General features: G+C 35.2%; 4 protein-coding genes and 1 long non-coding RNA gene across 8 annotated transcripts; 2 read left to right on the top strand and 3 right to left on the bottom strand.

Moving 5' to 3' along the window:
- Window positions 1-5,171: 5,171 nt before the first annotated feature.
- On the bottom strand, window positions 5,172-15,892 carry LOC131928977 (large ribosomal subunit protein uL16m). The gene is made up of 5 exons (XM_059285161.1): window positions 15,742-15,892; window positions 9,436-9,504; window positions 9,095-9,252; window positions 7,706-7,969; window positions 5,172-5,407 (listed from the first exon to the last, which is right to left on the bottom strand). The coding sequence occupies exons 1-5, from the start codon at window positions 15,812-15,814 to the stop codon at window positions 5,213-5,215; spliced, it is 759 nt and encodes a 252-aa protein (XP_059141144.1). The 5' UTR covers window positions 15,815-15,892; the 3' UTR covers window positions 5,172-5,212.
- Window positions 15,893-27,398: 11,506 nt separating this feature from the next.
- On the top strand, window positions 27,399-35,626 carry LOC131928967 (ubiquitin-conjugating enzyme E2 G1). Of its 2 annotated transcripts, none has more exons than XM_059285149.1 (6): window positions 27,399-27,533; window positions 32,202-32,304; window positions 32,401-32,498; window positions 32,993-33,171; window positions 33,341-33,451; window positions 33,753-35,626. In XM_059285149.1, exons 1-5 carry the CDS (start codon window positions 27,488-27,490, stop codon window positions 33,416-33,418), a joined length of 504 nt encoding a protein of 167 aa, XP_059141132.1. In that variant the 5' UTR covers window positions 27,399-27,487; the 3' UTR covers window positions 33,419-33,451; window positions 33,753-35,626. The 2 variants fall into 2 exon arrangements, with proteins under 2 accessions (XP_059141132.1, XP_059141131.1); XM_059285148.1 differs by having other exon boundaries at window positions 33,750-35,626.
- Window positions 35,627-35,727: 101 nt separating this feature from the next.
- LOC131928971 (uncharacterized) lies at window positions 35,728-53,335 on the bottom strand. The gene is made up of 9 exons (XM_059285152.1): window positions 53,262-53,335; window positions 43,190-43,328; window positions 41,085-41,240; window positions 39,817-40,057; window positions 39,074-39,275; window positions 38,504-38,579; window positions 36,951-38,154; window positions 36,247-36,308; window positions 35,728-36,002 (listed from the first exon to the last, which is right to left on the bottom strand). Exons 1-9 carry the CDS (start codon window positions 53,304-53,306, stop codon window positions 35,821-35,823), a joined length of 2,307 nt encoding a protein of 768 aa, XP_059141135.1. The 5' UTR covers window positions 53,307-53,335; the 3' UTR covers window positions 35,728-35,820.
- Window positions 53,336-54,175: 840 nt separating this feature from the next.
- LOC131928973 (protein rogdi homolog) lies at window positions 54,176-66,007 on the top strand. Of its 3 annotated transcripts, none has more exons than XM_059285155.1 (11): window positions 54,176-54,263; window positions 55,965-56,036; window positions 56,923-56,959; window positions 57,382-57,439; window positions 57,998-58,058; window positions 59,026-59,112; window positions 60,323-60,418; window positions 61,770-61,868; window positions 62,481-62,621; window positions 63,944-64,027; window positions 64,939-65,016. In XM_059285155.1, exons 1-11 carry the CDS (start codon window positions 54,222-54,224, stop codon window positions 64,972-64,974), a joined length of 813 nt encoding a protein of 270 aa, XP_059141138.1. In that variant the 5' UTR covers window positions 54,176-54,221; the 3' UTR covers window positions 64,975-65,016. The 3 variants fall into 3 exon arrangements, with proteins under 3 accessions (XP_059141138.1, XP_059141139.1, XP_059141140.1); XM_059285156.1 differs by lacking the exon at window positions 64,939-65,016 and adding an exon at window positions 65,868-66,007 and having other exon boundaries at window positions 54,193-54,263; XM_059285157.1 differs by lacking the exon at window positions 64,939-65,016 and adding an exon at window positions 65,336-65,400 and having other exon boundaries at window positions 54,193-54,263.
- Window positions 61,770-64,235, bottom strand: LOC131928974 (uncharacterized). The gene is made up of 4 exons (XR_009383869.1): window positions 64,116-64,235; window positions 62,711-62,823; window positions 62,493-62,597; window positions 61,770-61,820 (listed from the first exon to the last, which is right to left on the bottom strand). It is a non-coding gene; the product is annotated as an uncharacterized LOC131928974 (long non-coding RNA).
- Window positions 66,008-72,089: the final 6,082 nt, after the last annotated feature.

The raw sequence follows: 72,089 nt of genomic DNA, 5'->3' as shown, positions 1-72,089 counted from the left end.
GTATCACACAGTGTTTCTTCCAGACTTTTTTCTCCGGGGGGCACTTGAAATTTTCGGGGGGGGGGGGTAGACTTTCTACGGGGGGGGGGGGACGGACACTGTTTAAAGTATATATTTTATATATAAATTATATAAATTTCATTTCGTTCGGGGGGGGGGCGGTAAAAAATTTTCGGGGGGGGGGGGGGAGGTTCATCCCCGAGTCTACCCAACCCTGATTGGTAGATGACTTACACACTGACTTACACACTGACTTACACACTGACTTACACAATTTATTGGGTGTATTTAAACGTATGTTAGTATGTTATTAGGACGTGTAACATATTTATTATGATACTGCTATTATTGATAGTGTCTACTTAGTCTAACAACTAGCTAGCCCAGTGTTACTTTCAAACTTTTTTCTCCGGGGGGCACTTGAAATTTTCGGAGGGGGGGGGGTGGACTCAAATTTCCGGGGGGGGGGGGGGGCACTCAGTGTTAAAATATATATATTATCTATATAAATTCCATTTCGTTCGTCGGGGTGAGGGGCGGTAGACTTTCGCTCGCCCTCAAACCCCTCCCCCCCCCCCCCCCCCCCCCCGAAGAGATGCCTGGAAGAAACTTTGATTGTAAATGTATAGCCATACACAAGTTTGTTTCAATTGTTTATTTCTCATTTTCACTGTTAAAAGTAAGCTTAAGAATACATCGCATTTCTTTACGTGTTTTTTTCCCATTACTATATGAGCAAGTCCCCGAAATCAATACTACGTTGTAAAAACACTTAGGGCGTTGCCGTTCTATGTGCAAGATGTTCACCTAATCTCACGATAAATCTACATTTCGAATGATTTCTAATGGTATAATAAGCTTATAATAAAGGAAAGAATTCAATACCAATGCAGGAGCAGTAACTACCGACGACCGCTGTCGTATGTTATGAATTATTTTGGCTGATCAGTTGTTGCTAGACCAGGGGTCGGCAACCTTTTGAGGTGGAAGAGCCAAAAGTTATAATTTACCAAATATCCCAGTTTTTAAAGAGCCACTAACACTTTTATTTCAGTATTATGATACTTGATTAGGATTATATATATATATATATATATATATATATATATATATATATATATATATATATATATATATATATATATATATTTATTCTATAGACACCACCCCACGCTCTTGTATTCTTTTTCCCTTTGTTTTTAAACCACTGTGAAAGCCGAGTCTTTCTCCTACAATTAAACTTATCAAAGATAAGCAAATGATCATACCACTTCCATGACTTATTTCCCTTTTTTTTCCGAGTGTCGCCGAACAATATTGTTATGAGTTGAAAATAAAACAAAATAAAATAATTATTAATATTTGTGCATGAAGCTGAAGAGCCGCATCTCGACATCAAAAGAGCCGCATGCGGCTCGCGAGCCGCAGGTTGCCGACCCCTGTGCTAGACTGTTGACTAGTTAACTTATTTTTATTTCGGATGTTGATTTAGATCAAATTAATCTGTAGGTGTTTCGCTAAATTGTATATCGTTGCTGCTGAGGGATGGGGTTCAAGGCAGGTTTCTGTTGTGTGGTAGAATGAATACAGCCAGTCTAGCTATTATTTTTTTTTAAATACATATTTGAAAATTTAAACATCAAACTATTATATTTTCGCAGATTCAATGCAAAAGTTATATGATTTTTTTAAAGTGGGAAAGCTAGGTATTTGGCTACAAAAAAAAAGTATTTTTAAGTAACTCAAAATAGAATTTAATAAATAGGACAAATAACTAAAATACAAGCTAGCAGTAAAGAAATTTAATTAAATTTTGGTGATTGTTGCTGCTGGTAAGACTGCGCTGTTTCCTTAGAATTCTGGCGGGGTTATCCACCATGACACGCAGAAGAAAATATTTTGTAGAGGAGGTAACTCTAGAAAATAAAATTTAATTTTAAGCTTGTCGTGATTCTTTCCCCTTATTAGTGCAACCTCCTACTCTTCTACCTTTTAACTTTGAAAGAAGTAACTCAGAACTGCATTATTTAGTCATTTTTTGTGAAAGCCACTGTAATTAGAAAGTTTTTTGTTCAGTCCTATGTAGGGGTATGTATAATGTTACCAGATCTTGCAAATCTAGATAGGAAAAAGGCCGGCGGAGACACCAACAAAAGAGGAACCAGACAAGGAGGGAACTAGAGACAAGCGGAGAACCAGATACAGACAGGGAACCAGACAGGCAGGGAACCAGACAGATAGGCAGGGCACCACATAGACAGGGAACCAGACAGGCAGGGAACCAGATAGGCAGGGAACCAGACAGGCAGGGAACCAGACAGACAGGGAACCAGACAGACAGGGAACCAGACGAGTGGGGGGAAAAAGACAAGCGGGAACCAGACAGGCGGGAAACCAGATAGACAGGGAACCAGACAGGCGGGGAACCAAAGACAAGCCGGGAACCAGATAGACAGGGAAACAGACAGCCGGGGAACCAGACAGATAGGGAACCATAGACAAGCGAGGAACCAGTCAAGCAGGGAACCTTAGTCACGCGGTGAACCATTCATAAGAGGGAACCAAACTAGCGGGAACCAGACAAGCGAGGAACTAGGCAGGCAGGGAACCATAGACAAGCGGTGAACATAAGTAGGGAACCAAACAAGCGGGGAACCAAATAAGCGGGGAGCCAAACAAGCAGGGAACCAGACAAGCGGGGAACCAGACAAGCGGGGAACCAAACAAGCGGGGAACCAAACAAGCGGGGAGTCAAACAAGCGGGGAGGCCAAAAAAGCAGGGAACCAGACATGTATGGAACCAGACAAACGGGGAACCAAACAAGCGGGGAATCTCGTTGTAGCGGTCGCGGTTTTAGAATTTGTAAACATTTGTGAACACCAGTTTACCAGACCGATTGAGTGATCGCGACACTACCAACCAAATTATCTTACCTCGAGTTATTGAATATAGTAATAGTAAACAATGTTTAAAGACTAATTTGATAACTCAATATTTATGCATTTTTATGATGCAATGTTTAAAAAAAAGGAATTTTTGCAATAAAAGTTGGTCACATATGAATTATAAGGTGTGACCACACATTGAAAAATTGGTATAGTAACTCAAGTAAAACAAAAATGTAAAAAAAAAAAATATTATTCATTTTACAGACCTGCCACCCCCATCTGTCGGAGGAGTTAGGGTCCTTGTGTGTGTCCTAGAAAGGTTTTTGTTGTCATTGGCCTGTCTTTCGTAACCGTTCCCAGATTCGTCTAAGGTACCCATCAATCATAGCATGGCCGTTTCACAGACTCAATTATGAGAAGAGAGAAACTAACTATCAAGTTATGAAAGCGATTTTTAAAAAACTCACTAAATGCAGTAAATCTTCGAGACATTTTTAAGAGCCTGCGCGGTGTTCTTTCTGTACTTGCGTTCATCGCAATATATCGTTTTGCATAATCAATCTTTCGAAAAAGCACGTAATATGTTGCGTGCTCAATTTTAAATATCTCATAATTTCAATCCCAGCCCCTAAACCTTACCCTATCTAAACTGCATAACTACCTGGGGCAGTTTTTAAATTTAATTTTGCCATATAACATCTTATAATTTGATTTTTAATGTGTTTTTCAACGTTTATCCCCTCACCTCAAACACCCCCCCTCCCTTTATCAACTACCGCCGCCACTGGATTAAAAAAAAAGTCTTGCACATGTTCACGAACATCGCCATTGGTTCAATAGCATGTATTCATAAATCACAGCTGTCAATTAAATTACCCGTTATTAAATGTTTAGTTGAGTTGTCAAATCCACTGATAGTCTTAACTCAGTGCAGGAGAAAATTAAAGATAAGTGTTTCGCGGATAAAATTAACAAGCCCGGCTAGATGATGTAACTATCGTTACGTCTTGGTACTCATTTATTGGCTTCGATTACACATACTGGGATTTGGTTAAAATAATGTATAATTTTAAACATAATTTAATAATTTTCTAGAATTTAAAAAAAAAAAGTTAATACATTAAAGAATTTTCTAGAAACTAAAATTCTCACCAAGAGTAATCCAAAAAAAAAAAAAAGAGAGAGAGAATTCTACACATATGGTAACATGTTTTTCATCCTTTTTGCTCTTAAATAAACAGAAGATGAATATGATATTGCAACTAACATCTTGAACTTTTTTTTTGCCATAAGTGACGCCTTTAAAATCTCATTGTACCAACTACCAACAAACCCATTCGTCAAGTGAAAATCAGTGTTTCTTTCAGGCACCTCTTCGAAACCACCTGAACAAAATAGAATTCATGTAGTAATTATATACTTTCACCAGGGTCCGCCCCCTCCCCTCATGTAAAATATTTAGTCTGCCCCCCCCCCCCCCCCCACCTAAAATTTCAAGTATCATGGTTATAGAAACACCCTTCGGTGACGGCCATAGTGTCAGAGCAGGGCCAACGTTACCTATAAGGCGAACTAGGTGGTCGTCTAGGGGGCGCAAAACATGTGTAATTACGTCTTGGTTTCAGAACAGTTTACAAAGACACTGATTCATTGTTCAGATGTAAAAATTATCAAATTCTGAAGGTTTTTTTCAGAAACTGGAAATAAAGTTAAGTACTCTTTCCGGTCACTGGAAATCAATCATAAGGGAAATCTGTCAAAAGTTGATAAAAAGCTATGAACGGGATCTTGTATTTATATGTGAAATTTCATCCACATAACTGAAATGGAATTCAAGCTGTCATTATACACAGACATAATTGCAAAACTCTGACCCCTCTGCAAATAAAAGAAGGGATAGTGTAATCAGCACTATGCACAGCTGCTTTTACTTTCCCTAACTTGAGTCAGGTACACATTAGAGCTGGATGGACTCTGGGACATCCAACTGACTCAATCCAGGTATCTGAACTTGAGACTTATGGGTTAGCATTCGTATGCTCTACCATCCAACCACGCCATCCCATACCTTTACATAAGTCATGTTGAAATAAAGAAGATATTCAGGTGAGGTCATTATCATGAGTTCTCCGATCAGTTGACCAATATAATTCTCACACCGGCAAGATAATGTATTTATCAAACCTTATTGTTTATACACCAACACACAATCAAGAAAAAATACCTCAATTCTTTTCAAAAGAACAATCACTATTAAATCAACAAAGCAACACATCAAATCATTCTTTAAGGGAAAAACAACTGTATTACACTGACATCAGTCTTAGAGGTATTTACCATACCACATGAAATCATATCTGTTCAAAAATTTCTTACATCCTAAGACATTATTATCAGCACAATATTTGAAGGTGAATGGATTGACATTGTTAGCTTCTATATATTTTTCTCTGTTTTCTCTGCGCTTCATTGATCCATGGGACACAATTCTAGTCCTGAACGGTAAAACTCTTTGAATCTGGGGGATAAAATTCTTAAAGTAATATAATATAAAAATTATGAAAAAAAAAAATAAAAACTTTGAAGATATAGTTTTATATTAATTTTTTTTCAAACAATTTTTACGAAGCAGACGTAACATATCTAAATGCCTTTGAAGTAAATTTTTAAATTAAGCATGCACCTTCCTTCAAAAGTGGAAATAAATAAGGAAAGTGGCGTAATAGTGTATATCATCATCATCATCATTTCCCGTTCGTGCCCAATACGCATGGAGCAGATAAAGTAGAGTTCATCTGCATATGAAAGGAAAGAGTGGTCAGCACTATGCCCAACCGCTTTGCTTTCCCTAACGCGAGTTAGATACCCATCCGAGCTGGATTGACTCAAGGACAGTCTACTGACTTGAACCCGGATTCAAGCTCGAGACTTTCGGGTTAGCATTCTAGCTCTCTACCAGTAGACCACGCCGTCCCCAGTGTAGATCAGCAGTTTCCAAATTTTTCACCACTGCACCAACTAGAAAAACCTAAACCCTTTAGCACCTCCCCAAGTCCTCTTTAGCAGCACCCCCCCCCCCCCCCCAAGCCCTACCACTTATCACTTGCGCCAGACATCTTATCCCCTTCACAGTTCTCCTAGCACTACTGTTCCTGATGGGAGGCAAGGTCTCCCCTTTTGAAAAACTGTTCCCAAAGGGAGGAAAGTCTCCCCTAATGAAAAACTGTTCCCAAAGGGAGGAAAGTCTCCCCTAATGAAAAACTGTTCCCAAAGGGAGGAAAGTCTCCCCTAATGAAAAACTGTTCCCAAAGGGAGGAAAGTCTCCCCTAATGAAAAACTCTTCCCAAAGGGAGGAAAGTCTCCCCTAATGAAAAACTTTCCCAAAGGGAGGCAAGTATCCCCTTTTGAAAAACTGTCCAAAAAGGAGGCAAGTCTCCCCTAATAAAAAACTGTTCTCAAAGGGAGGCAATTCTCCCCTTTCCAAAAACTGCCCCAAAGGGAGGCAAGTCTCCCCTTTCCAAAAACTGCCCCAAAGGGAGGCAAGTCTCCCCTTTCCAAAAACTCTTCCCAAAGGGAGGCAAGTCTCCCCTTTCCAAAAACTGTTCCCAAAGGGAGGCAAGTCTCCCCTAATGAAAAACTGCCCCAAAGGGAGGAAAGTCTCCCCTAATGAAAAACTCTTCCCAAAGAAAGGAAAGTCTCCCCTAATGAAAAACTCTTCCCAAAGAAAGGAAAGTCTCCCCTAATGAAAAACTTTCCCAAAGGGAGGCAAGTATCCCCTTTTGAAAAACTGTCCAAAAAGGAGGCAAGTCTCCCCTAATAAAAAACTGTTCCCAAAGGGAGGCAAGTCTCCCCTTTCCAAAAACTGCCCCAAAGGGAGGCAAGTCTCCCCTTTCCAAAAACTGTTCCCAAAGGGAGGAAAGTCTCCCCTAATGAAAAACTGTTCCCAAAGGGAGGAAAGTCTCCCCTAATGAAAAACTCTTCCCAAAGGGAGGAAAGTCTCCCCTAATGAAAAACTTTCCCAAAGGGAGGCAAGTCTCCCCTAATAAAAAACTGTTCCCAAAGGGAGGCAAGTCTCCCCTTTCCAAAAACTGCCCCAAAGGGAGGCAAGTCTCCCCTTTCCAAAAACTGCCCCAAAGGGAGGCAAGTCTCCCCTTTCCAAAAACTCTTCCCAAAGGGAGGCAAGTCTCCCCTTTCCAAAAACTGTTCCCAAAGGGAGGCAAGTCTCCCCTAATGAAAAACTGCCCCAAAGGGAGGCAAGTCTCCTCTTTCCAAAAACTGTTCCCAAAGGGAGGCAAGTCTCCCCTTTCCAAAAACTGCCCCAAAGGGAGGCAAGTCTCCCCTTTCCAAAAACTGTTCCCAAAGGGAGGCAAGTCTCCCCTAATGAAAAACTGTTCCCAAAGGGAGGCAAGTCTCCCCTATCCAAAAACTGTTCCTGATGGGAGGCAAGTCTCCCCTTTCCAAAAACTGTTCCCAAAGGGAGGAAAGTTTTCCCTTTCCAAAAACTGTTCCCAAAGGGAGGAAGGTCTCCCCTTTCCAAAAACTGTTCCCAAAGGGAGGAAGGTCTCCCCTTTCCAAAAACTGTTCCCAAAGGGAGGCAAGTCTCCCCTTTCCAAAAACTGTTCCCAAAGGGAGACAAGTCTCCCCTAATGAAAAACTGTCCCAAAGGGAGGCTAGTCTCCCACTTGAAAAAAAACCACTGCAGTAGATGTTGAATCTACTTCAACTAACAAATTGAAAATGTCTTCAGGTGTACATTTCTTTAGTGTGACTTAAAAATAAACTCAAAATTAGTAACACAAGAGCAGAAACAACTTACTGCCTCCAGCATGGAATGCACCTCAACAAACTCGCAATGACCTCCAACCTCTAGGAGGATTCTCTCAGCTTTGAATGGAAAAACATAATGGTCTATGGCGCCCTTCCCTCCACCCATCCTATGTCCCTGGCCTTTCTTAGTCACAGACTGCCACAGATGGGTGAAGCGCCACACTGCAAACATGTATCTCTCATCCATTTGTTTAATGATGATCTGACGAACATTCTCGGTGTCTTTGTGTTTTAGCCTGCCACCAGTGAATGCCTAAATGTCGAGATAAGACAAATAAAAGCGTGAATTTCTTTTCATTTCTGGAATGGACTATAAGTTTTAATTAATGAACTAAAAAGGTCAATCTCTTAAGACATGCTCGTGGTCAGCGTAGGGAAAATTCTGGTAAAGTTGACTTTTGTAGATGCTTTGATTTTTGTGGATGCAGGGGTGGGAGGCAAAATATAAAGTCTATTTAATAATTGGAATTTAGTTTGCCCATAGCATCAAAGGGGAACAATGAAAGAAATACCAAACACTGAACAAGACATGAAGAGTTGTGAGCAAAGGGAAAGAATAATTTTTTTTTCAGATTTAAACAATGGTTTTCTTTTTCTATTTTTGCCTATAGTATCACCAGATAGTCTTTGCTGCTCATTCTTTTGTGCTATCTTCTTCTTCTTCGTTCTTAATTATTAGTGTTGAAGGGGATCGAGATTTATCTGCCAGTGCGTTTGAACTCGAGACTTTGTTCGAATTTATCAACCATGAGCTTTTTGCCGACTCGACCACGCCTCCAACACACTTAAGCGTTACGTGTCAACTGGTTATGCGCCATTGAGGCCATTGACTCCGATTTCAGCCTGCTTTTCTTTTTGGATTTGCTTCCATAGCCTTTGTCCAACCAAGAACAAACTACAAGGCAGCATTTGTTTAATTTTGGAGTTGTCTCTCCTAGAAGAGTGGCTGTCCCCAGCTAACAAGCCTCATCTGCCCAGGGGTTCGAACTCGAGACTTTTCGGTTTAGCAACCATGAGCTTTACCAACTCGACCACGCCGACCCCCTAACATCTAACCAATATGTACTCATTTTTAGCATTTTTAGTTTTTTGTGCTATAAAGGTACACAACTTAACAGTTATTCTGAATTAAATGTTTCAATTTTTTTTTAGCAGAACTATGGGAATGGAGTGAAGGCTAAGAGGGGTAAAAAAAAACATAATGGACATTATAATTATACATGGATTATACCTAAATTTAAAACACACTTGTAAGATTTTTTATTTTGTTAAACAGAATTAGTTCTGTCTACTAGAAATAAGAATTTTAAAAATTCACTTGTCATTCTTGACATATTTGTAACACTACAATTAATTTGCTAAACCAATAGACTATTACCTGTATACCATAATTACCATAAAGTAATTTGTTTTGAATAAGTTCTGGCCCTCGCATCTGATGAAGATCTTTCATCATCTTAGGAGGCCTTAAACCTGGTTCAAGTGGGGGAACCTTTTCAATTATTCTTAAACGCCTTCTTTCAGGGAACTGCACATCTGGGAAAAAAATTTCAAGAAATTATATTACTAGAGTTATGTTCCAGTTGCCTAAATGATGATCATGTATGAGAATAATATTGTTTTTAAAAGAAAAATTACTTCCCAAAATTAAAACACAAATATACCTGCCTATGTTAATAATACTAATGAATTAAATGTTTGGTACCAACCACTACTTACTGTCAAACTTTGGTGGCACTTTAAATTTGAACGTCATGCATGCTGAGATTGAAAAACAGCAATGTGTGTCTGAAAAAAAAGAAAAAAAAAATGTCAATAGATTTATAATGTGTAGAATGCCAAAATGCATCAATCTACAACTCCATCAGATTTGGAATATTTTACGAATCATTTGCAGTGTTATTAAAAATATTGGATTCTTATAGGCCTAATTATAACCAATTTAAAGAATTTTTAAAATTAATTTTTCACTAGTAGTAGGCTGTTCGGTTCACAACTTCCATGTTTGTTTATATTATCTCACTGCCTAAGAGGTAGAGGGATAAAACCAATGATTTTTAATCCATCTTCAATGTAATGTTAGTAATTGGAACTACATTTTTCTATTTTAGTCTGTTAATTAATAATAGTCAAGTGTTCTTTTGACCTTATTTCATTATTTATGTCGCTAGAGGCGCGTTCGTGAAAGTTTTAGGTACATAAATTTGGCCGAGGCTAGTAATGTGTGTCAAAGTTGCCACATTGTTAAGGCTTTAATAGAAGTATACTGTGATATATTTGTGTCAAATATTATAGATAATTGAATAATAAACTAAAATCAATGGCTAAATATAATATTAATATATCAATGTATGTAGGCCAGAAATTAACTTTAAAAAGCAGTGTTTGCGAGCAATATTTGCTATATAGTATATAAACAGCACCCCTTTGTAAAAAAGAGTGGCTTCCCCTAAATCTCCCGAAGTTTACCAAAAAAAATTAAACAAGATGGCTGCTGAAGTAAACGAGCTTTGTTGCATCTGATGAAAACATCACTACTACTACTAGTCTTTATTTATATTACTGTACTGTAAAGTTTTAATGAAAATGGTTAAAAACAGGCAGATACATGTCAATACATGAATGAAACTAAAACATTTTTGTAACTTTCAAAACATAAATCTTAAAAATTTGAAATAATTACTAAAATTTAACGAGTCACCTTATTTTATTTTCACATTAGATCTACTAGCCTCGGCTTATTTTACGTAGGCCTACCTCAAGTAGGCTACCTGGCTACCTAGTAACCTACTACCTACTACATAGTACTACGGCTAATACTGGCTAATAGTAATAGTCAGTAATAGATCTAGTAGGTAGGGGTTATCTATCGTTTTAGGTACTTAAAATCGGCCGAGGCTATTTATGTCTGAAAAAGTTGCCTTATTGTTTAGGCTTTAATAGAAGTACATTGTGATATATTTGTGTTAAATATTATAGATAATTAAATAATAAACCTAAATCAATGGCTAAACATATCAATATAGGCCAGAAATTAACTTTAAACAGCAGTGTTTGCGAGCAATATTTGCTATATAAACAGCCGTCATTTGAAAAAAGGAGTGACTTTCCTAACCTTAACCCTATCCCTAACCCTAGCCATTGGGGGTGTGGGGAAATTGCGAGACGCGAAAAGCGAAATGGCGAGGCGGGAAAATGCGATAAGGTAATGCGAGACATACCTGCGGAATTAAGGGTAAATAGCGAGACACTTTTTGCGAAAAAGGTTTTTCCTTTTTTTCCATCTTTATTTATTTAAATTATTTTTTTTTTGTTTTAAAATAAACAAGCATTTAGCCATACCTTTTAACACGAGTGTTGTATGTTGTTATTTTTATCTAGATACTAAGAAGAAAGATAGATCTATATCTAGATCTATCTATTTAAAAATCCTAACATCGTTGCTGTGCTACTGTCATCGCCCGCTCTTGTTAGCGAGAGGAAAATCCCGTCTCAGTCGGCATTAATTTAAAAATCTAGCCCGCTCATGTTTATACAAACGTGAGCTGTCATTGTGAATTGGTATAATCTTGTCAGCAGGAGAGATATTTTGCAACATCTATTTATGGATTTTTGTACTTGCAAAAAGTGTAAAAGTATAAACAATTCTAAAAAGTGCAATTTATTTTTTTATTAAGTAATTTTAATTACAAACAAAATTTACAAACAAAAACTTCTGAAACAGTCCTCAAACACACCTCGTGACACCATCTTTCACACATAGTACACCCAACCCAGTTCATTAGACTCCCATTCATACATTTTTCTTTTGCTACTTCTTCCAATCCACATTCACAACATTTCACATTCTCATCACAGTTGACCTCCTCGTTCATCCCACAAACAACACTGGCACCCATGTTCTCATCATCATCATCCGCACGCTCAACATCTGTTTTCCGTTTTTAATAATTTGTATTTTTTATCATTTCTGTAATTTTGGCAATGTCTTGCTCATTGTTGTCACCAGCAGTTGAGTTTTTTTAAAACATCGCTATTTTCCCAAAATCTTGTCTAATTTCGGTCAAAATAGAGTATTTTAATCAATTCCTATTATAATGTATTAAAACAGTTTTCTAAAACACGAAAAAACGTCTAAAATTCTTTTTCTAACATTGCTTTTTTATAGTGTGACTTCACATCTAACCCCCCCCCTCCTCCCCCTCATCACACATCGTCCTAATATTACAGACCCCCCCCCCCCCTACGAATGTGACGTCATTTATGGAAGACCCCAAATAACACCACCACCAAAACCAAAAAATTCAGATAAGTTCAACTTGGTTTTAAAAATATTTGAAGTAGGCCTATAGCTTACGATATAGCACGAGCAACTGATAATATCGGTGACGTCACTTTATTTTGCATTTCCTTGTGCTTAGATTTATATGGTAAAAAAAGCTAGAAAAAAATCGTAGGCGGCGGCTATAATACAACATTTCTATGCAACAATAGAAAATATGTTTGCGGCGGCAGCGGATCCGGACACGGCGATCTTCAAAGACGGTAAATCAGGCGGCCTCGGTGTTCCACACAAAAGACAGAAGTTGATCTATCGTCGGCGGTATTTCCGTCGGTTTCGAACAAGGTGGTATTCTAAGTCGACACAAAAGATGGGGGGAGTTGACAAATCATCAGTATGTCTAGTGACGGAAAAATCGGAAGTTTTAACAATGTAAACGAAACGTCTTTGAAGTCTGGACCAAATACCACTGAAAATCGGGTGCGGTAAATTTTTCGCAGAAATCTTCGCATTTAAACACCACCCAGCGTAAGTATCGGCTTGTGGTAAAATGCGAGACAAAAAAGTCACATGACCGACCGTTTTCGCGCCCTTCTCGCATTTTCCCGCCTCGCCATTTCGCTTTTTGCGTATCGCAATTTCCCCACACCCAGCCATTGGACATTGCGCATGCACAGAGCTATCCTTTGCCGACTAAGTAGAGACGTTGGGGAGAAAAATCTTCTTCGGAGTAGTCACTTCGTAAAAACATCGCTAGTCTTTATTTTTAACCTAAAAGCTTTAGGCCTAATACAAATGTTTAAAAACAGGTACATGAATGAAACTGAAACATTTTTGTAACTTTCAAAACAAAAATCTTCCTTTAATGAGGCACCGTCTTTTCACATTACTAGCCTCTGCCGATTTTACGTGCCTAAAGCGATAGATTACCTACTATTAACTATTACCTAGGTAGGCCCCCCCCTACCCTAGCCCTAATAATAATTTACGGTAATCTATCGTTTTGGGTACGTAAAATCGCCCGCGGCTATTAATGTACGAAAACGTTACCTCATTGTCAAGGCTGTAATAGAAGTATATTGTGATATGTTTGTGTCAAATATTATAGATAAATGAATAATAAACCTAAATAAATGGCTAAATATATCAATATAGCAGACATGCCTACCCCTGTCAGCCAAAAGTAGGAACAGTTATGCCTAAAAAGAGGAATTTGAAGCCAAAAAGAGGAACATACGCGCTGACGCAACTTTACTAAGTCAAAAATAAAAATAATTAATTAAAAATTACTCTAATGACATTAGTAGGCTTCTAGTCCTATATAACTAGTCTCTAGGATACATTTAAATATTGCTTAATGTCAGCTTACATTTTAAAAAATAAATTAACCAGTAACCCCCTCCGAATAAAAATCATAGCTTTGACATAACATTATTGATTTGATTATTTATGTCTTGCTATGTTCTAGGCTATATGAATAACAAATGCTGAAGGCTTCATCATATGTAATATATAATATAAGTTACGAGCAAAGACTCTTGATCTACCTAGTAAAACTCCTAGTTACTTCTTACTAAGTTCTTCATAATAGTAGTTACTAGTTAAGTTAAACTAACAAGATAGATCAGTTTTCACTATTTCAGTATCTACTAGTAGATCTAGTTACAATTCTAGATCTAGTAGAAGTAGATATACTACTAACTAGATCTAGTATTAGATGATACTTGTAAATATTGTAAGTAAACTAGGAAACAGAAACGTGTGCCAAAGGGAGATAATCGCTTTTTCCTGACCTTTTTTTCAATTTACTTTATTACCTTTCTTTATTAATTTTTTTTTCAAAAAATCGGAACCAACTGAGTCAATTTCGGAATGACGGAACAAAATACTTTTTTAGGTGAAAAAGCGGGGCGGTTCCGATTTTGGCGGGACGGTAGGCATGTCTGATATAGGCCAGAAATTAACTTTAAACAGCAGTGTCTGCAAGCAAGATTTGCTATATAAACAGCAGCCATTTGTAAAATAGAGTGACCTCCGCCTGAATTTCGCGCTATAAGTCTATAAAAATAAAACTTTAACAAGATGGCTGCTATAGTAAATGAGCATGGTTGCATCTGTTGGAAACATCGCTGGTGTTCATTTATTACTGAAAAGTTTTAATTCAATTGTTTAAAAACAGGTACATAAATGAAACAATTTTTGTAATTTTTCAAAACATAAATCCTCCTCAAAATGTGAAATAATTATTAAAATGTAAGGAGTCGCCTGTTTTTCACATTACTAGTTGCTGGCGATTTTACGTACCTAAAACTAAAACGATAGATTAGGCCTACCTAATTTAAATCGAAGTGTCTACTCGGAAGAAGATTTTTCTCCCCAACGTCTCCATTTAGTCGGCAAAAGATAGAGGAGCTTACACTTTTCGGACACACATAGCGAAAAAACGCAACGTAAAAATTCCATGCGGTCTCATTCAGTAACCGCTTAACATAGAAAACAAAAAAAGTATCATATCTATCCGCAACCATTCTACTTTAATAATGTGTGTGTCATTTTGTATTCATACGCATAGAACTTAAGCTATTCTTGTTATAGTGACTGGGGGGTCTTAACGTGTGTTCGAACACATGTAATACAGTTTTACATGTGTTCTGACACCTTTACCCGTCATCGGACATAGCACTTTTTGTTCATTTAGAATAATTTAAAGTCAATTTAATTAATAAAAACATATATTATATGCATTTATAATGTGTTATTGATTGTTTGTGAGGTAATTTTAATAGTATAAAACCTTTTTCCCACACTCCCAGTTCATCCCATTCAGCCATTGCGGCTCGCGCAGTACGCTGCTAAGCCAGCCAGGTCACATGATTCCCCCTCCTCTTTCGCATTCCACTGCCTTCTTGACCTTATTTTGACCCTTTCCCTTCAATAACCAGCCCCTTTTATGCTCTAAATTCTTATTAAGTAATATTTTTGTGTTGCTGTCCGCTCCCATGTAAGGCCAAATAAGTTAGCGAACACCCCTCTTTTATTGTTGAAGCACAAAAAAACCCATTAACCTTGACATTTACGATGTTCCATACATATATAGAAGCTATTTATAGTGTAACCTTTTAGCTAAGCATTGATTGGTTCAAGTTTTGCCCCTAAGTCCAACCCTAGGTCACTTCATCCGGCTGGTGTAAAAATAGAAATGTGCGTACCATGCAACGTTAAAAAATTTCTAAAAATAATTCTTGAGAAAGGAAACGGAAGTACTTGACACGGAAGTGTTCATAAATGAACAGTTTACGTGCAGGCGCCGTGGTTTCGCGTGAGACATGCTAATTAAAGTTTCTATGAGCCAAAAACCGACGAAGTGTTCGCTCCTACGTAATTTTTGGTGTGTCCGAAAAGTGTAAGCTCCTCTAGTTCTGCGCATGGGCAGTGACCTATGGCTAGGGTTAGAATGAGGGTTAGGATTAGGGATAGGGTTAGGATTAGGGCTAGGGTTAGGATTAGGGCTAGGGATAGGGTTAAGGATAGGATTAGGGTTGGTGTTAGGGTTCTGCGGTTGTAAACACACGCATGCGCAGTACCATCGAAAGCATCGCCGCTAAGGCAAGTCGTAGTTTCTCTCCATTGCGCATGCGTATCGCAAGCGTATCTTATTCCGACTAGAATCGGCCAATTTAAATTTACTAAAAAAAAGCGATAGGCCTAGTCAGATTTATTAGGTTAGATTTTTATTCACTTACTTTTAAATAATTTAGCATTAAATAATCCAGCTAGCGTACTAGATTTACAAGCTAGTTTTGTCACCGAATTCATTTTTTCATGTAGATCTAGAATCCAGTCTAGAATGTACTGGGATTGTCTTTTGACTTTCGTTACGGTCTCTCTAACTGCCGCCGGTTGAAGTAAATTTTAAATAGGCTAGGCCAGGGGTCGGCAACCTTTTGAGACAGAAGAGCCAAAAGTCACAATTTACAAAATTTCCCACCTTTTTAAAGAGCCACTAACATTTTAATTTCAATATAACTATTACTACTATTACGATCTTTGATTAGGATAAGGTATATATATATATATATATATATATATATATATATATATATATATATATACCTGGAGGGCACAACGTTTGGTCTGGCCCCTACCCACGCAGATCTGTCCGACTTGGTTAGACCTGCCAGGAGCACTAGGCTCCCGCCGGCATAGCTCTGGGGGTCGCTGGGGCACACAAGCCATCCCACCACTACAAGGCGGTGTGCCATCAGGATGGACCTCACTGATACGGAAAAACATTATTTTGCAATCTTGTCCGTATGTCTGTGTGTGTGTCTGTGTGTGTATGTGTGTGTGTGTGTGTGTGTGTAAACACGATAACTTGAGTACCGTTACAGCTAGGTATATAAGTATGTTATCAAAATCGTAGATCCTGATCAACTTTTGAGCGATTTCCGATAACCGGAAGTGGTACTTTTTTTACTTTGAATATTTCAAAAGCCTATAACTTGAGAACAATTTCAGATAGATAAATGAAATTTCACACGTAAGTAAAAGATTTAATCCTCTACCTTCTATCAAATTTTGAGTAATTTCCGTTGACCGGAAGTAGTAATTTACGCTACTTCCGATTTCTCAAAAAGTGCTTGTAAATTTTATAAAGTACTAATAATATTCCGCACTATTATGCACATTTTGTTTGGGCGTTTGCTTGGTGCGCAATTCTTTTTTCTATGAAGTTTAAGTATCTAAAATGGATTAAAAATCATAACTAGTTCCCGAGTTCCCATCCCCTGTTGTTTTATATAAGAACGAGCCGACCCGCGGCATATCATATATCATACGCCGCTATTTAGTTGTTGTTTTTTTCTACTTTTCAGTTATTCATAATTTGTGAATTCGACACTACCAACGCTGCCACTGAAAATATTTCTTTAAAACACTATAAGTAGCTCGTTAAGGACGATAACCCCCCCCCCCCCCCTCCTCCTCCCCCACCCCCCTCCGTTAAAGTAAGCTCCACTTAGTTACCCCCCCCCCTACGTTTAAAATCGTTTCAAACTAAATTATCTGCCCCTAATAGTCGTCACTAAACCCGGCTCTGCTTTTAAACATTTAGCGTGAACCACAGCTCACCAGACCATGTAGCGGTGGGGGTGGTAGGGAGCGCGTTTACAGCTTGTTTTCTAGCGTCTCCCAGAAGAGAATCTATATATACTACTAAAAGTCAAGTTTGTTTACATGTTTGAATATTTATTTTTTTGTTTGTTTTTTGTTTGGCTGATCGAGTATTGCGATATGTTCTACTCTATCTGGAGAGCTGTAAAATAGTATGTAGGTAGAGAATAATTTTTTAATGCAGACAGACTGTTAATCACAAATTTATTTAAAGACGTTAATTAATGTATTGATTTATTCATAGGTATATTAACCACAATTTTTTAAAAAGATTTGAAAAGCCACTAGACTCGACGGAAACAGTGACGTCACATGATGTGTTTATTTTTTTACATCGATAATGGCGGCCTATCGAAGAAGATTGTGTTCCCATTCCAATGTTTAACGCGTTCTAAAGCTAATTTTCTGTCGGCTTTAACTTTAACAATACGTCCGTTTGCTGTATTTATTACGTTCCAACACTTATATCAATTTTAAACTGTCTTTTTTCATTTAGTTTTACAATAAATTTCTCTAGATCTAAAGATCAGCTGTCGAAGGAAAGTTATGAATCTAGCCTAGATCTAGATCTAGCCTAGATCTAGGTCACTAGACTCAATGTAAATTCTAGATCTAGACTTAATGTAAATTCTACATCTAGAATCTATTTCAGGCCTTAATATATCTAGAATCTATTTCAGGCCTTAATTATTTTATATAAATCTTTGTTTGGCTAATTTAAGATAAAATTTAATTTGAAAGTTACTACTACTAGACTTAGATCTAGAATCTAGATCTATGCGCGTAAATCAAGTTGCATAAGGAGACTCAAAGTATAGTATAAAAATTCATTTGTGACGTCACGAGTAAATAGCTAAGTTGGTAGCGTAGTCGGCTCTCATGCGGGTGGCACAGGTTCTAGACCAATTCGTCAATGATATTTTTTTTTCAATTTTTTTTTTAGATGTGAATGATAAAGTTGCCTATCTGAACTTGGCAGGATACAGGGCAGGTGAAGTAGAGTTCATCTGTTTCTTTGTCCTAAGCATATGAAAGGATAGTGTGGTCAGAGACATGCTAGGCTGGAATCGTTTTTTAAACGATAAAAACATGTTGTCTGAGACTTGGCGGGACACTGGGCAGGTGAAGTAGAGTTGAGTAGGTCACATGTGACGTCAGTATATGAAGGGATAGTCCGAAATCGGTGTTTTCGGTGTTTTTAAAAGATAAAAAACATATTTTTGAATGTGGGGTCTGTTTTTTATGACGATAAGTGACACTGCAGTAGCGTAGCGAGGAGGGGGGGGGGGGGCGGGAGGGGGAGGGGAGGTGGAGGGGGGGCGGGGAGGGGGAAATATGTTGGGGCGCCAAAATGGTTTGGAAAAATAAATTGAAAGGTTGAGGGGGGTGCAAATCGAAAGTTTGAGTGGGGGGGGGGGGTGCACAGCAAAAGTTTGAGGGGGGGGGGGGGGGGTTGCAAATCGAAATCTTGCGGGGGGGGGGGGGGGGGTTCAAATCTAAAAGTTTGTCCCCGGGCGCCGGGAAGGGTCGCTATGCCTCTGAGTGACAGACGTGATGTTTTTTGATGGATGACCCCCGAAACCCACAGTTATCCAACGGATGACGGGTATTCTAGTTATATATATAGATAGATATTCGAGAAAGTTTAGGGGAGTTCACTCCCGGTTTATTTGTTTTACTATAAAAGCCAATGTTTTCATATTTGAATCACAAGTTTATTTCAATTTTTTATCAAAATATCAAACTCGAGCACACACATTAGTATAAATACCAGGCCAGACAAGGTTTGCTTATAACAATAAATTTGGTTGATTTTAGTGTTAAAAACACAACCAGCGGTCGAATTCTGACACATAAATGACATGTCTCTGTTGTGAACACTGTATGATTTTAAATTTTTAAAAACATTTATAGGCCTTTACTTTTAGTGAACGTTAATATCGGGTTTACTGGCCAGGGATGACGTTCTTTAAATGGACGCCTGTGGAAATCCAACTTTTTGTGGGCCTCATAAATTGATGACACCTAAGAGGGTGGAGGTGTGGTTTTTTACGCTTATACCGTGCTTACTGTTTTAGTTGGGCTTAGTTTAACCTCTGTATGTTATTAATAATTTCATACGTAGAGTGGTTTGAAATTCTTTTTCTCTTTTGCGTCTGCAATCAAACAAGTGCCAACAGTCTTTATCGTCTGATCTATAACGACATAATATTCTCATGGACATTTATATTTGTTCAATATTAGTCTGCATTTCCAGCTTTCTCATGCCCAATATAAATTCTTGAATGACAGTTCAATAACTATCGTGACACGGATATACCGGCTCAGGAGTTTGACTCCCATTAGCCTTTCACCAGGCTTTACTTCCCCCACCACCAGACGCGAACATAGTCCTACCGTCTGGTACCCGGTTAGTTGATGGTCAGAGGTCTAAAACTTCTATAGGTCTAAAGTAAACATCATATATTTAGTGTTACTGACGTAGCTGATGGATCTTGCCTCTCTGCGTTTGGTTAGTGTGTGAGTCGTGGTAGTGGGTGGGGGCAACATATAATCATGCTAAAAATGAGTACATATTGGTTAGATGTTAGGGGATCGGCGTGATCGAGTCGGTTAAGCTCGTGGATGCTTAACCGAAATGTCTCGAGTTCAAACCCTCGGGCAGATGAGGCTCGTTAGCTGGGGATAGCCACTCTTCTAGGAGAGACAACTCCAAAATCAAACATCTGCTGTAGTTTGTTCTTGGTTGAACAAAGGCTATGGAAACAAATTAAAAAAGAAAAGCAGGCTGAAATCGGAGTCAATGGCCTCAATGGCGCATAACCAGTTGACACTTATACTTAATTGTGTTGGAGGGGATCCCTTCCAACACTAAACTTAAGAACGAAGAAGAAGAGAAGAAGAAGAACGTTAGATGTTTGTATCCAATTTACCGCTCATTGAACACAATTGACAGCTTTTAAAAATAAGTTTCAGCCCGGGGCCCCGCCCAAGCTTAATCCGCCCCTGCGTGCGACATCTAAACGGTTAGTGACAAAATGAACACGACAAAAGTCAAATCGACTCCGTCAAAAGGGCCAGCGACAAATGGACTGAAGAATAGGCCTAGATCTATATTATATTTTGTATATAGATATAAATACTATTGCATTGAAGAGGGGGGGGGGGGGGCTGTAGACGTGCTTCGTGAGGGACGAGGCGATGCGCTAGTCGCAAAAATTGTAAAATAAACTTTGTAGTAGTCTATATACCGCTAATGTAAATGATAACGTCCAATACGTATGTATGTTATTAGTGGTGTTACTTTTGTTTTTAAATTACCCCCCCCTCCAAAAAATATTTAAAAATCATAATACAGTGGTGTGCGAAACCACATTTTTTATTTGCAAATCTGGATTTCTAGCACTCTGGAATATTCGTTGCCATATTGAAACAGCATACGAATAAGTTTTCTTTTTTATGTTTGATATAAACAGGCACATTACTGCTTTCGATTGTAGGAAAAAAAGTCGGAAAAAAAGAACACAGGAAAAAAAGGCACAAATATATTTGCATGGAATTTGTTAATATAATAGATTGACGACAGAAGCCTGTGGTTGTATATAACACATTTATTGGGTCTAACTACCTCACGATGGTAACACACAGAGAGGACGGAAGTAAGTACACAAGGGACATCACTCAAGATAACAATATTATAAATATAACTAATACAGAAGAGTGAGTTCCCTTGACCTCACAATTATTTCAATCTATTACATCCCTTTACCCTTAGAACACAATAACACATCTCTCAATAGAACAATTGATAGTATCCTAAAATCACCAATTATATTGTAACATGAACACTATGGTAGATTACATCCTTACAAACAATGCACAATATGCTACAACATAATCAAGATACAAAACAATGATGTCAAAGTCCTTTTGACCTTTAAAATCATAGGTCTAACTTATTTGGGACCTTGATTGTCCTGTTTGACCTTCTCAGTAGCTTTTGATTTGGTGACTCAATATTCTGACCATTTGGATTCTCTATCTCAGGAGGTCTAGGATTTAAATCATTAACTCCAGAATTTACATTTTCTGACTCCAGACAACTTGGTTCACTCATATCAACAGAACTTGGTTGTGGAACAAACTGAGTTGGTGTGAACTGATCAGACTTGGTGGGATTGACAGATTCACACTTATTATCTGCACAAGTTATTTTTAACTTTATAAGACACAGGTCCTGTACATTGAACAATTTGACCTGGTATCCATTTTTCCTTTCTCCCATAATTTCTTAGATACACATTCTTATTAACACCAAATTCTCCTTCAATGAATGTTTTGTCATGATTTAATGGAACTATTTTTGAATTGGCATCTGAAAGTATTATGCTGTTATTCAGATCCTTGACTGACATAGATTTCTTTGATTGATCAATTTCCTCAGGTAATCTGATAGTGCTTTCCTGGTAACCAAAAATACTGTTTAAAAGTAATATTCTGGACCATATCACTTTGCAACTGTGATCCAGTATTTGAAGTGGGTGTATTAAATTGCAAAAATCTTTTTCTTCTTTTGATGTTACCCTTTTAGTTTCTGTAAGTGCTAATGATGTTAGCAAAGTTGTTTGATGATCACATTCCTTCTTACTAATGTATTCTCTTTAAAACATTTGAAATTGCCATATCACCATAATCATTTATTAAGTTACAAATACCTTGTTTAGGCAACTCTGACTGATAATGGACTGCATTTTCTCCATCTTTTATATTATCTTCACAAAGGTTTTTATTTCTTATTTAATATGGCTTTAAGTCATCATTCACAGACTCTTCAGGACAACCATTCTTACAGTACTCATATACTTTTATTAAGCACTCATCTTTTTGTGTTTCTCTTTTAATATCATTCACATTTATATTGGAGTTATCCATGATAGTGAAGAGAACAAATACATCTTCTGGTACATAGCTCAGGCTTTGGTTTTTTAAAGGTAATCTACTAAGACTATCTGCACTATTCTCAGATCCAGGTTTGTATTTCAATTCATAATTGTATGCAGTTAGTGTGATAGCCCATCTTTGAATTCTTGGTGAGGCATGCTCAGGTAGGGTTTTGTTTTCTCCAAATAAACCTAGCAATGGTTTATGATCTGTAAAGATGGTGAACTTCCTACCAAACAGAAACTTATGAAATTTCTTAACACCAAAAATGATGCCTAAGCCTTCCCTATCTAACTGAGAATAATTTTTCTCAGCCTGGTTCAAAGATCTACTGGCAAAAGCAATGGGTCTGTCACCCTTCTCATCCATGTGGGACAAGACTGCTCCTACACCATCTGGTGAAGCATCACATGTCAATACAAGTCTTTTCCCTGGGTCATAGTGAGTTAGTAAGGTGTCAGAAGACAAAGCCTCTTTTGCTGTATTAAAAGCAGTATCTTGTTGTTTACCCCAGTGCCAAGTTGCATTTTTCTGTAGCAGCTTGTACAGTGGTGATAGTTTACCAGACAGATTTCCTATGAACTTTGCATAGTAATTTATCAAGCCCAAAAAAGCTCTTAGTTGTTGGGTATTTTCAGGTTTGGGTGCTTCTTTAACGGCTTTTGTTTTCTCAGGTTGAGGTCTGATACCTTGCTTGCTCAATATATAACCAAGAAAACTAATTTCTGTCAGCATGAATTGACATTTATCTTTGTTTATCTTTAAACCTTTTTCACCAACAATTTTCAATACTTTATCAAGTGTTTTAAGATGTTCAGTGTCATTCTTACCAGTTATGTACACATTGTCAAAGTACACACAAACATTTGGAATATCCTTAAAAATACTGTCCATGACAGCTTGGTAAATTCCAGGGCTAGATGATATGCCAAAACATAGTCTTTCATATTGGTAGAGTCCTTTATGTGTGTTTATTGTCGTATAGACTTTTGAATCTGGATGCAGTTCTAGTTGAGTGTAAGCATGACTAAAGTCTAATTCAGTGAATTTGTCTCCTCCTGCCAAATTCAAAGAAATTTCCTCAATGTTAGGAATAGGGTACCTATTTAGCTCTATTTGCTTATTCAGTGTAGTTTTATAATCTCCACAAATTCTTATAGAACCATCCTTCTTTAACACTGGCACAATGGGCGTTGCCCAATCGGAATTGTCTACCTTCTTTATGATGCCATTAGATTCCAATCTACTTAGCTCATTTTCAATTTTATTCCTCATTGCATAAGGTGGAACTCTAGCTTTGCAGTATCTTGGATTTGTGTCTTTAATGCTTAACTTCACTGTTCTATCATTTAGTAAACCTGAATTGCCAAAAACACTTTTATTTTCAGATATAACTTTATCTAGTGAAGTAAGACTAGATTCTTTTACATTCTTCAATGAACAAATACTCTCCCAATTTAACTTAAGATCACTTAACCAGTTCCTACCTAGTAATGGCGGTCCATTTCCTTCAACCACAAGAAGAGGAAGTTTAATACTTTGACCATTATAACTTACATGAACCATACACTCTCCTATTACCGGAACATTGTCACCAGTGTATGTTGTTAGACACTTGTGACATGGCTGTAGAGACACTGATCCTCCTGTGACAGCGTCAAACTCTTTCTTTGTTATGACTGTTAGAGATGCTCCAGTGTCAAGTTGGAAGCTGATGCTCTTACCGTTGATATTAACTTGTACATTGATGGGAGCATGACTTATTGATTTAACAGAGAACAGGTTGAAATCCGGCTGCAAATCAATTTGAGCATTTTCACAGGTAGAGTGGTTCATTGGTTGGGTTAGGTAGTCTTGGTGAGAGTTAACATAGTGCTGCCTTTGGTTGCGGTACTGTCTTGACTGGCTAGATTTAGCAACAGACGAAGACTTTGCAAAGCAGGCCTTGGCAATGTGACCTTGCTTACCGCACTTATAACAAGTTGCTAACTTGAACTTGCACCGATGAGATGCCTGGGGACCTTTGCATCGATGACATTTTTGATAATTATTACTAGATTTAGATCTAGGATTTGAACGAGCAGGCTGTTCAGCATAAGTTGGAATGCTCTGATGGGGTTGATGTTTATTGACTAACCTGCTGTTTACTGCATGGATCTCTGAAGGTGCTAAAGATCTCGCCGCATCTGATGACTGCTGGATTGAAGTTGCGAGTTGTATTGCTTTTTCTAATTTTAGATCTGACTCGAGCAGCAACTTTCTTTGAATATCAGGGCTGTTTACACCTGTCACAAACTTTTCACATAGTCTGTCAGACAGCGTATCGCCGAATTCACAAAATTCACTTAAATGACGTATAGCAGCAACATATTCTGTTATTGACTCGTTTGGTTGACGAGTCCTACTGTCAAATCTAGCTCTACATAAAAACTTTGATGGGGTAGGCGCATGGTGGTCTGTTAGCAATTTGCTCAGCTCGTTAAAGCTCTTGGTAGTTAGACTAGCTGGTGCGCTTAAGTCCTTTAGTAGCCTAAATTGTTGAGGCCCTATGACTGTTAACAAAACAGCTCTCTTTTTGGCTTCTATCGTCACGTCGTTAGCTTCTAGGTAAAAGCTTAACCTCTCTAGGTAATCTTGAATGATTTCATCATTCGCATCAAATTCTTTTATTTGGCCATACTGCGCCATAATTCTAGAAATAATTAGCTAATAAGCTCTAGCAAACCTCTTTTTTGCGTAAGTAGGTGCTCTTTCTAGTAGATGTTTATCCTTCGTCGCCAGTTATAATAGATTGACGACAGAAGCCTGTGGTTGTATATAACACATTTATTGGGTCTAACTACCTCACGATGGTAACACACAGAGAGGACGGAAGTAAGTACACAAGGGACATCACTCAAGATAACAATATTATAAATATAACTAATACAGAAGAGTGAGTTCCCTTGACCTCACAATTATTTCAATCTATTACAGTTAATACTTTTATGTATTAAATATTCAGAAAGTGCAAATCAACTTGTACTGCCCACGTGTATCACGCTCGATCATTACATAACAAAGGTATAAGGATCAAAGCAGAAACCCGACACGGTACAAAGGCTGTCATGGACGCAAAACGTCAACAACACACAATATGGACAGACAAGGCCGACTGAGGAGAAGCCGACCAATGAATGGCAAAAAAAATAAATAAATAAATAAACATGCAAAACACAATGATGTGCCTAAAATTAATTTACAATTAACATTTCTAGAGCGTATTTAACTTAATTCATTACAAAACTTGTGGTTGCTGTGTAAATTAGGTTAGTATTTTTAATTATTGGGGTCGTCCATAAATGACGTCAAACTCGAAGTGGGAGGGGGGTCCGTAATTTTGCGATTTGCACCTCCCCCCTCAAACTTTCGATTTGCACACCCCCCCCCCCCCTCAAACTTTCGATTTGCATCCCCCCTCAAGTTTTCGATTTGCACCCCCCTCTCAAACTTTCGATTTGCACCCCCCCCCCGTTCTCAATTTTTACTTTCTCGTATATACGTAGTATAGAGAAAGTATTGTAATCGTGCAAAAAAAAAAATCAAGATTTTTACAAATCTCGACGTTTTACACCTCACTGATACGGAAAAACATAATTTTGCAATCTTGTCCGTATGTCTGTGTGTGTGTCTGTGTGTGTGTCCGTGTGTAAACACGATAACTTGAGTACCGTTACAGCTAGGTTGATGAAATTTCATATATAAGTATTATATCAAAATCGTAGATCCGTATCAACTTTTGAGCGATTTCCGATAACCGGAAGTGGTACTTTTTCTACTTTGAATTTTTCAAAAGCCTATAACTTGAGTACTATTTCAGATAGATAAATGAAATTTCACATGTAAGTAAAAGATCTAATTCTCTACCTTCTGTTAAATTTTGAGTAATTTCCGTTGACCGGAAGTAGTAATTTACGCTACTTCCGATTTCTCAAAAAACTAATGTAAATTTATTAAGTACTAATACTATTGCGCACTATTATACACACCTTTATTAGGCGTTCGCTTGGTGCGCAATTGTTTTTTTACTGAGATTCTATTCTATTTTTAAAAGTTTCAGTATTTAAAATGGATTCAAAATCATAACTATATCCCCAGTTACCATCCCCTGTTGTTTTATATAAGAATATTCGAGAAAGTTTAGGGGAGATCACTACCGGTTTATTTCTCTATAAATTTTGCTATTTTTACTTTCTCGTATATACGAAGTATAGAGAAAGTCTTGTAATCGTGCAAAAAAAAAAATCGAGATTTTTGCAAATCTCGACGTTTTACATCTCACTGATACGGAAAAACATAATTTTGCAATCTTGTCCGTATGTCTGTGTGTCTGTGTGTGTGTCCGTGTGTAAACACGATAACTTGAGTACCGTTACAGCTAGGTTGATGAAATTTCATATACAAGTATTTTATCAAAATCGTAGATCCGTATCAACTTTTGAGCGATTTCGGATAACCGGAAGTGGTACTTTTTCTACTTTGAATTTTTCAAAAGCCTATAACTTGAGTACTATTTCAGATAGATAAATGAAATTTGATATGTAAGTAAAAGATCTAATTCTCTACCTTCTGTCAAATTTTGAGAATTTTTCGTTGACCGGAAGTACTTATTTACGCTACTTCCGATTTCTCAAAAAACTAATGTAAATTTTAAAAGTACTAATAATATTGCGCACTATTATGCGCTTTTTTTATTCGCGTTCACTTGGTGTGCAATTAATTTGTCTACGAGATTTTATTCTATTTTTAAAACTTTAAGTATTTAAAATGGATTAAAAATCATGTCTATAGCCCGAGTTCCCATCCCCTGTTATTTTATATAAAAATATTCGAGAAAGTTTAGGGGAGATCACTCCCGGTTTATTTTGCCTTGGTGTCACCTCCCTAAATGATGTCACCCGGTGCGCCTCTGCTACCTCCTATGGAATGAATATTAATGAAAATAAAGTATTAAGTACTATTAAGGTATCGCATTGAATAAGAGTTAGTAGATCTAGCGCCTTTTTTTTTTCTTTTTGCATTCACTCAGTTGTGATGACAATTAAAAGAAAAAAAATATAATGATTACAGTCTTGCTTAAGAAATTATAAACAAACGGCAATAATTATTTTTCTATAAAATAAAAAAAAAAACAAAATGCGCAGACTAAGCACCAGATGTAGACCTCGGACTGAAAATATAAAAACTAGAAATATATGAACAGGAACGACTACTCTATCCCAATTTCCGACTTAATGCACATGCGCAATTCCTACAGTAGTTATTTACTATCGAACCCGTCGTTTGCCATAGTACAGTGTGACGTCTGGGCGTTTGAAAACAAAGATTTTTTCGGGCATGGCCCAGGAGCAGGCGGCTTTGTTGCTAAGTAGACAACTAAAAGGTGCTCATTTCAAATGTTATCTTAAATCACAAAGTCGACATAAAGCGACGTCACACGAAAAGAAAATAATCTATGCCTCCACGCTTTTTTTCTTTCATAATCTTTTTCTGAGTGCACTCAGTGACTGGCATCGTTTACTAAAAAAACTGACTTAACTGACTTAACTCCACCTAACTTCACTCTTAAGTCTTAAAACTTAAATCTAGATCTAGATCTAGCCTACAGTTTTCCACATATTATCAATTAATTAATAATTATGATTAGGCCCTAGATCTAGACCTATATAGTAGTTTTTCTTACTATATGTGAAATCTACTCAATTCTCAATTTAAACATGACAACTGAATAAAAAACGTCCATACTTTATCCCCTAGGCACTAATTTGGGGGTTGTAGCAAGTTTAGGCTAAATTATTGAATTTTAAAATGTTTTGTCACTCACAGCTATGATATGACGGATCATCCATGACAACCTGGTTAAAAGTTGAAAGGTTTAACTTTTTAAGTGACCGTGAAATAGATCTAATTTTTTTTCACAAGAGAGTTCCTAAAAGTAGAATTGGCCCGTCTATCGTCGGGATATATTTATAGAGGAAAAAAATTTAAGAGAATGTCATCAGAAAAGAATTTTAAAAAAGACAAGACAGAAGTGATGTTTGAATTCTTTTATTTCTTTAATTTTATAACATTTTTTATTGTACAAAAGAGCAAAATAAAAAACCATGCCAGGTAAACGTATCCATTCAAATAGCGGTCACGTGGTCAAAAAAAATAAAAAAATTAGGTTGTCATTTTATGGACACATCATATAAAAAAAAGTGTTGAAGATATTTGATTTATTTTTTCATAGAATGATAAAACTAATAATGCTTTACTTTGGAAATCAATTTTGTGAGAGGGAGATCTATATTTAAAAAGTTATATTATTTTGAATGACACCGACTTTAAATTTAGCCTACATTCCCCAAAGCAATTTCTGAAAATGCTTTTCTGGCATATTTAACCTTGCCACCTATAGCATGTTTTTATAACGTGAAAACCCGCCATTTTACTCGTGATAAACATTTTTAAAAGTAATTCTAAGAAGGTCTCTGGAACTAAGTCGAAAAACTCGCCGGAAGTCATGGTCCGATCCTTACGCCATGTTCTGGTTAGCAACCAAGGACGCTTTTAAGTTAGTGAGCCTCCCTACTATATAGGCCGGTTCGTCACTTAGATGGCTGGATTGACCTCTGACCCTGAAACGTCACGCGTCGTTTTCTGACGGTTTCTACCTTTATTTTAGGGGTCCTATCCACGACAAATTAAAGAACTGTTTATCTCGCCAACTCTGATCATTATTTTAACACAAAATGCTAATAAAATGGATAATATGCCTTAGAATGCCAGAAAAAATCGCGAGAATTGTGTTTGTAAATAATGAGAGGATTTCTAGTGGAGCACTCTCCGTAAAAACTGAACCGCGGCCAAAAACGACCCAATAACGGGGAAAACGGCTCCGATAACACTAAATTAATATATAATTGAGATAATTACCATGTATATTTACAGTATTATCAATTCTACTTTCCAAAATCTAATTCCAAAATGAGGTACCCACCCTGACAATGCTATCCGCTATTTTTAGTATCATGACGTCATTGCTACGCTAGTTGCCAGACTGAAACAACTAGTTTTTGTTTTTTACGGAATGAACTGTTAAGTCTAGTATTTTAATTATTATTAAATATTATTCAATTGTAGCATGTGCGGAAAAAGTAAAATTATGGACATTATTATTGTATTAGTAATTTTATTAGTATATTGATTTTTTTCTTCACTGTGGGCCGACCGTTGCTGCATTCGTGACCGGTGGTTAACCTCGTCAACGCTGCGTGGCCTATTCGTTTATATAATCAGTGATGCTCGTTCAGTGGCCTTTTTCAGCGCTAGGCCTAATTACGGGCGATTTTTAGACTTAATTGATTGGCCGTTAGCCTTTTTCATTGCTGCGTATTTTAAAAAATGCTCGTTCAGCTGCCTTTTTTTTTTTTGGCACTAAATAATCTGTTTACGGGCATTTTAAGCATTTATTTATTTATTTTTTTAAGCTAGACGTAGATCTAGTTAAAAAATATTTTTTTTATACAGCTGGCTGATATGCGAACTTTAAAAAAAACGGCCGAGCTTTAAAAAAAAAATGACCAGAAGGGAAATAGGTCTGTTTTTCAATTAGCTTGAAGAAGGGTGGGGGGGGGGGGGGAAGAGAGAGAGAGAAGTGAAGACACCGACCATCTCGTCTGCGCGTGTTCATTCTATGACGTGTACTATAGGCCTGCTAAAGTCACGGTGACCCCGCGACCGTGGTGGGATTTTTCATCCACAGGATAGTAAACATAAGCAAGCAATCACGCGAGTGACGATGTTTGGAGATTTTATTTTAAAAAAAAAATCACATACGTCATGTTTTCAAGATGAAAAAAAAATGTAATGTAAAAAAAAAAAGACACTAATACCATGTATGAACCTCAGCTGCCACACTGTTGACTCAATATAATGTGATTGAGTGTAAAATGTATTTGTATTTATAAACTATCTTAACTATTACTATCATATTATTTTAAGCATATTTAATATTTATTATTTAAAATTAGAATTTGAAATAAAAATATTTATTATGGTCATTTGATTTATGCAGGTGTTCATTACTTCATAAAATGGTATGAATAACATGTAGAGTAGAATTTAATAAATAATAAAATAACTAGATCTAGTTTTATTATCAACCAGTTGCTTTTTGTTATTTTCCGGTGAGTAAATAACCTAAGCTGACGCAATTACCTTGGCGGGAATTAAAAGCTCGTGCACACAAGACCACGACGTCATGTTATGCCGGTCGAGGAGCAAAAACGATGTTCTGACTTTCATTTTCCATTCTCGGAAAAAATTTAAATTCTCTCTTTTCTCGTCAACCGATTAAGCTAGATATTTAAATGTGGTGTCAAATGTTCTCTTAAGGGGTAAGGAACTTCATGGTGTATTTGAAATAACAGAATATTTTATTTTAAAAAATCCATAATTCAACCTACTATATAATAAAGTGAACGTATTTTGAATTTTCTGTCCTGAAGTAATCAAGTTGAAGTGTTAGGCTACGGAATTTAATTAATAATTATAACGAGCCGACCCGCGGCATATCATACGCCGCTATTTAGTTGTTGTTTTTTCTACTTTTCAGTTATTCATAATTTGTGAATTCGACACTACCAATGCTGCCACTGAAAATATTTCTAAATTAAAACACTAGGCCTATAAGTAGCTCGTTAAGGATGATAACCCCCCCCCCATCCGTTAAAGCAAACACCACTTTGTTCCCCCCCCTACGTTTAAAATAGTTTCAACTTAAATTATCTGCCCCTAATAGTCGTCACTAAACGGCTCTGGTTGTAAACATTTAGAGTGAACCACAGCTCACCGGACCATGTAGGGGTGGGGGTGGTAGGGAGCGCGTTTACAGCTTGTTTTCTAGCGTCTCCCAGAAGAGAATTATATATATACGAGCCGGCCCGCGGCATAACATACGCCGCTATTTAGTTGTTTCTAATTTTCAATAATTCATAATTTGTGAATTCGACAGTACCAACGCTGACACTGAAAATATTTCTTTAAAACACTATAAGTAGCTCGTTAAGGACCATAACCCCCCCCCCCTTCCTTCCCTCCCCCCTCCTCCCCCCCCCCTAAGTTTAAAATCGTTGGCTCTGCTTGTAAACATTTAGAGTGAACACAGCTCACTAAAACCATGTAGGGGTGGGGAGGTAGGGAGAGCGTTTGCAGCTTGTTTTCTAACGGCTCGAAGAAGAGAATTATATATATAGATAGATAATTAGGCCTAGGCGCCTAAGCCACTGTTAAATGTTAAGGTATCCTTTTTAGTTTTTTTACTCACTTTTGAGACTAATTAGATCTACTAGGCCTAATTAATATGAATATGTGGGTAAAACTCCATTTTAGCGTATTTTATTCCCCGCTTCATGTTCACCTCCAGTTGAGCGTATTTTATTATAAACACATCCGAAACACACAAAAACGTTAGGAAAAAACTAGATCAACTTAATTTTTTATGATTGTGATTTTTAATTAGAAAAGGTGAAAAAAAAACCATAAAAAAGCATTAGAACTGTTCCAACTCTTTACACGGTCGCGGGTTCACCGTGAGTTCACATTGACTTTAATTATCAGCATACGTCATAGCTCGGGCAATAACTGTTTTTCTTATTAAACCTTTTTCTGTAGACCCTAGATTCAAGACCTATTTTATAGCAAAACATTAATTTAGAAACTTTGTGCACATGGGCCTAGTTAGTTTATTTTATCTCAAATTTATTAAACCCGATAAACTTTTTCAAAGGCGAGTATTTTTCTTACTATTTTTAGACTGGATTCTGAGACAAGGAAGGCTATCATATAAACTGAGTCTTAGACTATTAAACAAAAAATCGTTTCTGTTCCTAATCTGATTTTTAGAGCCTATAATCAACTTAACCCCCCCCCCCCCCTCCCCCCCCCCCCCAAACACTAAATAAAATACCTGGTTAGTGATTGGAAAATTCATCTGCTAAAGGAATATTTATTCTAGTCCATACCTTAATTTTAAATTCTGTTTCCTTGTTTCATGTCTTACATACAGAGCTGAACAAAAGCTCAGTTGATGGATTTTCTGCTGGTCTCATTGATGATGATGACTTGTTTAAATGGGAGACTGTAATTTATGGGCCACCCGAAACACTGTAGTAAGTAGCACTTAACTATGTACATGCTCTAGACTATTAAAAAAGGTTAAATACTAAAACATCAAAAGGTAACATTCAATCTATTTTTTTTCACAGTGACGGTGGAATGTTTAAAGCCCACCTTCTTTTTCCAAAAGAATATCCTCATAGGCCCCCAAAGATGAAATTTGTGTCTGAGATGTGGCATCCCAACAGTAAGTGGAACTATAAGAAATTTATTTATTTATATTTTTTACAGGCCTATAAATAATTATCTCTTGAGACATGCTTCTGGTATGACACATGCTGATCATGGTAGGTGTTGCTGATTTCTGGGAATGTTAGTGGTATTTCTAAAGGCTGATTAGAAGACCACCCAGAACTATTCAGCACCTAGGTAATGATGCTCGAATAGAACTGTCTAGGTGTATCCCCATCTGTGTTAGTGATGTGTGGTGTCTAGCCTATACTTCTTTGTGAACAGAAAAATTGGATTACTTATGTTTAAATGTTCTAATAATTAAATAGTTAAATTGTACCTGGACACTTTATTTTTTTAAATGTTTAAATTGTCGCTTTTTGTGATAATTTTCAGGCTCAGTATTTAAATTTTTAAAGAATAAATTTTACAATATTTTAATTTAAAATATTTCTCATTCTATATGCATGTTAAAAATAAAATGTATTGTAACCTTATTTTTTTTTTTAGTTGATCAAGAAGGAAATGTATGTATCTCCATCCTACATGAGCCTGGCGACGACAAGTATGGTTATGAGAAGGCCGCAGAGCGGTGGCTGCCTGTTCACACTGTTGAAACCATCTGCATCAGTGTCATCTCAATGCTCGCAGACCCAAATGATGAATCTCCAGCCAATGTGGATGCGGCAGTAAGTCATTGATTTATTAGCTGATGCACCATTTCTGAGATGGTGTTTGTTAGCTTCTGCTATTTTACTGTATGCATAAACATGAAGTTGTTATATTGCCTACATTTTTACATGCATCCTAGCTTTATTCGTTTTAGTAATATACCCATTTTATTTTAAAATTTATCAGAAAATGTGGAGAGAAAATTATGAAGAGTTTAAAAAGAGAGTAACAAGGACTGTGCGGAAAAGTGTTGAAGAATTATGATGGCCTTTATATAAAACTGCATGTGCTTTAAAAGTAAGTCATTTTATAGCTTAAGACATCAAAACTATGATCATATGTGTTAATTATTGCAATACAAAAGTAGCCAGAGGTGCCACTTTTCAAGGTTGTCATGGAATTCCAGATTAAATATCAGTTTTTCCACTTTCTGGACGACATTACATTTCAACATTTAAGTTTTCATATTTTGGATTCATGTTTGGTTAAATTTGTGAGATTAAACTTCAGGATTTGCTTAAAAAATTAGTAGCACCCCTGCTAACCAAACGCTTAGTCTTAGTACTTAAAATTTAAAAAAAAAACTTTTTTTTAGCAGGTCCCGTCAAAACCGATAAATTACAACGTCGGATCGGCAGCATCAATCATAAAGATTTAAAACTGGATTTTTGCCTTGATTTAAATGTATAGATCATGGTTATTGTGTATGTGAAATTTTCTATATAATATGATCTAACCACACTACCTTTGTATTATATAAACATTATTACACTCTAGTTGGTAAGGTATTTTGCTTTTCACAAGCTCCTATAAATTATAAAAGACCCACTGATCGTTTAACAGTTTGGTAAAAATTTAACATTCATTCTCACTCTTCTGGAATTGTCTTAAAATGATTTCATATTTGGTTTTGACACTTGACTTCTGTTCATTGATTCTGATGGTTTATCATAAAAATAGTTCCAAGCCAGTGTTTCAGGGCCACCCACCATGTAACTATGACTTTTGTTTTATAGATGAGTGATGTGTTTGTATAATGATTACTATTGTGCTTAGTTTTAAACCTTCAGGGAATATGCTAGATCAATACTTGTATCATAAACTTGACACATTGAATTTCACTGGAAGATACATGTGTTTACTTCTCTTAGCAATGATTTTTGTTATTCATTCTAAAAAAAAAAAGCCATACAATTTTGATAACTATGCATTATCTCTACACTAATTAGCCTAAATTTCAATCGCAGTATGTACATAAATATACTAAAACCAGTGGGTTAGATATTTGAAATTATTTTTTTTTACAACAAATAATGGATAGTGTTATTTGTGCAAAAGAAAACTTATAATAAAAAATAAAAATGTGACAAGTTTTTATCATTGTCAAAAGTTAATTAATTTTCCCCTCCGCACTTTTTATCAATTAAAATGTGTTGAATAGGTACTAGCAATGCACTTTTAAATGTGTAACTTTTTGTGGTTGGATGTGTTAAATAAATTTTGTACAGTACAAAAGATATTTTGAAGTTGAACCTTCAAAAGAAATCCTTTGAAATTATTAGTAATGTGATCATTACCTATATCAGAGTTACTATTAACAGTTCAACATTAAAACTCAATGTGAGTTGTGGTGATTTTGTATTTTGCTGAGAAATGTAATGTGTGATGGGATGCATGGTTTTTCTCCTTAAAGATTGCATGACACTTTAATCTAGAATGTAAAAGTCATGTAGTATTTACAATTTGTTTCTAATATGCTTTGTCAACTTATTTTTGAAAAGAATCATCAGAATGTATTATCTACCATTTTTATAAATAGCCTTGGTTAGTCAAATTTGTAATTTAAAAGAAGTATTTTGCTGCATGGGGCAAACAACTCAAGGCAATTTAACTATAGAATATATATAATGACTTTCATTTTTCCAATGTGAATTGTTTTCATTTGATGTTCTACATTAAGTGCAATTGTTTTCCATATGATGGCTAAATTTTTAGTTGATAAATTTGGGGCAAAATTGGGTAGTATTTTGATAATACTTGAACCAATTTAAGTAAAAAACCCTGATTGAAGTTAAGCTATTTTCTAATAAATTTTTTTAAACATAAAAGAAATAATGTTGAGATTTTTGGCTATAAAGTGACATTTCGCATGGTTGTTTAAACGATGTAGGTTATTTTACAAATAATACACAAGATGTTGAAAATAAGCTAACTTAGTTTTCGAATTATACTATAATGAAGCACAATTAGGGTTTAATAAATTAAATTTTGTAATAGTTTTTTGCTTATTATCATAACTATTATCTATAGATTAACAAAATATTTAAATGCATATTGTCTGTTGCAGAGAAAGATAAATTTCAGTCAATGCACCAGCATTAGCTCTCATATCATCTGTTGGTGGATTGCGAGCAAACCTATATTTGTCACGTTTGGAAGTCATGTTTAAGATTAAATTATTTCCTTATGCTTTTTCATCTTTTTTGTTGTTTATGTATGAATGTGAAGATGCAAAAGTCTTCTAAACACTGAACAAAGAATATCTAAACTTCATGGTCAGTTCATTCTGTTGCAACTGGAATTTCTAGGAAAATTTGTTTAACAATAGTTAAAGAAATCAATTCTGGTAAAGTTATATTTTTAAAATTTAATAAAAATATACAAATTCATAAGCCACATTCACTGGCATGTGCAGGTAATACATCTAATGGGAATGTTTGTAAACAAATGGGGCACTCAGCTTCTCCTGCTCTGGTCTCTATTGTTATCTCTTCCTCATCAGACGTCCAGTTGAAGCTGCTGAGGCAAAATGCTTTGTGAGAGTCAATCGTTTTGCTTGGGAACAATTCTGAAAAATTCAAAAGAGCGATAGTTAGCAGATAGAGCTAATGCTAGCAGGATTCATTGACATTGGTAATGAAGGATATGTACAGTACAAATGGTGCTGCAAATTTTATTTTTCTTGATATACATCATGCTATGTTTATTACAATACATTTTAATTTTTTTTTTTAAACCAGCAAAATGTTGTGTTGGTCTGTCAGGTTGTGTGATTACATTAGTGTAAAAAAAAAAAGAAATGTGTTCATTACCATGGCACACATCACAGAGGATTAAATCTGATTGTAAACTGCTTCTATGACCATCATCATATCTATTTTTAAAAAAAGAAATTTGTTAATATAATTATAAATGAAAATGTATACAAAATTTGAGTAGGGAAGGTAATTTTAACTTGAATGTTTTATGTACCAAATTTTTATTGGGTTTGTTTAAAATTAATGCATTCAAGTTCAAGCCTTTTTATGATAGTTTTATTCAATTAAAAACCTAGAAACAACAAATCAGATGTTTCAAACTTAATTCTTAATATGTGTGATAAATTTTAGTTCCATGAAGTCATTACATGGGATCTGATGGGTAAGAGTAAAAATTATATTGTTTCTTTTTATTGTTTGCAGTATTTAAATTTGTAAAAATGATATAAAACTAATAAAAACCTTTTAAATAATTTTTAAATGCACTGGACATAAGAAAATAAAAGTGAAACTTATTTGCTTTTTACAATAAACACCTTGTCACCAAAATGTGTAAGAGATTTTGTAAGTAACCAATGCTTTTATTAATAAAAATGGACATTCTTGCAATTTCGCCTGAGAATAATGAACCTGGAAAGGTTGAATGAAACTGCTGCATCAGAAGTGGGTCAAAATTAAGTTAAAAAGATTAGTTACATAACACAAACAGAAATAGTAAACTAAATTAAAGCTTATTAAAAATAATGTTAAAGCTCTACCTTGTTTCTAGACTACTAGAGGTCACAGGTGTTAGTTTAGTGTGGGGTCCTGCTGTTACAGACTGTTCAACTTTTGAAACAGAAGCTTTAGATTTAGTGCTGTTTACTAGCTCTAACTGTCTTTTTTTATTTTTTGGAGTTCCTGTTGTGGCAGATAATACCCTGCTGGTGTTAGACTGGCTGTCATTGTTTGAGGGTCGACCTCTGGTCAATTTAAGAGACAATTGTTTCTGAGTTGACCGAGGTGACGATTCAACAAGGCTCTGAGTTGAAGTTTCTGATGTAGCTCCAACAATTTTCCGCTGATAGATTGAGTTCTTAGGAGACGACACGGTGTTGGCTGATATTAAAACTGTTTTAGGAGAAGATTCTAAAACATTTGCAGAAGCAGGTAGTTTTGGTTTAGAAGGTGTGAATTTATCAGGATAAACATCTTTCCTATTTAATGTGTCCTCTTCTTCACCACTGGAAGTATCTAAAATAAAGTCATGTAAAATATTTAAACTAGTTTTGTTAAGTTTTCTCCTCTTGGCCGCAGAAGAGATGGGTGGCGAAGTTTTACTTAATTTTGATGATTTATTTAACCATATACACCCATTACTCTCACTATGACTGTCTTTGACTGCAGAATCTGTTATATCAGTTGGTTTATCACTCTTTATAGGTTTAAAGTTTAGAGCCAAGTCATCGGTATCAATATCTATACACTGTGCTTTTGAGTTTGTTGGATAGGAATATTTCTTTTTACTTTGAGTCACTATATTTTTTTTTAAAACACTAGGGGATGAAGTATGTTGATGATTTTTAGAATGATGATTAACTTTTTCAGCTTTTGGTGTTGAAGGGTTTGCAGAAGAGTGAGAAATAACCTCTTTATGAAACTCCGTCCGAACTTGATTTGATTTATCAGCATGTGGACTTGTTTTCGATTGGGGTTTTATTATTTTTCTTTTTGGTGTGGACGTAACAGTGTTGTTCTCTATGTGGTGGAGGTTGTTAGAATGGCCATTGACCTTCCCAGATTTGGAAGCTGGAGTTGTGACACGTGATTGGCTAACAATCCCTTTCTGAATTTGAACATCCTGATGGGATGTTGCTTTGTCAAATAAATCACAAATGAAGTCTTGACAAATTTTAGAAAAAATTCTTTTTTCCTCAATAGTTAATTTTCTTCTTTTCTTTTTCTCAAACTTGTGGCGGAGATCTAAGATTTAAAAAGAAAAATTATAATCAATAATGACAAAATGGTAAAATGACAAAAGTGATTAGACCTATATTAAATATTATCAAAACAAAATGTGATCATTTTTTTGTTAAATTTATTTTTAGTAATAGAAAGACTATTGCTGAGCACCGGTCGTAGGACTCTTTACAAACCAATCAATGTACAGTAATATTTTTGTTTAAAAATAATTATAAGATAATAATTAATTATTAAAAAAAGCATTTATGTTATCTTAACAAAAATATAAGAGGAGGTTTTTCTAGAACCAAAACATAACATAATTTACTTATTCTTATTTGTTTAGTGGTAAGTTATAGAAGTGCATCACCTGCAATAGTTACTTTATCCACATCATGGATAGATATCTTTAAAGTAGGAAGAAACACTGTGATTTCCTGGTCAATCTAAAAAAAATTTTTAAAAATCCAATACTTTTGAGAATTGTTTTAAAATTTTCTAAATGCAGCTTCTATTTTTAAGTATATATTGAACTTTCAACGATTATTTTTATTTTAAAAAATTAATAACTCATGTGCCAGGTTGACAATAGGGTAGAGCTATGTGGTCAAACAAAGGAAATATGAACAGCTGGGTGATAGACAGGGCAAAGTAAGATGATCTATTGCACCGGTTCCCTGCCTTTTTTGTTTGGCAACCCCATTATATAAAAATGATGTGACCAGCAACCCCATTTTGAAAAAAGTCAAATTTAAAACATTAAAATAAAAAGTGCATAATAGTTATAGTCAATATTTCTGTTTGTATATTCTATATGCTGGCGACTAAATATAACCCTTTGGGAATGTGACAAAGAGGTTAGGACCTCCCGCACCATTGGTTAATTTGTTTAAGAATACAATCCTTAACAATAAATGTGAAGATTTGTTTCAAAACTTACCGGCGTGGCATACTTCTTAGCAACATGGTCAGAGAACAGGCCAGGTTTGATATGAGGGGAGGCAACTTGTTCCAGCTTGGGGCGGTTCTCTGTAGCCTTCAGTACCAGCATGGCTGTTCTTGACAGCCCCTGATCGCAGCCATTCTCAGCGCTGCCAGAGATCTTCATCAAGCGATACTTCAGGCCATCTGCACTCGTAGGGCTGGTCAAAGAAAGGATCTGCATTTTAAGCTTGTTACAATGACTGCCAGTGAAAATATTTCCTTGTTTTGACCTTAGTCAAATGTTGTACTGTATACTTACAAACAAACATATCTTATTTTTTATATTGTTATTAATAATATGGGACGGCATGGCCTAGCAGTAGATTAATGGACTGCTAACTCAAAAGTCTTGAGTTTGAATCCGGGCTTACGTCCCTGAGTCCACCAAGCTCTGATAGGTACCTAAGTTAGGGAAAAGGCAGCTGGGCATAGTGATGACCACGCTATCCCTTCATATGTAGAGGTCACAGAAACAGGTGAACTCTACATGTCCCATGGACAGTCAGGTTAAAAAAAGTAACTTTACTTATTAATTAAATTAATAATAGTATCCAATTTAAATTGAAAAATTTAAAAATAAATGTTTATGTAAATAATATATGTATATTGCATGTATGTGTTTTAAAGCTTTAACTGTAGTATTTACAAAACTAGAAATGCAGGTGAGGTAGCGCATTTTAAATAAAGATGACTCCAAACCTGTTAGCTTCCTTTTCACTGTTGACACCAAAGAAATGTTTCTGTATCGAGGCCACATTTTTTGTTTCCTTGACTGTGCACACGTCTGAGGTTTCTTGGTGATCAGAGATCCCTGACGATGGCAGAGAGCGCTGGACACGAACAAATGAGACGCCATACTGGACCTCTTTCCTGAAAGGCTGTCGGCAGATGATCTGTAGTCGGTCCCACTGCTCGGCTGCTATTTCAGGAGAAAAGTCACCTGTACAAGGACAAAAACCAAACAGTTTAGGTCTATCTATAGTAAATATTACGCTGATAGAATGGCATTAACCAGGTGTTGAACAGTATTACTAGACACGGCTATAGGACATTACTCTCCCCCCCCCCCCCCCCCCCCCCCCATCAAGTTAGAATTCTAACTCTAACTCAAATTCTATACCTATATATTACCTTAATCCTAACCTTAAGAAAAAGACCAAAACCTAAGCATCCACCTCAGCCTAAAACTTAACGCAAAACCTATGCTAGACATTGGTTAAAGCCTAACCCTAACCATAACACTAACCCTAACCGTAACCCTAAATCTAGCCCTAAACGTAACCCTAGCCCCATATCTAACCCTAACCCTGTCCGGGGTAAAGGGGAAGGGGGGGGGGGTTATTACTCAGGGGGGTAATGCCCTGTTCCCTAACCCACAAGTTTTAAATTTGGTTCACCTGACCATGTCAATGAGCCATGAGTGTATTTTATGAACTCTACTACATTTTCTTGATTTACTTAGGAACCTGTGAGTGTAGGAGATTCCTCTGTCCACCCAGTTTTGATGGGTACTTGGCTAACATTGGGAAAAGTAAAAGAGGATGAGCATAGTGTTGACCACACCATCCCTTCATATACCAAGGGTCAATAAACTCGAATTTATCTGTCCCATGGATGGTTTGGCCTAAAGAGCATTTTTCCTAAATTTTTTTTTTTTACTTATTCAACTATATCGACCTTCAGGTTTTAACAAAAAGGGTCTTTATATTTTAAATACTATGCTGATTTTTAATATAGATGGGCAAACATATGAGGACTACACAAAATATCAGGAGACAGCTAATTTAGTATTTTGGTCAATTTGACTTTAGGCAGTTGTTGTATCCCCATCTCTGATGGGTAAGTAAAAAGCATGGCACTGACCACTGACTTCTTTACACGCTGACCTCACAAACCAACTGACCCTTTTTATTTTACTAAACCATGTGAACAATTGTGGTAGACATTGGAGATGAATTTTTCCTCACTTTTAGAGAACATCTTTATACAATTAGTCGCCCGACTGAGCAGGCAATCAGCAGGAGACATCAGGTTCACACTGGCCACAAGAGGCTTGAACTCTGTGGTTTGCGACCAATCAGAACGTCCCACTCGCAGTTCCAAGCTGGCGCACCATGTCGTACCTGAAAAATAAAATAAAAAATAACAGAAATTTTTTTTTCTTCTAAATTTCAAATTACGCTATCTCATGTTAAGCCCAAGACAAAAATATGTCGTATCCAATCTAGCACTAGCCACAACACTTACAGTTTCTAAATATCATTTTAAATTTTACCAAGGTTTTCCTCGGTTTCAGGAGTAACCTGATTACTTGGATTATATTAAATTACAACCACAAAACCACATGGCACAGAGAAATAAAAGAAATGCATGGAAGGGAGGATATTGTAAAGACCTGAAAGGTACAACTACTTGTTCTCTGGGAGTTTAAATGCCAATGGCTTATTCAAAATAAATAGCTGATAAAAAAGTTGAACTAATAATTCTAGTTAGCTTACTTAACGTTTATAAACTGCTAAAAAAATGGTAACAATATATGATACGAAATATTTTATTTAATTATGCAGAAGAAAATTTTATATTGTTTAGTCTATGTTTAAAATAAGTATTAAAATTTATAAACCAATGTTTACAAATTTTACAAGGCAAATATATCAATGTCAGCACACCAAGAATACCAAAGTAAAGTATGATGATCACAACAAATGCAAAGTACAGAAATGCAACAGACTAAACAAAAGTTGGACATACCTACATCATCTAGAAACAACAGACTGCACAAATGTTGGATATACATATATCATCTAGAAACAAAGGACTGCACAAATGTTGGATATACATATATCATCTAGAAACAAAGGACTGCACAAATGTTGGATATACATATATCATCTAGAAACAAAGGACTGCACAAATGTTGGATATACATATATCATCTAGAAACAAAGGACTGCACAAATGTTGGACATAATGTATCATATGTAAACAAAGGACTGCACAAATGTTGGACATACATACATCATCTAGAAACAACAGACTGCACAAATGTTGGACATACATACATCATCTAGAAACAACAGACTGCACAAATGTTGGACATACCTATATCATCTAGAAACAACAGACTGCACAAATGTTGGACATACATATATCATCTAGAAAAAAGGACTGCACAAATGTTGGACATACATGCATCATCTAGAAACAACACACTGCACAAATGTTGGACATACATATATCATCTAGAAACAACAGACTGCACAAATGTTGGACATACCTATATCATCTAGAAACAACAGACTGCACAAATGTTGGATATACATATATCATCTAGAAACAAAGGACTGCACAAATGTTGGATATACATATATCATCTAGAAACAAAGGACTGCACAAATGTTGGATATACATATATCATCTAGAAACAAAGGACTGCACAAATGTTGGATATACATATATCATCTAGAAACAAAGGACTGCACAAAAGTTGGATACACTTATATCATCTAGAAACAAAGGACTGCACAAATGTTGGGTATACATATATCATCTAGAAACAAAGGACTACACAAATGTTGGATATACATATATCATCTAGAAACAAAGGACTGCACAAATGTTGGATATACATATATCATCTAGAAACAAAGGACTGCACAAATGTTGGATATACATATATCATCTAGAAACAAAGGACTGCACAAATGTTGGATATACATATATCATCTAGAAACAAAGGACTGCACAAATGTTGGATATACATATATCATCTAGAAACAAAGGACTGCACAAATGTTGGATATACATATATCATCTAGAAACAAAGGACTGCACAAATGTTGGATATACATATATCATCTAGAAACAAAGGACTGCACAAAAGTTGGATACACTTATATCATCTAGAAACAAAGGACTGCACAAATGCTGGACATACATATATCATCTAGAAAAAAAGGACTGCACAAAAGTTGGACATAATGTATCATCTGGAAACAAAGGACTGCACAAATGTTGGACATACATACATACATCATCTAGAAACAACACACTGCACAAATGTAGGACATACCTATATCAATGAATGCAAGATGACAGGCCTCCTCAAGTTGCATGATGATCTCAAGCTTACCACTCCGATCTTTAGGGTGGGACAGCCACTTCTTAGAGCCATCACTGGTTATTAGGTTGTTGGCCTTGTGGTGGTCATCCTACATTTGTTAAAAAACATTCCTTAGTTCCCGAAAAAAAAATGTTTTAACATTTTTGGTCTTTTTAAAATTCTTGCAGGGTTTCAATGCTATATATAACAGGAGCAGAAATTTCAAAATTATTACTTTTTTTTATAATACCAGCAACCGGAGTTGCTAAGCTGTTTAGAGAAGAGCATAATCAGACCTGACTTATGAAAAGTATTTCAGAAATTTCTAGCATTTTCTGTAAATCAATATATACATATAGTATCTTTATAGACAAGAGTTCAGTGGTTATTAAAATCCATTATTGGAAATCCAGACACAAAGCAGGGGCCGCATGTTTGGAAGAGTCAGATGTTACCATGATTTATGTAATGGATCAGGAAGTTGAGTCAGATGTTACCATGATTGATTTAATGGCGCAGGAAGTTGAGTCAGATGTTACCATGATTGATGTAATGGGGCAGGAAGTTGAGAAGAGTCAGATATTGCCATAAGGGTTTGGCGTAGTCAAGTCGGTAAAGCTTATTGTTGCTAAACCAAAAAGTCTCGAGTTCGAACCCTCGGGCAGATATATATATATTAATATTTATGTGTGTGTGTGTTTTTCTTTTATGCATTACTACACCTTTTATCCGATCGGCATGAAACTTTGGGAAGTTGTTGAGAAAGGTTTCTGGGAAAAAAGGTTTTCAATTTCGCAGAAGTGGCGCCCCGGCAGCGAGCTATTCGATTCTTCTCTATATACTGTATATAAAAATAAAAGTCGATTACGGTTCGACACCGTTCATCCGATCGTCATGAAACCTTAAGGAGTTGATTAAAACACTTCAGGGGAGGTTTGTACAAAAAAAAATCATTTTAAATTTCTTATAGGCGGCGCCCGGGTGGTGCATTTTTTGTCAATACACCTTTTGGCGCCCAGAGTTCAAAAGCGGCTATGTTAGTATTTGGCATCCGTTAATCGGGCGTCCTGCATAGCGGGTAAAGGGTTCTACTATGTTCAGCTGCGTAACTGCAAAAGGCGCAACCACTGACGCCTCGTCCATTGCCCAACACGAAGCACCCCGGGCTCGCCTATGAGCACTATGGCACCTACGTTCGTTTTTAAAAATAGGCTATACACTATTGACTAAAATACGTTCATTTTAAACAGCGCGATAGGCTATGGATACAATGAGTTGCTTTAGTCGCTCACTAAATCGAATCAGGCGCGTCCTCCGGCTTCTCTGCAGGGTGAGATTTAGCACCAAGGGCTGTCCCGCGAGCAATAAGTGCCTACCTTAGTTTTAAGGAGCACCACTACAATATGACATTCGATGATTAAACCGAGCTAGGGGCCGTACCCAGCGCCTCTGCGTTAGTGTAATCGGGTTCACGAGAGTGCCACTTTCCGTCCTTGATAGTTAGGCGGTGAGTTAGTAACGGAGATATTACAGTGAGTGATTAACTTACACTCAAGACTTTCATGCAGCACGCCCTGGTGGTAGGCGGTAGTGTAGGTAAAGCAGTGCCAATAAATATGATCCACACACGGGCATTGTTTACATTAAAATAACTCAGCTTTAGAAAACAAGGAAGTACATTGAAATAGGGAGTAACTAAATATTATAATAGAATAGCGAGTGTTTATTGTTTATATTTATTATAATATCGTTGCAGACTAATACTTTAATGATTTTAAAAATAAAATAAAAAAATTATTAATAATTGTGCATCGACCTGAAGAGCCACATCTACACATCAAAAGAGCAGCATGCTGTCGCGAGCTGCAGGTTTGAAGGATTAGCATTTTGGAATTTCCCAAATAAATACTTTACAATACACAAATAGACCCTATTCAATAAATCAACACCTCTCAAGTATTGTTAGTCTACAAAAAATGTAAGTCATAATGTTACCATTTTTATATTTTAAATACTATATAAATTATTAATGTTTATTGTACAGTTTAATTAGACGTAATGTATACATTTACTAAATAGATTTTGGGTTTTCAAGAGGAAGTATAAAACAAAAATATTTATTGTTAATTAAATAACAACAATAGGGTAAAGGAGGGCGTTAAGAGCCGTGTGGTATTAAGCCCCAATCAACACCCCACCCCCACAAAACCCCCAATAACACTGCTAATCTACTTCTGAGGTAACAACCACTGCTGTTCTTTGATAACAGAGAAGCAGAGGATTCATTTTATGTAATTTATGACCCACTTGGTCCAATAGGGAAAGGATGAGACAGGATTTAATCCCACTGCTCTTTCCCTAAAATTTCTCATCTCCATAAAACCATTTTGTGAACTTTTTTTCCAAATAGACATAACTTGGGAAACTTTACTTTGTAATAAACCAAATGAGTTTTTCAAGCCCATTCTTTGTTCCTGTATTAGAGCATTGGTTGTTGTACATTTTAACACTATTTTTATAGCTATGGCTTGAATAGTTTTATTTTGGTGAATTTTTTTTGCACAGTGATTATTGGTGCCAAAACAAAATGGCAGACATTTGTCCCATTTTACCATGCTATAAAGTTTTTATCCTTATCAGATTAAAACTTGACTGATCATTACCATAATGGTTTTATTTGTTAGATAATAACTAAATCTACATGAATACATTAATTTTGTCCACTAGCTTGCCTGTTTAGAAAAGTTATAACAGATACTGTTATGTGGCTCTTGAAACCCTAAGTGCAAGTTTCTCATTTATTAGACCACTGAATATGACACTGGTATAGGAATAGTTAACACAAAATGTATTAATTGTTAAACAGACTTGTGTCTAAATGATAGAAATACAATTCTAACCTGCTAAAAAGTAAAAATTCAGCCATCTGATGTTAGCAAGGTAATTTTTAAAATGGTACATGTTCTTATTACCCCTAAGGGGCAATACAGCCGACTCAGCCCCCACCTGTTTCTAACCAACCATAAAACTTCTAATCTCTTTGTAGGTAACAGGAATAAATGCTCTTAGGTCTCAGCCAATCTGGGGTGGTATGTTATGTAATTTATGACCCTCATGGTCCAGCAGGGAAGTAAACAGACACACTAATACCACTGCTCCCCCCTTACAATTTTTTACCCCCATGATACCCAGCCCCCACCAGTTTCTGGCCCACTATAAAACTCTATCTCTTTGTAGGTAACATGGATTACAGTTACAGATCTCAGACAATCTGGGGTGGCATGTTATGTAATGTATGACCTTCATGGTCTAGCAGGGTGGAGACCAAAGAGGAATCAGTACCACTGCTCTCCCCTCACATGTTCTCACCTCCATGAAAGCCAGACCCCACCTGTATCTAACCCACCATAAAACTTCATCTCTTTGTAGGTAACATGGACTAAGTTCTTAGATCTCAGCCAACCAGAGATAGCATCTTATGTAATATATGGCCCTCAGGGTCCAGCAAGGAGAACAAAGGGGAAACCAGTACCACTGCTCTCCCCTCACAATTTCTCACCCCCATGATACCCAGTCCCCACCTGTATCTAACCCACCATAAAACTTATCTCTTTGTAGGTAGCATGGACTTAGTTCTTAGATCTCAGCCAACCAGAGATAGCATCTCCTTATGTAATTTATGGCCCTCAGGGTCCAGCAAGGAGAACAAAGGGGAAACCAGTACAACTGCTCTCCCCTCAACATTTCTCACCTCCATGTCATGTAATGTATAGCACACATGGCTTATCAGGGGAAAGCATTAAGGCAGATTAGTTAGTACCACCCCTTTTTACATACAAGAATGTTAACTCTGGACAGCTACACACTAGTATACTAGCTACACACTAGGCATACTAATGTGCCTACTGTAAACTACTAGACTTTAGGCCCTATGTACACCTGCAATTGTATCAATTGTAGACTGGGCCCATTGGGGCCTAGTGATAGCTAGTATCAGTTAAAGTGTGTGTACACAGCATTAACTATTTTGGGGATAGAAATTAATTATTTTTATTGCGGAGTTAGTCTAAACTAGGAGATAATACTTATTGCCCCATTGCCCGGCTCCTTTCACCCCAAATGCTGATTTTGGGGGTATGACAATAAATGTTCAATTAAACCCATTTAAAGTATATTTAATACACTTTGTTATTATTTTTATATTGTGTAAGATATGTTAGAATAATTTTGCCATATTTTCAATACTAAAAAATTCTTAGATTAGTAGAAATCTTTAAAAATGTACAGGTGCTAAAAAGTGTGGCTCTTAACGCCCTCCTTTACCCTACTTTTTATCTATTTTTTTTATTAGAATGGAAATAGTCTCCCTTGGTATTTTTTAGTTCTACTTAATTAAGAAATGAGAAAAGTATTATATTATTTATATTCCATTAAGACATTGTGTCCAAGCATTTTTAGCATGGATTTAACAAATGAACATTGTCAAAACACACATTTTAAAGTAAAGTATTCATATTGAGAAAAATAAAAGTGCACTTTATTTTGGATACAACTAAGTGATTTTGGAAAGATTTTCATGGTTTTTTTTTTTAAATTAGAGCCATTAAAAAAAAATTATACAAACATTAATGCTATTATCAACGTGCGATAATACGTTATTTTTAAAATGATACAGATTAGTTTATTTTAACTTGCAGCACATATTTATAAATCTTATAAAAATACTTTCACTGTGTGTTGATAAACATTTGTGTTGAGTACAACTAAATTTGAAATAATTAGTTTCACTGATCATAACAAAAAAAGTTAATTTCCCCCAGATTTAGCAATTAAATTTAGAATCAATACCTTTGTCGAGGTATAGCTATTGAACTAATCTAAATCATCACAACTACACATTTCTTCCCAAACTTAGCCATTAAACTCTACATGACTTCACACTAACCAGTAAATAAAATACCTCAGTACAGTAGTAAATCTTCCCTTTCAGAACTAAAGATCCATAGAGCAAATGAAGTTGAGTTCATGTCTCTTGAAAAGGGGATATAATCAGATGGTGTGGTCAGCAGTATGCCCCGCCACCTTTACTTTCCCCAATAGTCAGGTACCCATAAGAGCTGGGTAAACTCAGGAATGTCCCACAGTCCTGAATCAGGACTGATTTCTGAATTCTAAACCTTTGGGTTAGTATTCAAACTCTCTACCATGTGATCGAGCACGCCAACTCATTTAATACAGCAGTTGTAATAAACTTTTTAAACTATTAAAAAGTATTATAGTAAAGTTCCCTTTCAAAATGAAGGTCAACACTATGTCTAGCCGCATTTACTAACCCTAACGTGAGTTAGGTACCCATCATGGTTCGGTGGACTCAGATACGGTCTACCGACTTGAACCCAGATTCGAACTCGAGACTTACGGGTTAGTAGTCCGGCTCTCTATCTCTAGGCCTGATTTTCTAACCAACTGGCATGAGACCTCCAATCCTAAGGTACATTTACTGAGTTAGTCTGACTTTTCTTTAAGAAACACATAGTACTGTATTAATAATTATACATAAATATCAGTTAGTTTGGGGTAATTTAACACTTATTTATAAGAATGTTTATACTGTAAAAAAAAAAATATATATATATATATATATTTTGTATTATGAACTTATCTCTTTTGTCAACCATGTTGTACTCACATATTTAAAAAAAAAAGAATACAACTAAGACTATGTTTAGCATACTTTATTTACATTTCAACACTCATGCAAAGAGGAGAAGCTAAATTATACTTTTTTTTAGTAAAATAACAAACAATGGTCAAAGTAAGAGGACATAAATTAAAGGTTTTAGATTGAACACTAATCAGAATTGTCAGGTTTATTTAGTTCCAATTTGGCTTGCAATGATTCCCATTACAACTCAAACATTAAAGATTTCCACAACCTCAAAAGAGGTTTCTAATTAATAAATAAAAATAGTGATGTTAAACTAAAGTGAAAAAAACAACAAGCTAATGTGATGGATCTTTACATTTACTCTTGTTCAGTTTGGTTACAAAGATCAAAGTCAGTCAAGGGAATCTGATGTTGATCAATAATCTTCATTAATTTTGCAATTATTTGTCTCTGACTTTCGATAGTCACCGTGTGTTCAGCTACAATTTTTTCAAGTTCAAGCACTTGACCATTCAAATCTCGATCTCCAAACTGGATCTGCACCTGTTCTTTGTTGTGTGGAGGAGTCTTTCTCAAATCCTTTTCTTTGCTGCATGAAGGCTTCTTTCTCAAATCCCTAATCTGAGCTTTTAATACAAGCTTTTCTTTTTTCAAATTTTCTATTGAGGAATTTTTTTTCTCAATAGTTTTTATAAGCTTTCTCAAAGCTGGGTCATTGTAATCTGGCTCATTTTTTTTTAGCTGGAGCTGGGCCTGCAGTTCTTTTTTCTCCAGCCGCATCTGTTTGAGCTTCTCCAACAGAGCTTGATTTGATATCCTTTTCACGGCGCAACCGCTACAATCTAGCCTTAGGCTTGGAGAGCTAGAGCTTGTACATGCATCATTGTTTTGTTCCGCTTTGGATTTAGTAAATCCCCCCAAGCTGAGAATATCTTTGATGGAGTCGGAAGAGCGGGGTTTGGGAAGGATGAAATCCCGTGAAAGCAATTCCGTTATTGCTTGCCAGTGTCTGTCTCTATTCATGGAGAGTCCTTTAAAACAGTTGAACAGTTTTTTTAAGGCCACTGTGACAGTGAGAACATTACAGTCATCCCTCTTTAACTTGAGCGCTAGGTTGGTGCTAGTGATGGCGTATTTTTTGTCATTATCGAAAAAATATTTTAGAGCGTACCCGTTTGTGACTTTAGCTGACCCAGCGTATGAATCAACGAGGCGTATCAGCTCCCCGTGAGTGTGAATTTTCGCTGTAGTCTCCACAAGTTCTTCTTTGCAGTCCACCTCTATGTCAGGTGGGGTCTCGTCGATGCATTCTGGTTCCACTTCCTCTGGGGTCTCATCAACACAGTCTAAATCCAAATCCACTGCTAAGTTATCACATTCCTCTTCACTGTCAGAATCAATGCTTATTACTGTCTCCTCAGACATCTTATTTTACTAGCGATCTGAGATGTCACTCATAAGCAGATAAATGTTTCGTTAAATCCAGAGAGTCCTACATCTGAAAAATTAAAATAGACATAAATTAATTTTAAAATCCACAAAAAAAAGTGTACAAACTCTGTAAAATACTGGAGCGTTTCTAAGAAAAAAGTGTCAAATGTGCCTAATGATAAATTGACATGTACATAAAATCTATAAATGTCTGAGTTCGTTAAATCAAATTAATGGCCAGCCTATACTTTAAAATCTATTCTAATAGATACTTTTTCTATGACGAATATAGGCTGGATTTTTAAAACATTTTTTTAAAATTAATAATATAGGCCTTATATAATCTTTTAGTCAATTACAAAAAAAAAAAACTTTTAATAATAGTTCAGTTAATAGATATACCTACAGAGTATAGCGCTAAACAAATACATAAAAGTTGATTTGCAGAGTGAGATTAAAATAGAGACCAAGCCCAAATTGTGAAAATGTATTCTAAAACAACTTTTATCTAATAAAAAAATGTAATCAGTAACAAACCTGGATCTAACATTTTCCAAGGCCAAAATTAGGCTGAAGATCCTAAATAGAGAAATTTCAATGAAAGAGAAACGAGAAATATTCTAGAATTGCAAAATTTTATTTTAATCAACTTGAATGGCTATTAGTAAAATTACTAAATTAGTTTAATAAAAAATGGAATGACCTACAGATGTTTCAGTAACATCCTCTTCTACTTGAATTTTTTTTATAACAGTATGATTTAATTTTTTTATGCATATACTTATACTAGCTCAATTTTATATTTTTTTTATGCATATACTTATACTAGCTCAATTTTATATAGACACACACTCCAGCAAATTTTGGTAACATCCATATTGAAATTAAAAGACTTTACACAGGCCAAACTCCACCAACTTTTGCTTGACCTTCATTATCGGAAGCAAATATTTTTTTCCTGACATAATAGCTTTATCATTTACAGTAGGTTTATAATATGGGGAATTTTTCATGTGGCAAGTATATATTTCAACTTATCTTGAGATGGTCGCTTGATCAAAGCAGAAATAAAATCTCCCTCATACTAGGCATTTTGATGAAAATCTCAAATTTTTTATTGAGAGAAAAGTATCAATAATAGCTAGCACACTAGCAAATTAAGTCAGTTTAGCATATAGATCATACATTAACTTTCTATGCAAAGTCATTATAACTGAAAAAAAATTCCAGTCAGGTTCAGCCAATTATCAGCTAATAAAGAAAAAAAATACTAGAACTGTGACCTGATTTCATAGGTGGATTTCTTGATTATTTAAAAAAAATTTTCAATAAAAAAGCACAGAAACATTAAAATATTTTAGAAAGGAATTTAGATACATAAAATTAAATATAATCAATAACCAAAAAAAATAAAAAAATAATGTATAGTATTGTATAGACCTAGGTGTGGCGGATAGTGGTAGCAAATAAAAAAGATCAAGCCTTATTTTTTTTTAGTTTAATGACAATATTTGTACATAATTAACCTGCCATGCTTTTTAAATTACAGAGGGTAAGTAAACCATGCTACAAAAACTGCAATCTTAACTAATAATTCATATTTTATACTTTGAAAAATGATAAAAACGATCATCAATGAGGAAAGGTCAAATTGTAATGTATTCTATTTTTAGATACGACACCACATGGCTAATAAATGATTGGATTATGGCGCGGAACACATTTTCCTACGCTTTGTTTTGGGCAAAAAGATTATAATAAAATGGCATCATGGCGGGGGGGGGGGGGGGGGGGGGGGTGGTGGTGGTGGCTGATATTTCGGGCATAGTGACCACACTTATCAACCTATGAATCATCCCCAGACATTGTTATGTATATAAAGCTAAGGCTCTGAACCATTGCTACATCACATGCTGGTTAACATTCAACGCGTAGTTTAAAAAGCTATTTGATTTTAAGGTTCATGTTTACACAAGAATAGAGAGAGCTACTTTCACTAAAGCCCCGCTTGCGAGATAAAGAAATTAGGTCAAAAGTACACCTTACTATTGTTGATTAACAAACTTAATTAGAAAGGGGTAATTCCGATTACTAAAATTGACGATGGCTTCAAAATAATTGGTTTTATGATAGCTTTATCCCTCCACCCCTGAATGAAAACGAAACTGCTCCATCTTAGTAATAAATCAGATTATTTAAGTCTAGATCTAGATCTGAAAGAGCCTGTCACTAAATGATGGAGAAATTCCTCAGTAAAATATTTGAGATTGACAAGATCAGAAGATCGGAGAAATAACTTTCGGTAAAACTCCATTTTGGTGTATTTTATTCCCTGCTTTACGTTCACCTCCAGTTGAGCATATTTTATTATAAACACAACCGAAACACACAAAAACATTAGGAGAACATTGGGCTTATTTCTTTATGAATTTTTTGTTTTCCTTTTTTTGATTATTATTATAATTTACATCAGTCAAAACTTTAGAAAAATCCAAATTTGGAATATTGAATGTGCTATGACTATGTATGTATGTATGTTCGTGACGTATGCTGATAATTAAAGTCAATGACCGTACTGTAGTGTAGAGCGTAGGGATTTTTTTCCACGCTATTCAATTCGAACTGTCCTTTTTATGTTTTTTTTACCTTTTCTAATTAAAACTCACATTCATAAAAAAAAAGTATATCTAGCTCTAATCCTAGTGTTTTTTTGACGTGTTTGTGTGTTTTGCTTGTGTTGATAATAAAATGTGAAGCGGTGAATAAAAAAATACCCTAGAAAAAAAAATGGAGTTAACCCAACTTTCAACTTGTTTTAAGTTCAAGATTTGAGTAATTAAGACAGGTGTCAATTACAAATTGACAGAGTGTGTATGAAATAGAGAAATAAAGATGTCAGATTTATTTTTGCAGACTATGATTTAAACTGACGAAGTAGCTTACTTGTGAAGAAAATGAAACTATGTATTTGATATTTACTGGCGCCATTTCATTTTACACTAATTTACACTATGTTAACACAAGACGGCCAGATCAACTGACTATAATAATTGATAAAGATAGAATTTTAAAATAAAAAATTATCTTTGTGCTGCTGCAAATATGTAAAACTAAAACAGTCATATATATATATATATATATATATATATATATATATATATATATATATATATATATATATATATATTGTAAAAGAAAATTAGAGGTAGGCCAGCACCTATTTTGTTCCACCAATATGAGTTTAAACACTTTTAACCTTTTATTGATTTTAATCTTTAAAGAAATAAAATGAGAGCCTGTGTCAAGCTATTTATCCAACACTTCAAAAAACATATCGTTTTAGAAAATAAGAAAATTAACACACATAACACAACCCTTCCACATTTAACATAATTTAAGCGTGAAAGGCAAACTTAACTTTAAGTTGGTCTGTTTAGTGACCTTGGCAAATATTGGATAGTGAGGTGAGTTTTATAAAAAAACTGCTTTTAATTTCCCTAATATGAATTAGGTACCCATCAGAGCTGCATGGATTTACGTTTAAGGACGAATTCGAGCCCGAGAAACGAACCCTAGACTTTTGATTTAACATTTGTGTTTGCTATTAATAAATATAAAATAATTATAAACCAGCAGCTATGCTCCTTTCCGTAATATAAGTTGCAAGAGGTTTAAGACTAAGTTATCTGATTCGTGATGAGAGAGTTAATAGTAGAATGCCTAGTCTATTTGTCTATTGGAAAAAAATAAATAAAAAAAAAACGCAGTAGAAATTTAGAAACAAATTTCCAATATGGCAATCCCAACAATGGTTCCTGATTAAAGTTTTTAGCAGAAACTCTGCCATTTCCTCATCCCGTGCTAAAAGTTAGAGTGATGTCCCATCGTTTGTTATGATATGTGATGGCGAAGTCCGCTAAAGTCGATGCTGAATTAGAAGTATTGGTCTGTATTCTAGATTTAAAAATATAATTTGAAGATATTTATTTTACTTATTACTAGTGACCCAGATAAAAAGCTACCAAAAAGATTTTAAAGTGAATTTTGTTAGTAATGTTAGATTATAGGCCTAATATAAATATTCCGTCAGTCTTGTCTGACTTGCCAACATCACCAGTGCCGCCCAGTGGCAGTGGGGCCCACAAGTCCAGTAACAGCAAGCAGTACAATAGGAGGAAATAATAGGCCTAACTCAACCTAGCTCTAGATCTACATTCTTAATCATAATTAAAATTGCAATAGGCCTAACTACAAAAATCTAAGTTAGTTTATTAGTTTATTACTAAACTCTAAAACTTAAAAAACTGTCAACTGTCAACATTATCATGAAGTTAATCACATTATGATTATAATGATTATATATTAGTTTTTCTTACTAAATCTAGAATTTACCCAAATTTCAAATTAAACATGACTACTGCATGATAGACATCCATATTTAATCCATTAGGCACTAATTTTGACGTTTTAGTTCGTTTTAAACGAAATTACTTAATTTAATATTTATTGACACTCACAAAAATGCACAACACACCTCTCCATGACAACTCTTCATACGCTTGAAGCTAAAGAAAACCACAAATAGGTTAGACTTTTTAAGTGACCATGTACCGGAAGTTCACCACTAGTGATCATCAAATAGCGGTCACGTGGTTTAAAAAAAAAATTTGGTTGTCATTCAAAAGTCGTGTCTTATTTTAAAAAGCGCATGCAATATTTGATTTATTTTTTCATATAATGATAAACCTAATAGTTCTAAAACCTCCAATTCATTTTTGTGACCTCCGGGCTGATATTTTAGAAGTTCTATTAATTTTAATGAGACCGACTTTTAAATTTAGCCTTCATTCTCCAAAGCAAATTTTAAAATGCTTTCTGGCATATTTAGCCTTGCCACTTATAGCATGTTTTTATAGCGTGAAAACCCGCCATTTTACTCGTGATAAACATTTTTAAAAATAATTCTAAGAAGGTTTCTGGAACTAAGACGAAAAATCGTCGGAAGTCATGCATCCGGTCCGTACGCCATATTGTTGTTAGCAACCGGCCACGCCTCCTGGTTAGCGAGAAATACTATTATATATGTTATAGTTATAGTTATAGTGTTATAGTTAGGCTAGATCTAGTTATAAGTAAGTATTAAGTAATACTAAGTAAGTTAATGTTGAACTCAAGAAAACAACAAAACAAAAGAGCCTTATGCTTACCTGACTGGCCTTGTCTGATTTTGCTGCAGCTATAGGCCATTCGGCCTAATCTTTTTGTTGAAAACAAAGTGCAGGAAAATGTTTGGCGGGCCTAATTCGAATCATTTGGCTAGATTTTTTTACTATTTTTTATGTCATTTCATATCATACCTAAAATATAATGCATTGCACTTTTCTCATTGATGATCTTTTTTATTATATTTTAAAGAGAAAGTTAAGTTAGTAGCTGTAACCTGTCAGTTTGATTCTGGTTCCAACCAAATATTTTGACCTGTTAGTTAAAATTTACATATTCATTTTATATAGGAGCTATTCAGTTAATATGTCTTACTAGTTATCCAACTTAGTTCATTCTATGAAAACTTAATAGTTTTAGTTTTGTTAAAATTTCTGCCAAGAATTTTACATCATATAAGATTAAATTCTTCTTGTTTGACAGAGAAAAGAACTGAACTGGCTGCTCAAAGAGGAAGTGAATCCTGTTCTGCAGGATATCAGAGAAACTCTACAGGCAAGTCTGTTTTTATATTAGTGATTAGTAGTATTCATAGAATGTAGTTAAATTGTAGTTATTTTTCCCAAACAGAATGAATGATGTGGAGAGGGAGATAAATGGAAGCTCATCAAATAAGTATATCCCATTAGTTTAGAGTAAGGATCAGACTCAAGGGTTTTAGTTACAGCTGATTTGTTTTTTTACGATTTGTTGCTGTTTAATGGCTGGATTGTTACATTGTTATTTTACAGGCTTTTTCTTAGGTCACACTGTTAGTCTCTCTCTTGGATTGGGTATGGGGTCAATAAACAGAATAGGAAGAAGAAATATGATACTAATGTTTTTTTTTTTTAACTTAAATATTGCCATTCGATTTTGTTTTTTTAAAATTCATAGTTACTTTTAAATACACTAAAAATAGAAAAATTTCAGTTGCTAAGTTTCTAAAATTTATCAGAGATTTCTTAAGTGACCAAATCATTTACTATTATATCTAAAGATAGAAAAATGTGTTTTCTTATTTAAGCGATTTTTTAAAATCATTATTATAATGGTATTATATACTTGCTTTAATGTAACTATAATTTATCATTGGAAGTACATATCATTGTTGATCATTGATGTATCTTATTGTTGTATTGTTAGTTAAGTTTTTAAAATTATTGTTGAGTCTATAAATAAGTATAATCAGCTCTTAAACTGATTAACACAGCTATGCATTTGAATTCAACTTTCTTGACATACATCTTTTAAGCTTGGAGATGAGGCATATAATCTTCAACTTGAAACATATCAAAAATTTTTTTTTTTGCTTGCATAATATGTGATTTACACATTTTGTAGTCAAAACGTGGGAATATTTAAAACAAAAATGTGACTGGTTTCAAATTTCTTTTTGCAGGAGTGTTATGATTGCCTGCCTTTCCATGGAACTGCTGGTAAGAAATAGAGATTGTAGAATGAAAATATATATTTTTCGTAGCAATTGTTATAAAATGGGCGTATAGGATAATACCCTTATGTAATCCATGAGTGACATGATGTCCATAGATTCCATTTGTTATTAATATGTGACATATGCACGCCGAGATAGATTTACAAGTTGTACGTAATTAACATACATGTTGGCCGTGGATTACAAGATCTAAATGTGGCCTATATGTTAGTCATAAGTGACCTACGTATTAGCAATAAGTGACCAACATGTTAGCCATTAATGATTTACATATTATCCATTAATGATTTACATATTATCCATGAATGACCTACATTTTAGCCATTAGTGACCAACATGTTAGCCATGAATGACCTACATGTTAACCATTGATTGCATGCATGTATTCAATTTATTTTTTTATAGAAAAAAGTGCCAGACATGAAGAACTCACGCCCCTAAAAATTCTTTTGACCAGCCCAAGGTATTTTTTTGTTTGTTTCATGAATGCTCAATATGTTAAAGTAATATGCTAGAGTCAAGAATTCTACTTCACTTGCCCTAAAGACCGTCAGGTTTGAAAAGGGAACTTTACTTTACTTACTTACTTACAAGAGGTGGCCAATTCATATTGACACCTCTAATGTAATTGTAACATTACCTGTACCTTAGACAATGTTACTGTTTAAAAAAATGTTAATTGATAGCTGTTTATTATTGATTGTAGTTTATTTACTAAACTTTATTTTTCAATAATTAATCTGTAATTACTTCTTTGTAAAGATGTTACCATTAATAGTTGGGGAGAAGAGGGAAGTTGCTTAAAGTTTATGTTCGAAGTTTAGCGATGTAGTTTTTTTTTTTCTATCAGATGCCAAATCATCGCTAACATAAATAATTTTTTACTGCATTATATCTAAGTTGAGGTTAGATTTAGATAATTTTTAAAGAAAAAAATTGTTAAATGTAAAATTTTAGATAGTAAAAATGTTTCCCCGAGGATGTTTTAATTATTATTTTTATCGTGGTCTGTGTTCATCAGTGGTTCTAGCATGAACTGTAAAAGTGTGGTGACTCTACGAGGAGACTCTGTGGAAGCCGCTGTAAGTTTTTTAAACCCAACATTTTGTTATTTTGATTGGTTATATCTTATACCCTTTCTGTGCACTTGTTATTTGAGGGCGTTGCATGGTCAGGTCTGTGCCTGGCCACCTATACTTTTCTTAACCAGGTAACCATCAGATCCGGGCAGACTCAGGGGTGTACTCCAGTCTTAAGTTCAGGGATCCAAATTCTGAAAATTTCTGGTTTCATGTGATCTAGCATCCAACTATGAAATCCCAAATTTTTTGCCTGTGGTGTTGGTTATATATTTTGGAAATGCAAATGGTAGATGCAGTGAGATATACAAAAATAATATATATCATTTGTTATATCAAGTGTTAAAAAACTTGGGAATGGTGTGGTCAGTTGGTAGGTGCTTGACTGCTAGCCCAAAGCTCTTGAGTTTGGATCTTGGTTCAGGACGTCCTTGAGTCCACGTAGCTCTGACGGGTACCTGTCGTACATTATGGAAATAATGGCGGATGAGCATAGTGCTAACAACACTATCCCTTCATAGGCCGAGGTCATTGAAACAGATGAGCTCTACTTCATCTGCTCCATGTGTCTTGGGCACTAAAGGGAAAAAAAAATTGGGGATGGTGTGGTCTAGTGATAGAGTACGCACTTGAAAGTCCAAGATTCTTAAGTTCAATACCTATGGTTGATACTGTAATTCGTCCATCAGCTAAGCTTCCCCCCCCCTTCCCCCACCCAACCATCCAAGCCAGGTGCTGCTATACACTCAGAATGAAGTTAAAATTAACAGCCCAAAAGTTTCAAGTTCTAAACCTTGTTACTGTAGTTTATTCGACTAAGTCGCCCCCCCCCCCTTCCCCCCATTCATACCTGGTAGTCCCTATTCACCAGGGGAGGTAATAAAATTGTGATTAAAGTAAAAACAGAAAAACAGGGGAAAGTTATGTTGCTCTATGGTTAAGTGAGGTAGTGCTCTTTGTGCTTTGCCAGGAGGTGCAGTTCAAACACAAGCAAGGCAAGGAACACAACTTGTTCAAGACAAAACTTAAAGACGGCTGTGTTTGGAGGCTCCCACAGGTAAAATATTAACTTTAGTCCCACATTATGGAATTCACATTAAGCGATGCGAAATTTTCATCAAGGGACACGGAATTCACATTAAGGGATGTAGAAATCACATTAGGGAAAGTATAAATAATATTTAGGGATTCAATTTATTCAATAATGGTAACAGCAATATGCACGGAGGCCTTTTTTCACATTGGCTATTTAAAAAAACAAAATAATATTTTAATACAAAAAGCAATGGAGTCGTAAAGACAGCAGTAGCTATGTTATATGTATAACATTAAGGTATGCATAAATCACATTAAGGGATGCTTAAATCACATCAAGGGATATGGAGATGAAATTAAGGTATGTAGAAAACACATTAAGGGATTTGAAAATAACAGTACATTTATCTATACACTATTGCATATTTGGAATCTTGCGGATACAATATTTTTTTTTATAAACTTAAGAAAATTGGGATAATGTGACAAGGTGTGTTAAGACACAGTAGATTAGAAGACCTTTCTAGGCGCATTTAGTAGGAAATGAGTTCATATTTGCTCTTTGATGTTAGACAACAGCTTTAAAATTTTAATTTGGACCTGTTTATCGAGACATTTTTTTTTGTTCAGGTAACTTTACATCAGCATTTCCTATACTGGCGGTCTCCATGCTTTTCTAAAGGACCCTAAAATCTTAGCTCCTTCCCCACCCTCATGTCCTAAAATCTTAGCACCTTCCCCACCCTCATCTCACCATAATTGTTTTAGTTAGCAGTACATTTTGGTAATTTTACTTTTGGCATCTAGTATTCATTTTTAGTAAATACATCTCAGTAGATTCTAAGTATTAAGGAATAAAAATAATGTCTAATAAAATATAACACCACCATAAAAGATGTGAGGAATTATTTATTAAGCTCAACTTTCAGAAGTCTTCTAAATGGTTAGTTCATTCAGCTAATGGTTTTCAATTTAAATTAGAGCCTACTGAATACTCAGAAATTGGAAGAATTTAAAGATTAGATGAAAATTCATTAAAAGACTTTTAATATTCAAGTATTATTTTCAAAAAATAATCAATGGGATGCATTTTCATTTTAATAACTCTAATATTTTTAGTTTGGAGACATAATCTTAGGTAGTCTCCCATTTTTACTTTTGAGTTTTGTAATGGGAAGTAACTGGGAAACTGCTGTCTTAAATCCTACTAATCCCTCACATTCGTTCCCCAGATTCGAGACACAGGCAACCATTTGTGCAATGCCTTAGAAATAGTCTCAAGAAGTGACCCAACATACATTTACAAGTCTGTCAAGGAGGTTTTTCTTGTAAGTGTCCATCGTGAAATTATTGCATTATTAAAAGTTTTGTTTTGGGATGTTGGTTAAGAATTTAGAAATTAGAGCAACTATTTACCTTTTATCATTTTCTGCCTTTCTACAATAAAACTACTATCCCAGCTGTGTTTATTCACATTAATATTTTCTTGATATTAGGGCAGTTGAATTGGAGTTCATTTTTATTATCTCTTAAATGAAGCGGACTAAGGTGTTCACCACCTTGCAAATGGGCTTTTTTTTACCCTCTGGTGTTGGTGGAGTTATTTCTTTTGTGTAGATTTGACCCTGCGAACCAAACTCGATATTTTTGGATTGGCAAAAAAAATATCTAAATCATCCCCTTGTCATTGGGGGCACCACAGATTGGTGTGTCGCATGGCCACAAACATGTAGCTGTTGAACTTAGTTGAAGTTCATTTAGGGACTCTTGCACCCTGTAAAAAAGTAAAGTTCCCTTTTCAAACCTGATGATGTATAGGGCAAGTGAAGTAGAGTTCGCTTGTTTCTGTGACCTCGGCATATGAAGAGATAGTGTGGTCAACACTATGCTTAGCTGCCTTTACTTTCCCTAGCGTGAGTTAGGTACCCATCAGAGTTGGATGGACTCAGGGATGGTCTACTGACTTGAACCCAGATTTGAACTCGAGACTTAAGGGTTAGCCATCCAGCTCTCTACCGCTAGACCACTCCGTCCCCCTCTTGTACCCTGGCCGATGACCTTTACTGGAAGGCCATATGCCCTGCTATCTGTGACTTTGGAGTTATCTCTCCTAGATAAGTTGTTGTCCCCAGCCATCAAGCCTGATCTGCCCATAGTTCAAACTCAGGACTTTTCGGCTTAGCAGCCATGAGCTATACCGACTACTACACTGGCATTCTCTAAATCTCATATTAGAACAGTAATAATATATATATATATATATATATATATATATATATATATATATATATATATATATATATATATATATATATAGACATATATATATATATATAGACATATATATATATATATATATATATATATATATATATATATATATATATATATATATATATATATATATATATATATATATATAGACATATATATATATATATATATATATATAGACATATATATATATATATATATAGACATATATATATATATAGACATATAAATATATATATAAAATATAAATAAAAATGGCCTATACATATATATATATATAAATATATATATATATATATATATATATATATATATATATATATATATATATATATATAGACATATAGATATATATATAGACATATAGATATATATATAGACATATATATATTAATATTTAATCAGATACTTGATGAGTTGATGGAAAGTTTAATGAAGTGCCGACAGAGCTTGTCCCTTCCCAAAAGAAAATCAATCAACGAATTAATGGATAATCAAAATCTGGTAATAACCCACAGTATGTCTATGTCTTGTCTTGTGTGTCTTTAAAACAAACCTTCTGAACATATTGAGTAACCCATGAGGTACTTCAAATAGTTATGGTTAATAGAAGATAGGTTTTTTAGTCATGTGATTCAAAGAGATTGTGTGATCAGCAAAATGGTTTCCTGACCTGCCGTGTCAAAAATAATAATAATTTCTGGCTGCTTGTTAAAGTCAGGTAACCATGGGAGCAGAGTTCAGCCAAAGTTGTTTCCCTTCTTCTTAAAGCACTTGCTGCTTTTCATTAAAATAAAATTTATTTATTGGCTGGAACTTTTTCTTACATCTCTCTCTCTTGCAATATTTTAAAAATTTCTTGACTAGATTTCTAAATATTTTTTCATAAGTCTTGCCTTTTGCATAAAATTATTTTTCCCATGATCTCACACTGATACTTATTTCTTAACCAAATATTTTTCATGAACCTTTCTTTCACAACTAAACGTTTTTAGCCATCACCTGACTGTGGAATTTTAAGGTTTGACTTAAAAAAAAATTTTTTTCCCATGTTGCAGCTTGTGTTTAACTGGAATTTTTTGTTTGACTTACTAAAATATTTTTCCCATGTTGCAGCTTGTGTTTAACCCACCTTTACCCAGTGATATTGCCATCTCCTTCTACATCCACACCTCCAAGCTTGTTCTGGCTCTGTACTGCCTTCACAACAACGGCCAACACAAGATTGAAAAGCTGGAGATCACTCAAAGAATACAGGTAACTCCATTTGTATTCAATTAATTTTCAATTTTTAAAATTTTGTCTTTTTTTTTTTTTCAAATTCTGGACAAAAGAAATTTAAATACCTTTTTAAGGATGAGTGACTTGGTCAGCAATAGAAGCACAGCATTTCTGTGTATTTTGCAAACCACCTTGAATTTTCCCAAATTATGTTAGATACCCGTTACAGCTGTGTTGACTAAAAAACAAAACCCATCTTAAAATTGTAGCTTGTTTCCCATAGAAACTAACAACACCACTATCTATATATATAATTCTCTTCTGGGAGACGCTAGAAAACAAGCTGTAAACGCGCTCCCTACCACCCCCACCCCTACATGGTCTGGTGAGCTGTGGTTCACTCTAAATGTTTACAAACAGAGCCGGGCTTAGTGACGACTATTAGGGGCAGGTAATTTAGTTTGAAACGATTTTAAACGTTGGGGGGGGGGGGGTAACTAAGTAGAGTTTACTTTAACGGAGGGGGGGGGGGGGGGTTATCGTCCTTAACAAGCTACTTATAGTGTTTTAAAGAAATATTTTCAGTGGCAGCGTTGGTAGTGTCAAATTCACAAATTATGAATTACTGAAAAGTAGAAAAAACAACAACTAAATAGTGGCGTATGATCGGGTCGGCTTGTACAAACTATTCTACACAATGTTAACTTTTTAATCCTGAATTTTAAATTTTAGATCTTTGTAATCTACTACAAAAGAAAACAATAAAGATCTCTTATATGTATATAGTGAGAGTCAGCAATTTTGTCAAGAGCCTATTTGGACTGTGTTAGTTAGCTAAGGCAATTAACCAAGGGTTGTTAGGCATGTGCTATTTTGATTTCTATATCTTCCTTAATAGTTACTACACAAGAATAAGTGTTAATGTACATTTAGCCTACTCAAGAAATGTTTTTGTCTATTAAAAAGAGCTGAATTTATTTATCGAAAGAGCTACTTGTTAATCTGACTATAGGTTTCCAACAACTGGTACAGAGTGTTAGCTGGAAATGCCTTTCTACTTAGAAGGGATTTCTTCTAAAACAATTGACATTAACATGTTGTGTGTCATATAACTCTGACTTCATCCTGTTTAGTTTTCTGGATTTTGCTTCTATAGCTTTTGTCTATCCAAGTTGTTTGATTTTGCAGTTTTGCATCAAACGAGCCTTATCTGGCTTGGGTTAGAACTCACCGACCACAGAAATGCCTGAATATTAAAAATAGTTTAATGATCATAAAAGACTTGAATTCTCTTTTGAGCTGTAATGTTACAGGTCATTGAAGTTGTTTATATAAACATGTTGTTTACAATATTTCAGGTTGAGGCTATGGTCAAGTGGTTGAATGAGGCAATTATATTTTTCACCCTCTCATTACAGCAGTGTCAACAATTAAAAGACAAGGTTAGATAACTCTTTTTTTTTCCCTAAAAAGTTAAGACACATAAGTTTTTTATTTTATTTAATGTAAGTAGCAATTTTTTTTTCTTACATTGTAATTGCAGACCAAGTTGTTCTTCTTTCTATTTTAGCAGACAGCTCTAGTTTTTCTTTCTTTAATGAATGAAGATTTAAACCTTAAAAGGACTTAATGAAAACATAGTAGATCTTAATGCTCAGCTCAGTGAAAAGAAATATTCCGTTTTTCTTTATTTCTTATTTGGTTTACAATACAATGCCATATATAGCACCATACTTATTTTGGTAAATTAGATTCTACTTCTCGTTACATTTATTTAATGGGTTTTTATTGATTTTGAACAAGTAAATTGCGTTGTAATTTTCTTTGCATCCCTTCAGTCTTATTTATACATGGTAAAAAAAAAATCTGAAGTATTTTAACAAAATAGATTGTTAGCCATTTAGGTTTTGCATTTTTTGTTTTGTATTTAGTGATCATTACTGAATTTTGAATTGATTTAGTGTAACTGCAGCCCTCTGTACTCAGGGGCTACAAAGGAAAAATGATGAATGATGATGATGACTAAATTTTGAATTGATTTAGTGTAACTGCAGCCCTCAGTACCCCTTGGCTACAAAGGAAAAATGATGAATGATGATGATGACTAAATTTTGAATTGATTTAGTGTAACTTCAGCCCTCAGTAATCCTGGGGCTGCAAAGGAAAAATGATGAATGATGATGATGACTAAATTTTGAATAGATTTAGTGTAACTGCAGCCCTCTGTACTCAGGGGCTACAAAGGAAAAATGATGATGATGACTAAATTTTGAATTGATTTTCAAGCTTCAATATTCTGTAGACATTTTCTGAACTGTGGAATAGCTGAGACTTTACATTTTTTGTGTTTCAGTTGCTGGCTGTGGCTCAGATACTGGAAGACCCTTGATGTTTGACCAACATTTAATATGTGGGAGTCATTTAGATGTATTAGACATTTTCTGAACCGTGGAATAGCTGAGACTTTACATTTTTTCTGTTTCAGTTGCTGGCTGTGGCTCAGATACTGGAAGACCCTTAATGTTTGACCAGCATTTAATATGTGGGGGTCATTTAGATGTATTAGACATTTTCTGAACCGTGGAATAGCTGAGACTTTACATTTTTTCTGTTTCAGTTGCTGGCTGTGGCTCAGATACTGGAAGACCCTTAATGTTTGACCAGCATTTAATATGTGGGGGTCATTTAGATGTATTAGACATTTTCTGAACCGTGGAATAGCTGAGACTTTACATTTTTTTCTGTTTCAGTTGCTGGCTGTGGCTCAGATACTGGAAGACCCTTGATGTTTGACCAGCATTTAATATGTGGGGGTCATTTAGATGTATTAGACATTTTCTGAACCGTGGAATAGCTGAGACTTTACATTTTTTTCTGTTTCAGTTGCTGGCTGTGGCTCAGATACTGGAGGATCCTTGATGTTTGACCAACATTTAATATGTGGGGGTCATTTAGATGTATTAGACATTTTCTGAACTGTGGAATAGCTGAGACTTAACATTTTTTTCTGTTTCAGTTGCTGGCTGTGGCTCAGATACTGGAAGATCCTTGATGTTTGACCAGCATTTAATATGTGGGGGTCATTTAGATGTATTAGACATTTTCTGAACTGTGGAATAGCTGAGACTTTACATTTTTTTCTGTTTCAGTTGCTGGCTGTGGCTCAGATACTGGAAGATCCTTGATGTTTGACCAGCATTTAATATGTGGGGGTTATTTAGATGTATTAGACATTTTCTGAACTGTGGAATAGCTGAGACTTTACATTTTTTTCTGTTTCAGTTGCTGGCTGTGGCTCAGATACTGGAAGACCCTTGATGTTTGACCAACATTTAATATGTGGGGGTTATTTAGATGTATAGTTAAAGAAAAATATCTTACAGATTGATTGGTGGGCAAAATTTAATAAGGTGGTAGTATCTAATTTAGTTAAGAAATCTATGTACATAATAAATAACATTGTTAGTAAATTAGTATAAAAATGTTTAATTTAATCAGAAAATCTGGCAATTCTTAAACAAAAGTTACCAATTTGTTTATACACTGATTTTCACATTCCTTGTTTTGTTGATTCTTGAAGCTGTTTTTAAATGTCCAGCCGTTATTAAGAACAAAGAAATGGTTCCATTGCTGCTATGTTTTTTTTTTAACTTTTGGATTGTGTGATTTGAATTTGCCTTGAGCTGATGCAGTTTTGTTAAACTGGGGTCAGTATTCTTGGTTGAAAAATGCCTTGAGAAAATGAAAGTATTTGTTTCAATAGAAATAGTATTATGAACTTAGTGTTAAATAAGACTTTTATTAAATAACACTGTTAGTGTGCTGAAATAACTGTACAATGTTACAGAAAATAGTTTTATTAATGAAGATAGAATAGGAAAGGCATGTTTAATCAGAAAATATTTTTATTAATTAAGATAGAATAAAAGAAAAGTCAAGTTTAACCAGAAAATATTTTTATTAATTAAGATAGAATAGAAAAGTCAAGTTTAATCAGAAATTATTTTTATTAATTAAGATAGAATAGAAAAGTCAAGTTTAATCAGAAAATATTTTTATTAATTAAGTTAGAATAGAAAAAAAGTCACGCATCAGATACTGCAATTTCTCAAGTGGAACTTTGCTTTATTCTTTCACCAACTGTTTGCACTCTTTTTGGTTTCAAGGTTCTATTTATATTTCTTCAACTACTAGTAGCATTTTTATTGAAAGAAATTTCTGTTGTTTTTAATGTTGTGTTAATTCTAATATAGCTACTGTCAATTCAACGTGCCTTAAACTCGTCAAGCCTAGCGCCATTTAGTTTGTCTGCTGTAGAAGTATGTACCCTGTGATGACTTTATGTCTTATCAGTGCTAATTCATTGCTCACCTTTTGTTTTATATTCACAAGCTATGTTTTGATTGTGATAGTTCCACTAGAGTAAAAAAAGTGCCTTTAGCGTCTTATAATTTCTTGTATGGACCAACAGTGTTGACGTTTTAAAAATTCAGAACCTGCTTCACTTATAGGGTCAACTTTATATTTGGCTTGGTAGATTTTAAAACTCATTTATTAAATAATAAAATTTTCTCTTTAAGCAGTTACAACATTTTAAAGTACTGTATTTTCCAGCACAAAAGATAGCTGAGCATATTAGATGACCCCATGCCAACTTTTCCAATAGAAATTTAGGATATTTGGGATATACCCACCCAGTAAATTTCATATGACTACCCAGTCCACTCTTCCCAACTTATTAGATTTTTGTGTGTCCCCTCCTCCCCTCCCCATAAATGATGGAAATTAATATAATTTGGGAGTATATACTAGTTTTTTTGTTTTTTTCCAAAGTATTTGTTACAAATGTGGAGCAATAATCAATAGATTCTTTAATGTTACCATATGTAAACTAATTATTAAATATAAATTCAAACGTAAAAATGTTTACAAATGTAAAAAAATAACATTTAAATATCCCCGATATGCAAAAACAAAAATGTTCAATCTTAAAAAAACTGTTATGATGTCCCTTTTTTCTAGTAGTATAGGCCAAAAGAAAATCAGCTTACATAAATTAATTCCCTTTAAGCTTTAATGCTGTGTATGCTTCGATCAAAAACTGCTATTATGGGAAACAACTCTGAATTATTAATAGATTTCTGTGTGTGAAATTTACTTTATATCTAGACAATTTTTGGGAAAAAAAATTATTTGTTTTATATGTTTTCTTTTAGAACTAGTTTGTGTAAAACCTGTAGCTCTCAAGAAATGGAACAATAAATATTACTGCTCATGTGCCTGCAAACAAATACATGAAATTTACTTTATATCTAGAAAATTTTTGGGAAAAAAAAATGACTTGTTTTAGATATTTTTTTTAGAACTAGTTTGTGTAAATCCTGTAGCTCTCAAGAAATGGAAGAATAAATATTACTGCTCATGTGCCTGCAAACAAACACATTTGTTACCATCAACTCACAAATTGCAGCTTTTCATCCAAGTACTGTTGAAACTATTTGTCACTTTGTATTATGTAAAAAATATATAGACTAGTATTAATTATAATTGGTTTGTTTTCTGGAAAGTTATTACTTATTTTCCATTTGTTTGTGCATAATTTTAAAAAATTCAGGAATTATTTTTTTGTTATTCTATGTTGTGGTGTGTCCTACATTTTCCACATAGACTCTCAATTCCTCTTGCGTCTTTATGTATAATTATACTTCAATGTATGTAAAATCATATATAAAGATCATCTCAACATCTTATCCTGTTTGTGTCCAAGACACATGGGGCAGATAAAGTAGATTTCATCACTTTCCATAATCTCTACATACATGGGGATAATGTGGTCAATTCGATACCCAGCTGCCTTGGTTTCCCTAACGTGAGTTAGGTTCCCATCAGAGCTGAGTGAACTCAGTGAATTCCTGGGATCTGAACTTGAAACTTTTCAGTGAGCAGTTGTAAGCTCTACCATCCCACCATGCTGTCCCTTATTAAACTTTTTAAATCGTTAGGGAATTATATATATATATATATATATATATATATATATATATATATATATATATATATATATATATTACATGAAAAATATATATGAAAAATATATATGAAAATAGAGCTCTCTTCCTTATTACACTAGGTATGTGTATAAATCCTTATTGTAGCTTGCCATAAACATGTTATATAAAGTAAACTTGAATATAGTCAGTAAAATATTTTATCCATAATGGCACTTGTATTGTTATATTGATGCCTTGTACTACCCATGTGTTATACCGCAACTTGATCTGTTGTTGTATTCTACACATTAGGGTTTAGAATTGTTGTGGTAGATGAAGCCACCAGTGTGGCCTACTGCTATTTCTCTGTTGTCATTACAGTTGTTTTTACATTTGGTTTGCTACTTAATTATTTGAGCACTTTTCATCCAATGTTCACCACATTTTTATGGTCCATTTTCTTCTAATCTTATTTTCACATCTTAACACATAAAAAACACATGTACAAATTTAGGGTTATTTTTTTGTTTTTGGTGTAATTATAAAACTTTGAGTAAAGTGTCAGTGGCGTCACAAGGTGAGGGAGTCAACAGGTGCAGTAATTTTGTTTTGGTGTCATCCCATTCTTCCTACCATTTTTTTTTATATAGCTAATCAAATTTTTTTGTCAGAAATCTTTTTTAATTTTTTTAATTTGATGTCAACATATTCTTTTTTTTTAACTGGATAAAAATAATTTGTCAATCATTTAAAAAAAAATTTGGTGTCACCCTTGTTGTCATTGGACAGCAAACCCCCCCCCCCCCCCCCCTCTGCTCCCTGCCTTGTGACGCCAATGTAAAGGTGTCTGAAACTATTGAAGGTGACCATAACATGCTTGTATGTGTGAGTGTTGAGGCTGAAGAACAAATGGAAGAGTTGAATATACTTTCATGTACCTTACCAACGAGGGCTCACCATTGGGTGGAATAGTTTTAGAACCCCTGTGATTATAGCCAGTACTGTGATAAATGTTGTTAAAAAATGTATCCAGAATATAATCACATGTAGATGTTCTTTATGTAAAGATATTAAATATGTGAAAAAAAAGAAAAGTACCGTAATAAAATAAATATTTAAGTTAGAGCAAATAAATGACCAATATTTAAGTTGTGATGAAATTTTTTTTTAATATTTCCATAGTTAAAAACAGTTGATTTGATGAAAAAGAAATACCTGCTTTAAATGAACATTGCTGAAATAACACTACCAGATAGAACACTAACTTAAACCACACTGCCAAACTCAACACAGCCTAACACAAGATAAGCTGATAAAACACAACCTTATACAGCAGGACACAACACAACTTTATACAGCAGGACAAAACAACCTTATACAACAGGACAAAACCTTATACAGCAGGACACAACACAACCTTATACAACAGGACACAACACAACCATATACAGCAGGATAGAACACAACCTTATACAGGACAAAACAACCTTATACAACAGGACAAAGCAACCTTATACAACAGGACACAAAACCTTATACAGTAGGACACAACAGAACCTTATACAGCATGATCAAACACAACCTTATACAACAGGACAAAACAACTTTATACAGCAGGACACAAAACAACACAACCTTATACAGCAGGACCTGACCACACAAACAAGCACTATCAGCTTCTAATACTCATCCATAGAGATAAACATATATTTAATAACAATTTTCTGGTTTAATAAGAACGTACCAAGATGTAACATTTAACAATTTTTCTTATATTGGTAGTTACATTAAAATAACTTGTAATATATACCAAAGACTCCTGCTGCATTTAAATAAAATCTTTAAAAAAATTCTTCAACCTCCATAGAGATCTCTGTAAAACACTATTATTATATAATGGATCTATTTAATGTTTTCTTGTTGATATAGTTTCATGGTATCTGTGTGGATCAGGGGGGGGGGGGACAATACCAGTTGACACCCCACATAGTGACACTAACTGGTAGACAGTGGATGATAGAATGTAGTTTTCAGCACTGTGATGCACATGTAGACCTCTCAAATCATATCATACTTTATTTACTTTTTGGCCAGCATAAATACTTATATTTTATACACCTACATATACATTCATATAATAAATAAATATTAAACTCATGAGGTCCTACCAGTGGCGTAGCGAGGTCGGGTGTCACCCGGTGCGGCACTTAATGGTGTAACCCCCCCCCCCCCCCCAAGAGGCGTAGCGACCCTTCCCGGGGACAAACTTTCAAATTTTCGATTTGCACCCACCTCAAGTTTTTCTCTATATATTTTACTATTTTTTGCCTTGGTGTCACCCCCCCTAAATGGTGTCACCCGGTGCGGTCCGCACCCCCGCCCCCCCCCCCCCCCCCTCGCTACGCCTCTGGGTCCCACCCTTATCTTTTCATTATACATAGTTCGAATCAACAAGCATCCCTTCTACGCCCCACTCTAGCATTACTAATTACACAAACAACGTTATGTCGCTCCCCCCCCCTGCCTCCCCTTGCGTAATTTAATTCCTTCTTACCGAAAAAAAAATTCTATGTCCTGTTCTCAAGTAGACCTCCAATCACAAAGGTTAGCACTAGACAAGGAAGAACCAACAGTATCAAACAAGAATGACTTCAATGAGTTTGCGCGTGGGTGCTCAACGTTCACTTCCGGAGCTTAGAACAACACTAGGCCGAGACATGGGCGCTGTAGTTTGTTGTAGTGCCGGTGTAGGAAAATAAGTGCATCTCCTATTATTACATGTGGCGGCACGCCTATCCTTACCTAATTAGTCCAAGTGAGTTCATTGATAGAGGGAATACCACAGTGGTTTGTGGTGGTTTGTTGTTTCTGTGATAGCATGGTTACAGAGGTGGCTGATTGCTGGCAAGGGCGTGGGTTCGTTGGTCAGTGGAAAAAGGGGGAAGGGGAGGCGACAATGCATGCGGTATTACTTTTGCATTCATATCTCGGGGGAACAGAGTTTCTTCCATGCATCTCTTCGGGGGGACAGTCCCCCCCCCCAAAAAGTCTACCCCCCCCCAATGAAATGGAATTTATATAGAAAATATATACTTTTAACAGTGTCCGCCCTCCCCCCCCCCCCACCAGGAGAAAAAGTCTAAAAGAAACACGGCCGGGGAAGCATTGAGAAGAACACTTTCACCCCATGACGAAATAGAAGAAAATAGATAGAAAATATAGGTCTATACTTTACTTATGGGACGGCGTGGTAGAGAGCTAGTCCGCCAACCCGAAAGTCTCGAGTTCGAATCAGGGTTCAAATCAGTAAAACGTCCCTGAGTCCACCCAGGTCTGATGGGATGGGTACCAAACTCACGTTAGGGGGAAAAAGGCGGCTGGGCATAGTGCTTACCGCATTACCCCTTTGTATGCCGAGGTCATTAAAACAGATGAACTTTACTTCATCTGCCGACCCATGTGTGTTGAGCACGAGGCACGAACGGGGAACGTTGATGATGATATACTTCATTGA

The sequence above is a fragment of the Physella acuta genome, unplaced genomic scaffold (assembly GCF_028476545.2).
Source record: "Physella acuta isolate Inbredline_101_S28 unplaced genomic scaffold, ASM2847654v3 ptg001578l, whole genome shotgun sequence".
Taxonomy (NCBI): Eukaryota; Metazoa; Mollusca; class Gastropoda; family Physidae; genus Physella; species Physella acuta.
This window is presented reverse-complemented; position numbering and strand designations above follow the sequence as displayed.

Bases quoted from the DNA above. Each gene is read 5' to 3' on its own strand.
- LOC131928977 (XM_059285161.1), bottom strand. From the start codon at position 15,814: ATGAATTCGGTGACAAAACTAGCTTGTAAATCTAGTACGCTAGCTGGA. The intron at 9,253-9,435 runs GTAAGTAGTGGT...TTTTTTTCCCAG, and splicing joins AGTGCCACCAAAGTTTGACA to ATGTGCAGTTCCCTGAAAGA. The intron at 5,408-7,705 runs GTAAGTTGTTTC...TTTATCCCCCAG, and splicing joins TGCATTCCATGCTGGAGGCA to ATTCAAAGAGTTTTACCGTT.
- LOC131928967 (XM_059285149.1), top strand. From the start codon at position 27,488: ATGGCCCAGGAGCAGGCGGCTTTGTTGCTAAGTAGACAACTAAAAG. The intron at 32,305-32,400 runs GTAAGTAGCACT...TTTTTTTCACAG, and splicing joins GGGCCACCCGAAACACTGTA to TGACGGTGGAATGTTTAAAG. The intron at 32,499-32,992 runs GTAAGTGGAACT...TTTTTTTTTTAG, and splicing joins TGAGATGTGGCATCCCAACA to TTGATCAAGAAGGAAATGTA.
- LOC131928971 (XM_059285152.1), bottom strand. From the start codon at position 53,306: ATGGCGCCAGTAAATATCAAATACATAGTTTCATTTTCTTCACAA. The intron at 40,058-41,084 runs GTGAGGAAAAAT...GTCCTTGTACAG, and splicing joins TATAAAGATGTTCTCTAAAA to GTGACTTTTCTCCTGAAATA. The intron at 36,003-36,246 runs GTAATGAACACA...TGAATTTTTCAG, and splicing joins CCTCTGTGATGTGTGCCATG to AATTGTTCCCAAGCAAAACG.
- LOC131928973 (XM_059285156.1), top strand. From the start codon at position 54,222: ATGGCGAAGTCCGCTAAAGTCGATGCTGAATTAGAAGTATTG. The intron at 54,264-55,964 runs GTCTGTATTCTA...CTTGTTTGACAG, and splicing joins ATGCTGAATTAGAAGTATTG to AGAAAAGAACTGAACTGGCT. The intron at 57,440-57,997 runs GTATTTTTTTGT...TGTGTTCATCAG, and splicing joins ATTCTTTTGACCAGCCCAAG to TGGTTCTAGCATGAACTGTA.